The sequence below is a fragment of the Dasypus novemcinctus genome, chromosome 1, assembly GCF_030445035.2.
Source record: "Dasypus novemcinctus isolate mDasNov1 chromosome 1, mDasNov1.1.hap2, whole genome shotgun sequence".
Taxonomy (NCBI): domain Eukaryota; kingdom Metazoa; phylum Chordata; class Mammalia; order Cingulata; family Dasypodidae; genus Dasypus; species Dasypus novemcinctus.
The window spans coordinates 191,811,571-191,883,659 of record NC_080673.1 but is presented as its reverse complement, the minus strand read 5'-3'; the positions used below and the strand labels follow the sequence as shown (position 1 = coordinate 191,883,659).

At 42.5% G+C, this 72,089-nt stretch overlaps 1 protein-coding gene and 1 pseudogene across 1 annotated transcript; one reads left to right on the top strand and one right to left on the bottom strand.

Annotated features, from left to right (window-relative positions):
- The first annotated feature begins 46,090 nt into the window (after positions 1-46,090).
- On the top strand, positions 46,091-47,093 carry LOC101417852 (L-lactate dehydrogenase A chain-like; annotated as a pseudogene).
- A 970-nt stretch (positions 47,094-48,063) lies between these two features.
- On the bottom strand, positions 48,064-71,029 carry QDPR (quinoid dihydropteridine reductase). The gene is made up of 7 exons (XM_004474225.3): positions 70,875-71,029; positions 68,678-68,770; positions 65,241-65,337; positions 62,260-62,400; positions 53,385-53,493; positions 52,124-52,207; positions 48,064-48,747 (listed from the first exon to the last, which is right to left on the bottom strand). The coding sequence occupies exons 1-7, from the start codon at positions 70,977-70,979 to the stop codon at positions 48,642-48,644; spliced, it is 735 nt and encodes a 244-aa protein (XP_004474282.1). The 5' UTR covers positions 70,980-71,029; the 3' UTR covers positions 48,064-48,641.
- Between the last annotated feature and the right edge of the window lie 1,060 nt (positions 71,030-72,089).

Genomic DNA, 72,089 nt, shown 5'->3' with positions numbered 1-72,089 from the left:
CACCCAGTGCGAAAGAAATTGCAGCCCTGCCCAAGAATGGCGTCGCACACACGGAGAGCTGACGCAGCAAGATGACACAACAAAAAGAGACACAGATTCCCGGTGCCACTGATAAGGATAGAAGTGGTCACAGAAGAACACGCAGTGAATGGACACAGAGAGCAGACAACTGGGGCGGGGGGCGGGGGGGCGGGAATAAATAAAAAATAAATCTTTAAAAAAAAAGAAAGAAAACTAGAGGATAACTAGGGACTGTATAACAGTGATTCAGTGGTGAATGATGATTGTGGTTAATAGTACAAATAAAAGAATGTTCTCTATTACAAAGTGTTAAGAATATGGAACAGCATGGGAAAATATAACTAATGTAATAAATAGACTATATTTAGCAGTAATATTCTGATAATTTTACAACAATGGCAAAGAAGTTACTATATCAATGCTAAGGGTCAGTAATGGTAGGGATATGGGATTTTTCCTTTTGGGGTAATGAAAACATTCTGATATGGACTAGCTGATGACTTCACAACTCTGATGAAAATGAGAACACTGAGTGTACATTTTGGATAGATTTGTACAAGGCAGGGGACTCTATAATACAGCAAACCATGTGGTGAAAGACTGGTTAACAGTACAAATATGAGAACATTCTCTCATTAACTATAACAAATACACAGTACTAATACATGGGTTAATTATAGGATAGTTTGTGGGGAAAATGCACCAAATACAAGCTATGAATTATAGATAGCAGTAACCTTATGACATGTTCTTCCATCATTTCTAATAAAGGTGTCAAAACAATGTAAGGTTTTAGTGATGGGGCAATATATGAGAATCCTATTTGGCATGCATGATTGTTTTGTTAACTCACAGCTTCTCAAATTTAAAAAAGAAATTAAAAAATAGCATGGTACTGGCACAAGGACAGATATATACACCAATAGAATCAAATTGAGAGCTCAGAAATCAACCCTCAATTTATGGCCAGTTGATTTTTGACAAGGGGCAAAGACCACTCAATTGAGATAGAATAGTCTCTACAACAAATGGTGCTGGGAAAACTGGGTCTCCATATACAAAAGAATGAAGGTAGATCCCTACTTCACACAATATACAAAACTCAACTCAAAATAGATTGAAGACCTAAATATATGAGCCAAAACCATAAAACCTAGAAGAAAACATAGAAAAGCATCTTCAGGACCTTGTGCTCAGCAAAGGTTTCTTAGACTTTACATCCAAAGCACAAGCAATAAAATAAAAAGTGGATAAATTAGACTTCATCAAAATTAAAACCTTTTGTGCATCAAAGGACTTTATCATGAACATAAAATGGCAGCCTTCACAATTGGAGGAAATAGTTAGAAACCACATATCCAATAAGAGTTTAATATCCAGAATATATGAAGAAATCCTTCAACTCAGCAGCAAAAAGACAATCAAACCAAGTGAAAAATGAGAAAAAGAATTGAATAAATATTTCTCCCAAGAAGATACACAAATGGCCGAAAATGCACATTAAAAATGCTGAACATCATTAGCCATTAGGGAAATGCAATTTAAAACCACAATGAGATACTATTTCACATCCATTATAATGGTGGCTATTTTTCAAAATGGAAAATTACAAGTGTTTGCAAGGATGTGGAGAAATAGGAACACTCATTCATTCCTGTTGGTTGTGTACAGGCACTATTGAAAACTTTGGCAATTCCTCAGAAAGTTAAGTATAGAATTACCATATGACCTGGCAACCCCACTTCTAGGTATATAACGAAAAGAATTGAAAGCAGGGAATTGAGCAGATATTTGCACAATGATGTTCATATTGAAATTATTCACAATTTCCAAAAGATGGAGCAACCCAATTGTCCATCAACCAATGAATGCATAAACAAAATATGATATATACACACAAGAAACACTATTCAATCATAAAAAGGAACAAAGTGCCCTTACATGGAACAATATGGATGAACCTCGAAGACATGTTGAGTGAAATAAGCCAGACACAAAAGGACAAATATTGTATGATCTCATTAATAGGAAAAAATTCAAACAATCTAATTCTTAGAGCCAGGATCTAGAGTGTATGTTACCAACTGACAGAGTGGGAGTAGGTAATAGGGAGTTAAAGCTTAAAATATACAGGATGTGGGACAAGGTAATGGATGGTAATGGATGGTTGTGATAGTAGCACAGCATTGTGAATGAAATTAAAAGCAATGAGTGATATACTTGAAAATGCCTAAAAGGAAAAATTTTAGGTGTACATATGTTACTTGAATATTTTTTTAAATCTATAGAACTGCACAACAAAAACAGTGAACCATAAGTTAAGCCATGCTCTATAGACAATAGTACAGTTATAAATAATGGTTTCATCAATTGTAGCAAATATACTACATTGCAAGGTCTTGATAATAGGGTGGTATGTGGGAATTCTGTATTTTATGCACGATTTTTCTGTAAGCCCAATATTTCTTGAATTAAAAAAAAAAAAAAAAGAAATATCAAAAGGGCCAAAACCCACTGTTATTGAAGGGGACCCATGCCAGTTCCCTGGGTTCTTGCCCAGCAAAGAAAATTGAGTTCCACACCAAGGTTGATCACACAAAGGAGAAAGCTTTATTCAGCTGACAGAGGTCAGGAGGCAAAGTCTCAAATCTGCCTTCCTGAACAAAGAAGCCTAAGGATTTTTATGATTTTCAGACAAAGAGAAGTAGGGATAGGGATGTTGGGATGTTAAGGGATATTTATTGATTTGTTTAATTGGTAGTATATAAGTGTAAGCCCAAGAGACTGGCTGGGCTAAGCATCAAGTTACAGGTTACAAATTGGGTTGTTAATTGCTTAATTAACATCCTTTAGGAACTGACAAATTCCAACTATTAATACTTAAAGTTGTAAGTAGTTCAATCACATAAGATAATGCAAAACTAAACAAAGTTTGGCTGGGGTAAAACATAAAGTTGTAAATCACCTAATTAACATGACTAAGCTACACAAAGCAGGCCATCAAGGGGCTGTTAAGGATTGACAAAATCCATGCATGGTAAAAATAAGGGAGAATTCCAGCATGGGGCTAGTTACAGGTTAAAGATTACACAGTTATAAAAATAAAACATAGTATTTAGAATCAAAGAAACAAGTTTCCAAAGAAATCCTCTATATAATAATTCAGTGACTATAGTTATTTGTTAATTCTCAGTACTTGTTTTCAATTCTCCCATCGTTTGCAAATTCTTCAATCTTGCCAGGCTCAGACAAAGAGAAAGGAGTGGAAAATGGGAATTTGCTAGGTGTAGATAAAGGAAAGGAAAACAGGAATTTACTTTGTGACTAAAGACAGTTTCTTGGTAATAGGTAACAAGTACACAGCTACATCACTGTGAGTAATGAGAGTGAAATTACACAGTTAAAACTAAAATACCATTTACTAGCTAAATCTAAAAATTAAGGCTACAGTGAACATACATTATATGACTGTGCTGGATCTCTTTCATTATCATACTTATAGTATAAAATTATGCTTGTACTTGTTCCAGAAGATGGGTGCAGATATTATCAACTAAACCATTTTGTATTCACCAAAGGACTAGGTGTTTCTTTAAATAGAAACTACATATTTGAATAGCGACAGTAGTTCCTAAAGAAGTTAAATATAGAGTTGCCACATGACCCTACAATACCACTACTGGGTATATACCCAGAAGAACCGAGCACAGTGATACAAACAGACATCTGCACAATGATGTTCATAGCGACGTTATTCACGATTACCACAAGCTGGAAACAACCCAGGTGTCCATCAACGGATGAATGGATAAACAAGCTGTGGTCTATTCACAAGACGGAATATTATGTAGCTATATGAAGAAATGAAGTCGTAAAGTTATGACAACATGGATGAAACTGGAGGACATTATGTTGAGCAGTAAGCCAGACACAAAAGGACAATTAACTGTATGATTGCTTTACTATGAACCAAATATATTGTGTAACATATTGTATGATTCCAAAAAAATTTATAGTTATCCAGTACATTTAATTGAGAAATATGTTTTCAACCGTGTTTTCTTTTTAGTTTTTAATTGTCTATACTTTCAATTATTAAATGTACAAAATAAAGTTTAAAAAATAATAATAACTGCAGTAAAGAGTTGAGGTTAAGTACACAGAATCTAAAATCAGATTGCCTGGGTCCATATTTTGGTCCTTCTGCTCTCCATGGGAGAAAGCATAGCCTGCTGACACCTCGATTTTGGACTTGTAGCCTCCAAAGCTGTGAAACAATAAATTTCTGTTGCCTCACCTAGTCAGTCTGTGGTATCTGTTATAGCAGCTCTGGCATACTAAGACAGCAAGTTATTTATATTCTCCATATCACAGCTTCCTCTTCAGTAAAATAAAGGTTATAATGATAGAATCACCCTTATAAGCTATTGTTAGGGTTAAATGAATTACTGCATATACTTATTCAGAACAAAATCTTGCATACATTCAGCACTATATAAGCATTAGACGATAATATTATTATACCTAGATTATTATTCTAACTACACTGGTGTCCTGCTAGCATTAGCCTTAAGATCCCAGTGCCCAAGAGAATGACCAAATAAATCAATGAATAGATGATTGGATGCTGCTTTTACAAGCAGCATTTTCTGTGTAAGTAGCACATTACATCTGCACCAATTGGACAGACATTCTTACCACTCCCTGGCATGCATATCAGCAAGGGGGTTCTTGAACCATGAACTCTAATGAGAACTCAGAAATCATTCTGTTACATAAAATTCAGTTCAGATTTTAAAATATCTTTTTTTTATTCATTTATATTTATTTTTATTTTCTTATCCTCCCCCTGTCCCCAGATGGTTCTCTCATCTGTCTGCTCATTATTTGTTTGTTTGCCTTTTCCAGGGGAACCAGGAACCAAACCTGGGACCTTCCACAGGGGAGGCAAGTGCCCAACAGCCTGAGCCACATCTGCTCTCCAGATTTTAAAATATCTTGTTTGTAGAAGTGTTACCAGATTTTATTTAGGTTCTTGGCTATGCTGCAGAAATGAATTTCAAGAGCACGCAGGGTAAGTTAGGCCAGTAATTTATTCCAGTAGGGAGGGATGGGAGAAAATACCAGAGTAGGGGTCCCAGGTAGAGAGGAAGGGGCTGAAAAGTGATAAAGAGGGCTGATTTACAGACTTCAATTCCCCATTATGGGTTATAAATCCCCAGGTTTACTTGCGTGGCCACGTGACAGAGGAAACATGGTGAGAGCAGCACACAAAGGGCAGGAACGGGTCCAGAGGCAAGAAAGCTTAGCACAGGAGCACTTGTTCAGGCCCTGCTTGGCTTTTTTGAACTGTAAATTATTCTCCCCTTTGCTAATGGCAGGGAGGGGTTCCAGCTGTTTGCCGTTTTGATTGATTACCCCACCCATCAATTCCCCATGAGGACCCAATGATAAAGTCCTTAGGGAATATCCAGGGCTTCTCCTGGCTTCCAGAAGAGATCTTTGTTCTGAAGAGCAGAATCTTGGGGGTGGGGGTCTTCCAGCAGCCATCTTGGGGTTATTGATGTCCACATGGACTTGTTACCAGGTTCAGATCCATCTATTGATTCCCTATCTCACTAGCCTGCTTTAGAAGCTCAACTCTGAGTTCACTTGACCCTGAATGAATATATGTATTTTAGGTGGTACCAGGGGTTGAACCTGAGACCTTGTATACCCAAAGCAGGCACCTAACCACTGAACTACACCTGCTCCCCCGAATGAATATTTTAAACATTATTTCCTATAGTGCCTTAGAACTCTTCCAAGTGGCACAAGAGGAATAACTTCCAATTAATACTGAACAAGTAGAATGGAACTGCTTAAGATCAATACCCATTTTTTTTCTTACTCTATAATTAATGTAGTGACTGCTTTGGCAACTACAACTGACTATGGAGAAAAAACTCACAGGGTTAAATGTGGGAAAAGCCATGAAATATACAACTTCTATATTAAGTATTTTGGTGTCTCTTCACATTCTTCCTGAGGCTTTGTTTGAAAGCTTTTGCCTCGGCTCTGTTTTCACTTTGCTTTGCTGAAAACAATGATTTAAGCATTATGAATCTGTTTTGTAGTGAGCTGAGACGAGCATTTGCTACAGCTTCTAGGTGTGTTTAAAGAAACCTCCCTAGCCTGTTATCAAGGCACTATGAGAAGCTGCATTCTTTGGAGCTGCACTGAGAAGCTGGAAAACTGAGGGGGAAGGGGAAGGAATGACATAAGGAGAAAGAGTAGGGGAGAATGAAAAATGAAATTCGGTACTGGAACATCAGAAATAGGGTCAGAAAACCAGAATCTTGATCTGTCTCTTGGGTACAGCAGACACGAGTTGTTTCTTCCTCTCAGCATCCACTCCTTCTGCTCCTTAATTTTCCTTTGAAGAGTTCACCATCCCTCACTCTCAGCTTGTGGATCCCCAAAGGGACTGACTGCTCCAGTCCCTAGAATGAACATATAATTGGTATTTTTTTATTGCAACTACATAATTTTTGAAATATGTATTTATTGACCAACTAAATTTGTTTTATAAATTCATAGATAAATAAAGTAGTTTTGTTCAAGAAACGTTTTCAAAAGCAATTTAAAAATTAAAACATAGTCAAGATCATTAGAGCAAACTGTGGGCAGACAGCAGAATTCTTTATATTGATTTTGTGAACAATAAAAATAGCACAGAATAATTATTCTTCATACATAGTCAAGTGATTCAATCAGTTTTTTAGCTAGATCTGTCTCTAGTATAATGTCAAGGGTATTTTTCTGAAAAATTAATCGTTTTAACATTTTTAATGTTTTCAAAAACTTGCCTGTAGTATTGCTCCAAATTGCATTTTATGTTCAATAAATTTGAAATTGTTGAAAGCTTTGATTGAGTCTTCTCTGTAGGCTCAAACATTTCTAATATTTGTTGGTAAGCAGCTGAGAAAAAAGGCATGTACCGCCATGTTGAAGGGTTTTTTAAATCTACATTAGTTTAATAACAAAAATTGTGTAGTTCAGTTACCCAAATTATGTATATATTAAAATTATATAAAATTTGACAGCAAAAGCTTTTATTTTGATTAGTAGACTATCACAGCTTATTTGGATGCTATTGTGAATTATGTATGCAACGCAACCAATTCCAAGGACATTTTTGCTCCATAGGTTTCTTAATTTAGTAAAAATATTGTTTCACTTTGACATTGTATTTACCAAAAATTGAATTTGTATAACAACCGATTTTATCTACGTTGTTGAACATTTGAAATAAATCTTCAACAACATTCACAATAGTCTCAGATGTTTCAGCTTCAAGGAATGAATTTCCAAATGTATTTTACTCTACGAATTGAGTGAAAAAGTCAAACCATTATAAAAATTTACTACTTTTCTATTTGAAGCATCTCAGGGCATGGATATAAAGGGGACATCATTTATTGTTTACAAAATTCTTAATCAAGTCAACACTTTAATAGCTATTATAGTCCATTTTTCATTACACAAGAAAAGCTAATATAGAAAATGAGCAAAGTTAATTTAGAAGAGCAGTCGCTTGATCTAAATGAAGAGTCATGCTCCATAGAGTGAGATGCAAAAGTACCCTCAGCTGCTGCACTTGTTCAGTCATCATCATCAGTAACAATCTTCTTAAAATAACTATTAACATTGAAAGAGATGCCAATGCTTCAGCAGATTTGTGCCTTCTGGTTCTCAAGTGACAATATTATGGCCCCCATGGTGGATGGTAAACATCAACAAATATTTTGTACAAGTTAATCTTCATCATCAACTTTCTTGAGAAATAGAAATTCACACCCTAATTTTTCATAAAACATGTGCTTTTATTTAACGAATTGCTGTTAAAGAGTTCATTGGAAAAAAAGAAGTATTACCAAACAAAAAAGAGTCATAAATTTCACCATCCAATAACTGGCAAAACCACTGTAGCAAGAGCACTGAGTCTACACTCTATTATATGCACACACTTCTGCCACATACTTCACATTCACGTGATCTACAGTGTCCAATTTCCTGTTGACGCTGACAGCAGGAGGCCTGATGGCCCCATGTGTCTCACAGGCTGCAGCAGAAGCCATGACATTCCTGTTTGATACACCACAAAACCAGCACGGGCAGCAGCACCAAAACCATATCCTACTACCACCCAAAACCAAAAGTAGCCCTGGCATCCAGATTTCTATCCATGAACAGGTGTCAGCTTTGGTGTGTCAGAAAGGGTCACGACAAGAGTCTAGATGGCTGGATGATTTTCAGCTTTAACCATTGTGGCAGTTAGGTATTGTTTATGAATTCCAAAAACAGATATTGGATTGTATTTGTAAACTGGTCTGTTTCTCTAGGCATATTAGATTGTATTAGATTTAGAGGTTTCACTTTTACTTGATTAAAGCAAACTTAGGACTTTTATATGACCACATCACTAAGTCAACTCAGTTTGAGTCCCTGTTCCCCCCTTTGTGGGCTATATAAACAGATGTTCAAAGATGCGGAAGTAAATACACAGAGAAGGAGAACACAGAGGGTTTAGTTTAGATGCTGGAGCCCCAGGGAGGGAGTGGAGCCATTCACCTGATAATTTGCAGATGAAGAGACCAGAGCCCTGAACATCAGAGAAAGCCCAGAAAGAAATGAGCCTGGGGAGAGAGACAAGCCTTATGCCAGCCTACAGCTCAGATCAGAAGAAACTGGGACTTTGGAGCCTTAAGAGGGAGAGAAAGGCTGAACCCTTGCAGAGAATGGCAGCCATCTTGCTCCAAAATGTGGCAACAGCCTTTGGTGAGGGAAGTAATTTACTTTTTATGGCCTTGCAACTGTAAGCTTCTACCCTAAATAAATACCCTTTATAAAAGCCAATAGATCTCTGTTATTTTACCCACATGAGTTAAATGCAGAAGTCTTTTCTATGTATGCTTCTCTCACCCACCTGGAGGAGTGCAAGATAAAAGTTGGAAGTACAAAGTGGAGTACAAAGTATATATCACTATTAATAACATTTCATTAAAAATGAAGAAATCATGGTAAATGCTAAACAGGCACAAACTGGGACTGTCTCATACAGACTGGGGCATATGTCTTTGCTCAGCTATTGTTGCTCCTAATCTGATACCACACAGCTCCAGGCAATGGTGGAACCTAAGAAGGTTCTTATTTCTCCAATTATACTCTGCAAAATGTCCTGCTGCAGTAGTCTCTTTCTCCTGTTTGTGATGTCAGCAATTGGGTCAATAATGGTGTCTTAGTTTCCTGGCTGCTAAAACAAATACAATACAATGGGTTGGCTAAACAAAAATGTATTGCTTACAACAGAAGTTAGAAGGCGTGTTTCTTCCCAGCATTGGTATCATCTAGCTGGCCAGCAATTTTAAGGATTCCTTAGTTTTTCCCACCACATGGCAAGAAGCACAGGCTGCATCCTCTCCTTTCTCTTCTGGGTTCCATTGAGTTTCAGGTTCTGGCTGCTCTCCATGGCTTTTTCTCTATGGCCTTCTCTTTAAGGCTTCAAGTAATAGGGTTAAGATCTACCTTGATTCACTTGGGCTACACCTTAACTGAAGTAACTTTATCTTAAGGTCCTATTTACAATGTGTTTACACCACAAGAATAGATTAAAAGAACTTGTTTTCTTTTTCTCCAAGCCACCACAAATCCTTTGTAGTACAAAGAGAACAGCAGCTAGACTGTTATTCCAAAAGTCTTCCATCATTTTGGAGGGGAAAAAACAAATCTGCTATTACTTATTGGGTTATGCTATCAAATATTCCCCTCCACTTGCATGTGTCAGGGTTCATTTTTTCTAACCATTTATTTACCACTTATGAGGGTGATAGTAATCAATGATAAGTTGCCTCTTAAACAGTACTGACTGTACATTCCATGGAAGTTTTACTCCCAGGGCAGACTTCTATTCATTTGCTCATTTATTCATCAATGAATATCTATAGTAACCTAACATATACCAGGCATTGAGCTAGGCTAGATACAGTAATGAGCAAGGCAGAAATGACTTCTGCCATCATGGAGCTCTTCATTTAGGTGGAAAGACATTTAGGAACTACAAATGAAGAGATCATTGTAAATGGTGATATGTGTTTGTACTAGTCAGGGTTCTCCAGAGAAACAGAACTGACAATATATATGTGTGTGTAAATATTAAAAGATTTATTATAGGAATTGGTTTTCATGACCATTGGGATTGGCAAGTCCAAATTCAATAGGACAGGCTGCATGTTGGAAACTCAAAGAAGGTAGAAATGAAGGTTCCCTAGGAGAAGTTAACTGGCTGACATAGAGAAGGAAATTCTTTCTGCCTGCTGAAACCCTCTGTTCTTTTATAAGGTCTGCAACTGATTAGATGAGGAGACCCCTCTCAATGCTGAAGGCAATCTCCTTTGTTGATTGTTGATGCAATCAGTGGTAGATACAATCAAATGACTAATGATATAAATCAATCTGCAAAATACTCCCACAGTAACAATCAGGCCAGTGCTTGCTTGACAACTAGACACCATAACCTTAGCCATATTGATATATGCAATTAACTATCACAGTGCTATACAAAATAAGTGAAGACTAATTTGAGGGAAGCGGACGTAGTTCAACTGATACAGCATCTGTATACCATGTGGAGGGTCCAGGGTTCGATCCCCAGAGCCTCCTGATCTGTGTGGTGAGCTGGCCCATGCACAGTGCTGCCATGTACAAGGAGTGCCATGCCATGCAGGGGCACACACACTTAGGGGTGCCCCATGCACAAGGAGTGTGCCCCGCAAGGGGAGCAACCCAGCATGGAAAAAGTGCAGCCTGCCCAGGAGTGACACCACACACAAGATGACACAACAAAAAAAGACGCAGTTTCCCTGTGCCACCAGATAAAGCAAGCAGATACAGAAGAACACACAGCAAATGGACACAGAGAGCAGACAATAGGGGGGAAGGGGAGAGAAATAAATAATTTTTTTAAATCTTTTTAATTTTTAAAAAAATTTTTTAAAAGTGACTTGAAAAGGTGAAACCAGTGTGGGAGTGGGATTTAATTTAGATTTGTAGGGGGAGGTAGGATTTGATTGAGTCATAGTCAATTAATCAAGGCTTATCATGATGAGAGGAGAAAAAAGAAAAAAATAGGTTATCTGAATGATGGATAGAGTCTCCAAAAACCAAAGACAATTATGATGACTTTCATTTCCCAGAAGGTGGTGACCTCTAGTGGACCTTGGGACTGTGGTGTCATGGGCCAGAGCCCTCCCAGAAGCTAGTGGCTCTTTCCACTCTCTGGCACAGATTTACTAGTCACCTCCTGCTCAGATACAGTCCCACCAGTGGAACAACCCAAATTGCAATGGTGACAATCTCAGTGTTTCATTAACAGTCTTTGGGTACACAATGGTCTCATCCAAGGTCCTCATCAACCAGTGTGCTTTTGGGTAATATTCAGGGAAGTCTTAGAGTTAACCTCATTTATCCAGTCACTCAGCCGTGTAGGTCATTCACTGAGTAGTGACCCCAGTATTCAAGTTGTTGAGCACTTAAGAGGGAACTAGTCAAGGATGGCATTTTCCCAGCCCAGGGTAAGCAAAGAGTGACACAGTAATGGGGAAAGGACCATCCACATCATAATTCTAAAATGGTAAAACAAACTCACAATATTTCTTTTTGAAGGATTTCTCTAAGTCTTCATTACACACTTGTTTGCTGTCAATCTCAGGAAAGGAGTGTATTGTGCAGTATTTCCTAATCGATTTTTACTAATGTGGTAGACTGTACTTCTGTTTGCCATGCTTCCAATTTCCCTCACCAAAGGAAGAATATACATTGACATGCTTGAATTCAAGTGTGGCCACAAGGCTTGGTCTGACCTTTTAAACATGGGCAGAGTGATACAGCACTTCCAGTGACCATGTAACCCCAACTGTACTGTGTTCTCTACACCATACTCTCATAGTATTTTAGAAAGCCAGTTTCACTTCACCACTTAATGGAAGAGGAAAAAAATAACACTTTTATTAAACCTCAACACTTGAATTCACATGTTCTTAATATTCTTTGTGATGAAATGGAAAATAGGCATAAAGCACTTTTACTGCACACCAATGTACTAATATTTGTCTTGAGGAAAAGTACCTACATCACTGTTTGAGTGACAAGCTGAACTAGCCACTTTTTAATAAAAAACATTTTTGTTTGAAAGGATTACTGACAGAGAAACTATGGTTATTCATACATAGTTGTTTGGCAAAAATTTTCTTGCCAATGAGAAACTTCAAGTTTTCAAGTGAATGTTAGAATTTTGGTAAACTTGTATCTGCCACTGAAAGCCTGACAGCTTCTAATACTTAAATATTTTTTTCTGGTGAGATTAGTCAATGCTGATATTAAGGAATGTGATTATTTGATTTGTTTAATGAAATGTATCAACGTTTGGGAGATCTGCATACCTTAGTGAACTAATATTTTCCAGATGGCCTATGCACAACATTACAATATCATGCATGGGTAAAACACATTCAAAATACAAGACACATCAAAGGATTTTAATTTCAGATTCCATGCTGCAACTAACCTTTTAAAAACTATCACTTGTTGAGTTTTGGTGTAGCATCAAAACAGAATATCTATAATTATCTTTAAATGCTGTTTAAATACTCCTCCCTTTTCCAACTACATATCTGTGGGAAATAAGATTTTCTTCATAAGTTTTTCAACCAAAATATCACATCAGAACAGACTGCAAAAGCAGATATGAGAATTAAGCTGTCTTCTACCAAGCCAGATATAAAAGATATTTGCAAAATGTTAAACAATAAATACTCCTCTTTTCACTAATATTTTTGTTTTGAAAAATATAGATTTCTTTCAATATTATTTCATGTGTAATAGATTTATTTTTTAATAAATTAAATAAATATATGTAAAGTTTCATGGGTTTTCTTTCTAATATGATAAATATCAACAGCTATAACCTATAAAGCCAAAGCTCTTTGGGGTCTTCAATAATTTTAAAAGTATAAATACATCCTGAGGGAAGCTTTTGAGAACTGTTGCTATAGCCTCTTCTGACTCTACGACTCAGGGTCCTAAAAGGAGACAGGAGCTACACAATAACCTGAAAAGGAAAAGTTGAATATAAAGAATTAATATAGGAAAGCAAATGTGGCTTAAGGGGTTGAGAGCCTGCTTCCCACATGGGAGGTCCCAGGTTCGTTCCCCAGTGCCTCCTAAAAACAAACCAGAAAGAAAAAAAAAAAGGCAGTAAGGAAACAAATGGAAAAAAAAAACAATTCAGGGGGGGCCAATGAGTCTGAGCGGTTGAGCTCCCGCTTCCCACATGAGGTCCCTGTTTCGATCTCTGGCCCCCACGACCTAAAAAAAAAAAAACTAATATAAATAGGTATAAAATATAACAGGAGAGAAACCATAAAGATGTGAAGTGAACTCAAAAGAATGCCCTAAGGCAAGTACCCAAGAAAGGACAAATTTGGAAGAGGAGCCCCTCTCCAAGGCTGGGATTCCACGTCCTCGGAAAAGGTGTGGTTGCAGCCTGCTGCGTGCTGAGGAATTTGATGGGTTGTCCCCTCCAGCACTGGTCCGCAGTCTCAGGTAGGTAGAAAACATCCCTCCAGAGTGTAGGCGGCAGGCACTGAGATTGTCAGGGTATCAGTGCAGTGCAAAGCCTCCAGTGTACTGTGTCCACATCTGGAGGATTGTTTGAGGTGGTCACGAGGGTGGGCCAGGGCTGTGGACTTGTTAAAGGACCACGTGCTCTGCGTTTGCAACTGGGGCAGAGTGCTGCTGGCAATGGTGCCCCGAGAGCAGGGAGAAACAAAAAGAACAGCACTTTGGAGCCAGGAAGAGAGTGCGCTGCTTCCTGCAATGTCCCTCCAGTGCCCTCTACTGAAAACACTTAATATCATGTTCACTACAAAGGAGAACTGCTTAATACACTATCTGGGAACTGGCTATAAAGGGCAAATGTGGAGCAAGAGGGACTACATTGATATCTGGCACACTGACTGACAACACACCCATACCAGCCCTTTTGTTTTTTCATATTAACCTATTTTTTAATTGTTTTTTTAATTAATGGATCACAAGGAATGTTACATTAAAAAACATAAAAAAACAAAAAACGTAAGAGGTTCCCATATAACTCACTCCCCACCACATCATTTTTGTAAATTGTATTTTTTTGAAGATATATACATAACAAAAAAAATGTTACACTAAAACATATGAGGTTCCTGTAGACCCCCACCCACCCCCACCCCACTCCTCCCACTCCAACAACCTCCCTCATCATTGCGGCACCCTCATCGCACTCAGTGAACACATTTTGGGGCACTGCTGCACTACACAGGTAATAGTTTACCCCGTAGTTCACACTCTCTCCCAGTACATTCAGTGGGTTATGGCAGGATATATAGAGTCCAGCATCTGACCCTACAATATCATTAAGGCAACTCAAAATCCCAAAAACGTCCCCACATCACATCTCTTCTACCCTCTCCCTGCCCTCAGCAACTACTATTATATTCCCCAAGATAGTATTCTGGGAACCACAGTTTAAGAAACACTGATCTTCATGAACTTTGGAAATTTTATTCTCAGTCTCTTATGCCTCCTATATGTATTCATTTTTGTTGAATTCCAAAACTCACATGTCAACAACCACATCTGGAAAACACACTCCACTTAGGAAGATTGCCAAAGGCCAAGAATTGGTGTGTCAATGTGTGAGTTAAATTATATAGCCACATTTTTAATGCAGGAAGCAAAAAAAAAAGGAAAAAATATTTGATGAATCATTAGTAAGGGTAATTAAGCAAAATACATCAACAAGTTCTTGGTTCAGTGACAATGTTATGCCTGTTTTCCCATTAGCCCAGATCTCTGGTTACATGGGTTTTATAAATGCCCAATTAGCCATCTCCTGAACTAGTATTTCCACAACATAGAAATCAGAATTCTAAAACCTAGAGATACAACACTGGATGTTTTTCACATCTCACAGCAAAGTTTCAGTCTTGCTTGTCCTTCAAGTACCAGCTCAAACATATAGTCTTCCCAGACACCCCCGAGTAAGAATGAATCCCTCCTTCTGCTGAGCCCTTGCTTTTTTAATTTATGTCTCCACTGAAGCTCTTCCCAGGTTACCATGTTTTATAGATAATTATGTCTGCATCTTTCTCCCTCACTAGACTGTGAGCAACTCAAAGGTAGGGATCATATCTTATTCATCTTTGGATCCCCAGAGCGAAGCACAGTGGCGTGATGTGGAAGGCCCTCTATCCATATTTGTTGACACAAATTTGTTAACTTCAGGTGAAAGAAGAATAGTAGCTTGGAGTCTCATGATTATCATTCCCTGCTGACAAGCAAGCTTGGTCCCAGATGGCCACTTTGCTCGTTTCTGCTGTGAGCAATCTTCAAGGCATTTGAAAACATTGGTCTTCAAGGGGATTCTTTTTAGATAGGCAAAAAGTACAGAATTTGAGAATTTCAGAAAGTGAATAGATTACAGACTAATTCAAAACCCAGGAAAAAATGATTGGACTTCATTATATAGAGTAACTCAATGTTTTAGTTTCCTCATTGCTAAAGCAAATACCATGCAATGGGTTGGCTTAAACAATGGGAATTTATTAATTCATGGTTTTCAGACTAAAAGAAAGTCCAAATCAAGGAGTCAACAGAGCGATGCCTTCTTCCCAAAGACACGCGTTCTGGGGCTGATAGCCCATAATCCTTTGTCCTTTGCTCCTCTGTCACATGGCAATGCACATGGCTGCCTCTCTGGCTTCTCCCTTCTCTTCCAGTTTCTGTTGGCTTTCAGCTTCTGCCTGCTCCCTCTGTGGACTTCTCTCTCTGTCTGAATATCATTCTGCTTATGAAAGACTCTAGTAATAGACTTAAGACACATCCTGATTGTCCCCCCCTTAACTGAAGTAACCTATTCAAAAGTTCCTACTTACTGTGACCGAGTTGGACTCAGTTGTGACTTCCCTACACATGCCTCTTCTGTCCCTTCTATTTGAACCTACAGTTGATGCTGGAGTTGGTAGACGTACGTCCAAGAGACTGAATCTTTGGACTGTCCATGCGTGTACCAGCTGGACCCTGGGCCTCAGCTGAGTTGCAACACCTATTCTCCAGTTTATGGGACTCACCCAGGACAACCAACAAGGAGGTGAAGATGGACAACCACCATACCAAGGAACCAAGAGAGAGTCTACAACTGCAAATAAAAGAGTCCCATCCATCAGCCATAAGGAATCAAAGTCCCCTCTCAATTAGAGGTGGTGTGGCCACAACCATTCCAGAATCCTCAGAATTGTGGAATAAAATATGTACTAGAGTGAACTTACTGGTATTCTACCATGGACTTACCAGTATTCTAGCAATGGAAGAAATTATATCACTGATGTGGAGAGAGTGGCCACTAGAGGTGCTGAAGACAGGGAGAGGCAAAAAGAAGTGTAATATGGGGACATTTTAGGGACTTGGAATTGTCCTGAATGACATTGCAATGACAGATACAGGCCATTATATATCCTGCCATAACCTAGAGAATTGAGTGGGAGAAAGTGTAAACTCCAATGTAAACAATAATCCATGCTTATTGGCAATGCTCCAAATTGTGTTCATCAATTGCAATGAATTATCATACTAATGAAAGAAGTTGTTAATGTAGGGAAAAGTGGGAGGTGTGGGGAGTACGGTATATGGGAATCCCTTATATTTTTTATGTAACATTTTATATAATCTAAGTATCTTTTTAAAAAGCATATAGTAAAAAAAAAAGCATATAGTAAAAAAAGCATATAGTTTTAAAGCATATAGTAAAAAAAAAAAAAAGTTCCTACTTACAACAGGTTCATACCCACAGGGATGGATTAAGTTGAAGAACATGTTTTTCTGGGGTACCTAACTCCAAGTCACCACAATCTGTTACAGTTCATCTGGTTTTACTGCCTCCCTTCTCCTCAACTCCCACTGCAAATCTTAACCCTTCATCATTTAAGGCAGAACTATTTGACAAAATTGTAGGATATTTTATTGGTAATGTGGCATACTTTCTTTACCACTTAAAACTTTTCCAAAGAGACTTTATTTGTAAGGATGAACTAGATTAGAAGACAGGAACAAACAGCCCCAAACGTCAGTGCTTAGCACCATAATAGTTTATTTCTCACTTTTGCAAAGTCCACCATATGAGCAAATTTTCTTGGCAGCTGTGCTCAATGCAGTGACTCTAAAACATAAGTGGCTCTCACCTGTGGCTTAAAAATCTGCTGAAATGTTGGGAATGTATTGTTAAAACTGACTAAAAGGCAAGAAATAAATAGAAGTTTATATTACTTGTTGGATCGTTGGAAACAAACCCTCCCTTATAATAGATAAGTCTAATGTTTTAACTTCCTTACAATTGATTTTATATGCATTTTCAAGAGCCATTATATGTAAAATTAGGAAAACGTCCATGTGTATTTTCTTACACAATGTATTTTAAAGTTAAAATTATCCTGTATAGATTTGGTCATTTATTAATTCAACAAATATCTCCAAGAGCTTACTGCATGCGAGGCTCTGCTTTGGGAAACAGTAAACAACGTAAACCAAAAACCCCTTCCCTCATGTAGCTACCATTCCGATGGGGAGGCAAATAGTCAGAAAGATATTCACCATTCGATTTTGGATGCTGAAAAAAAAAGATATTAAACATATGCAGTATGTTAGTTGTTAATAAGTGCCAAAGGGAAAAATAAAGCGTAAGGACTGTGAACATAATGGGAAGGAGGGGTAGATAATTTTTTTATTAGGTAGCCAAGAAAGGCCTCCCTGAAAAGATCGCACTTGAGGAAAGACCTGAAGGATATGAGGGAGCAAGGCAATGCTCATTGATTGATTCTTGGAAATAGATTCTCGTGCTACCAAAAGTTGAGTAAGAGGACTGAACCGGAAATTAGAAGAACGGAAGATCCCAGCCCTTCCTCTGATTATATGCATGGCTCACATCTTTAAATCATAGTTTTCTCAGTTGTTAAAAAAAAAAAAAGAAAGAAAGAAAATTCCACTTCTTGAAATTGTAAATTGGATGAAATGATCATTTGATGATAAACTGCTTTGAAAAAAAAAATCTCAAACCATTGTTTAGTGTGGGGCTTCACTTGGAAATCACTACCAAAAAGATATTTAACTGATTCAATAAATATTTATACAAAGAAAAGACAATGCTACAATAAATCAAGACAGTTATTCTCAAGATAGGAATGGAGTCTAAAGGAATAAAACACATCACCATTTATAAATTGAATTTATAAATTTACTGATTCTCCTGCATATAAAAACTTCTAGATATTCACAGAAGGAAACTTGGACCCTTTCTAGTATTTAAGTAAAATTGATGGGAAATGTTAGACAATGCTTAGGATCATGAACTTTGGAGTTAGATGGATTTGGGTTCAAATTCTGGTTAATCCACTGCTTCTACTACCCTGATAAATTAATCTCCCTGAGACTCAGTTTCCTCATCTTTACATAGAGGTAGTAATATCTAATTCTCAGTGTTATTGTAAAATGAAATGAGAACATGTCTGTAGTAGTCTGAAATTATTTTAAGAACCCCAAAAAGAGAAATATTATGTTTATAAACTAATCTATTCCTCTTAGTGTTAAGCCCTTTGATTGCATTAAATGTGGTTGAGGGGACTTTGATTAGATTAGTTGGTAAGATCAGTTTAGGGTTTTTGATTGGACTACCTCAGTGAGGTGTGACTTAGGTTGAGTCTCTGCCCCCTTGCTGGGTCTGATACAAATGGAAACATAGAGAGAGACTCAGACAGACACAGGAAAAGAAAGGCAATATTGGGAAGAGGACTTGGCCCAGTGGTTAGGGCGTCCATCTACCATATGGGAGGCCTGCAGTTCAAACCCCAGACTTCCTTGACCCATGTGGAGCTGGCCCACGCACAGTGCTGATAGGCGCAAGGTGTGCCGTGCCACGCAGGGGTGTCCCCTGCATAAGGGATTCCCACGCGCAAGGAGTGTGCCCTGGAAGGAGAGCCGCCCAGCGCGAAAGAAAGTTCAGCCTGCCCAGGAATGGCACTGCACACACGGAGAGCTTACACAACAAGATGATGCAACAAAAAGAAACACAGATTCCCATACCGCTAACAACAACAGAAGCGAACAAAGAAGAACATGCAGCAATAGACACAGAAAACAGAAAACTGGGGGTGGTGGGGGGCAGGAAGGGGAGAGAAATAAAATAAATAAATAAATCTTTAAAAAAAAGAGAGAGAGAGGCAACATGTTGACTCTGCCTTGAAAAACAGAGGATCACTTAAACATGAAGCCCCAAGAGGCTGGGCCCACAGAGAAGCTTAGGAGAAGTTGGTGAGCCCAGAGGGGAAGAAGGATCAGAGCAGAAATAAATGAAATCAAGAATAAAAAAAGAGAGAGAGAATCAATAAAACTAAAAGTTAGTTCATTGAGAAGATCAACAAAATGGGTGAACCCTTAGCCAGACTGACAAAAAAATGAAAGAAGACGGTAATAAATAAAATCACAAATGAGAGGGGGGACATTACCACTGACCCTGCAGAAATAAGAGAGAGTATAAAAGTTACTATGAGCAACTCCATGCCAAAAAAGGAGACAATGTAAACAAGGACAAATTCCTAGAAACACACAAACCACTTACACTGACCCCAGAAGAAATAAAAGACCTCAACAAACCAATCATAAGTGAAGAGATTGAAACAGTCATCAAAAACCTCCCAAAGTTGAAAAGCACAGAACCGCATGGCTTCACAGATGAATTCTACCAATTATTCAAAAACGATCAAATTCTAATCTTGCTCAAGCTCTTCCAAAAAACTGAACAGGAAAGAACACTACCAAACTCATTCTATGACATCAACATCATCTCCATACCAAAATCAAATAAAGATACTAAGAAAAAAGAAAATTACAGGCCAATATCTCTAATGAATATAGATTCAAAAATCTTCAACAAAATACTTGCAAACTGAATCCAAAAGCACATTAAAGAATTATACAACATGATCAAGTGAGTTTTATCCCAGGTATGCAAGGGTGGTTTTCAACACAAGAAAATCAATTAGTGTAATAAACTGTATTAATAAATTAAAGAAGAAAAATCACATAATCCCCTTGATTGATGCGGAAAAGGCATTTGACAAAATACAGCACCCATTCTGATTTTTAAAAACTCTCCAAAACATAGGAATAGAAGGAAACTATGGTAAATTGCATTATGAAAAAACTACAGCCAGCATTGTACTCAACAGTGAAAGACTGAAGGCTTTCCCACTGGGATCAGAAACAATACAAGAATGCCCACTGTCACCTCTGATATTCAATATCATGCTAGAAATTCTAGCTAGAGCAATTAGTCTAGATAAAGAAATAAAAGGCACCCAAATAGGAAAGGAAGAAGTAAAACTTTCACTGTTACTTGATGATATGCTCCTACATCTAGAAATCTCGAACAATCCACAACAAAATTACTAGACTAATAGAGGAGTTCAGCAAAGTGGCAGGATACAATATTAATAAACAAAATCAATAGTGTTTCTATACACTACTGAGGACTGATCTGAGAAGAAAATCAGAAAAAGAATTCTATTTATAATAGTGACTAAAAGAATCAAATCTTTAGGAATAAACTTTACCAAGGACATACAGGGCCTGTTTTCAGAAAACTACAAAACACTGCTAAAAGAAATCAAAGACCTAAATAACATAAGGACATTCTGTGTTCATGGGTTGGAAGACCAAACATCATTAAGATGTCAATTCTACCCAAACTGATTTACAGATTCAATACAATCCCAATAAAAATCCCAACAGCCTTTTATGTAGAAATGGAAAAACCAGTTATCAAATTTATTTGGAAGGGTAAGGGACCCCAAATAGCCAAAAATGTATTTAAAAAGAAAGTTGGAGGACTCTCACTTTAAAGCATATTACTTAGCTACAGTGGGAAGGAAGGAAGGAAGGAAGGAAGGAAGGAAGGAAGGAAGGAAGGAAGGAAGGAAGGAAGGAAGGAAGGAAGGAAGGAAGGGAGGGAGGGAGGGAGGGAGGGAGGGAGGGAGGGAGGGAGGGAGACCAGCATAGTACTGGCATAAGGACAGATAGACTGACCAATGGAACCAAACCGAGAACTCAGAAATAGACCCTCTCATCTATTGATGTGATTTTTGACAGAGCTATCAAGCCCCCCCAAATGGACCAGAACAGTCTATTCAACAAATGGCTCTGGGAGAAATGGATAGCCATATCCAAAAGAAAGGACTCTTATCTCACACCTTATACAAAAATTAATTCAAAATGGCTCAAGGACCTAAATATAAAAGTGACGACCATAAAACTCCTAAAAGAAAATGTAGGAAAGCATCTTCAAGATCTTGTGATAGGTGGTAGTTTCTTGGATCTTACATCTAAAACATGAGCAACAAAAGAAAAAATAGATAAATGGAACCTCCTCGAACTTAAACACTTTTGCACCTCAAAGGACTTTGTCAAAAGGGTAAAAAGGCAGCCAACTCAACGGGAGAAGATATTTAGAAATCACATATCTGATAAGGGTTTAATATCCATGATATATAGGAAGATACTACAACTCAACAATAAAAAGACAAATAACCTGATTTAAAAATGGGCAAAAGACTTGAATAGACATTTGTCCAAAGAAGAAATACAAATGGCGAAAAAACACATGAAAACTGGGAAATACAAATCAAAACTACAGTGAGATTATATATTATGCCTATTAGAATGGCCACTATTAAAAAGAGAGAGAACTACAAGTGTTGGAGAGGATGAAGAGAGACAGTAACATTTATTTACTGTTGGTGGAAATGTAGATTGGTACAACCACTCTGGAGGATTGGCAGCTCCCAAGGAAGTTTCATATAGACTTGCCATGTGATTCAGCAATACCACTACTGTGTATATACCCAGAAGAACTGAGAGTAGTAAACTGAACAGACATATGCGCACTGATGTTCATAGCAGCATTATTCGAGAGTGTCAAAAGTTGGAAACAACCCAGGTGTCCATCAACCGATGAATGGATAAACAAATTGTGGTGAAGACGATGGAATATTATGCAGCTGTAAGAAGAAATGAATTTATTAAGTATATGACAACATGAATGAACCTGGAGGACATTATGTTGAGTGAAGCAAACCAAACACAAAAAGAAAAATACTGTATGAGAAAGGGTAAACATTGTATGATTGCACTATTATGAACTAAATATAGTGTAAATTCACGGAGTTGATAGTTGGAATATAGGTCACCAGAAAATACAATGAGGGTAGAAACTAGAAAGCCGAGGGTTAATCTGTGTAGAATTGGTAAAAAAAAAAAAAAAGGTTGTTTGTAAATCCTTGGAAATTAATAGAAATGGTGAGAGCACATTATAGTGTTTGTAACTAGCAGTGCTATTGTATGGGTATGAGAGTGGTTGAAAGGATAAATCTAAGGACATGTATATTGCCAGAAGAAAAGCTTAAAAATGTAATATGGGACTGTAGAATATGAATATGGGTAATATTGCATATATAAAACTGTTTTTATAAATATAAATACAAATCAACTAGAGAGATGGAAACAGAATAGCAGCTATGAATGGCAGGGGAAGCATAGAGAGATTGAAAGGTGCTGTCTTCTTTGTTCATTATTTTTACTGGAATAATGAAAATACTCTAAAAATGAAATGATGAATGAACAGCTATGTGATTATACTGAATACCACTGATTGTACACTTTAGATGGATTTATGTTTTATTAATATGTATCAATAAAATAGATTTGTTTAAAAAAAGAGTAAAGCAGTGCCTTCATTTTAAAATTTTCTCTTCTTCACGTAATAGTAAGTATGGGGAATTCTTACCTGCTCAGGATTCTCTCTACTTCAAAAATCTGCTCCCCTTGACTTGAGTGAACCACACAGTGCTTGGAGAAGCCACCAAAGTAATAGTCGTTAGTAGGACTTCACACATGAATTTGCCCCCATGGTCAAAGTGTGTTTGAAAATTCAGTCCCACGTTTGTCACAGGTAGTTTAATCATATTATTAGAGAAATTATATCTCTTTATAATCAAACTTGTTATTTTATTGATGCCTCCAAGGGACAATGAGTGAAATCAAGGTTTCTGTCAAAATAACCAACTTGGTATAACAATAGGGGAAGAAATTGATACGCCAGTGAGTTCCTGGGAGGGAATAAATAGGGGGTAAATATTTCAAAAAGCACTTTGGAAAAACATAGGCTCCCATTCAAGTAGAGTCTACAGATAGATGCTGAGTGTTTCCTGTTTATAGGGGACAGAGTTAGACCTGGGAATAAGGAAAGCTATCCTAGACAGAAGCTCAGAACTTCAGGAGGAAATAAAGAGCATGGGAAAGAATAAATAACATAAATGAATTTGACTGATTAAAACAACAACAACAACAATTTTTACAGGGGTTTAAAATAAATGTAGAATTAAAGTAACACAAAAGGTAAGAGAGGGGCAAATGGAGTTAAAAGTTTTGTAAAAGCCTCGAATTTTTCCAAGAGGTGGTAAATGTACTAATTCAACATAGGCTTTAATAATCAAGTGCAGCAATCTAAATATTGGTTTTTATTAATATTCCTATCCATTCATGATAAACAGAAAATGAGGGTCCCATTTGCAGCAGCCTTAAAAATAGTCAAATTCCTAGAATTTTCATTTTAATTTTCTGTCTTTCAGTCCTATTTCCTGGAATATTAGTAATGTTTCTCCAGGGAAACAGAACCGACAGGGCATATATACAATATATATAATACAAATATTATGAGATTTATTATAGGAATTGGCTCATGTGACTGTGGGGAAGGGCAAGTCCAAATTCCATAGGGAAAGCTGCAAGCTGGGAACATTGATGAAGGTTTACATTGCATTCCCCAGGAGAAGTTGGCTGCTGGAGTAGAGATAGAGAATCTTCCTTCTGACTGCTGAAATCTTCAGTTCTCCTTTTAAGACATTCAACTAGTTGGATGAGACTTCTCTCATTGTTGAATACAATCTTCTCAATCAATTAGATGCAATCAACTTACTGATGATTTAAACCCATGAAATATCCTCCCTATGACAATCAGACCAGTGTTTGCTTGACCAAACAACTAGATAACCATCACCTGGCCAAGTTGACACGTGGACTTAACCATTACACCTGACATGTCTGGTAATTTTTTATTGAATGCTAATCTTTGTGGGAAAATTTATAAAGGCTATCATTTTCTTCTAGTAGGAAGATTAAGGATGGGTAGATCATCTTGGTCCAGACAAGGATAGTTTGGTTTCCAGTTTACTCTTAGGGTAAAACCCACATACCCTTCAGGATCTCAGGTGAAGCTTGGGATGATTGTCAGGGTTCTTTTCCTTGGCAGGCTCTCTACTCCGTTTGTTTTCTGCCCTACCCCATAAATGTTTTTCAAGGCCTCAGCTGGGATTTTCTGATCAGCTTCTATGTCCCATGTTGTAAGTCGTCATATGCCTCAGAGTTCAAGAGCCTCGGCAAACGAAGGGCTCACCCCAATGTACTTAACTTCTTGCTGAGATCCAAGCCCCTTGTGGCTACCTCAGTTTTTCTTTGGTGCCTGAAAGAGCTGCCCTTTGGAATTTTTCCAGCTTGTATGCTGTTGTGTTTGGAATGGTTAGTCTATTATCAGCTACTCCCTCTGCTTTATATACTATCGAATTCTCACAAAACTCTGTAAGGTAGTATTATTATCCTCCTTTTCCAAACTCAGGAAATCAAGTTTAAGAGATACCTACTTTACTCAAGAGCATCAGCTGGGAAATAGTGGAATTAAGTTTCAATTCCAGATTTGAATCCAGCCCTTGACCAAATCATCATGACATGACGTTGCTTTACAAATAAGACACTGTCCTGCACATCAGAAGCTTACAGTCTTTAAAACAAATTGTAACATTATTTATAAACTTGGATACCAAATCATTTACATATTACATATAAATATATTTTACATGTACAGATTAAATTATATCATATAGTAGATTGTCTCATTTCATTATTGTGATAATATATTATCTCATTTAATCATCACACCAATCCTTTATGGTAGAAATTAGTCTATATATTACAGATGTGGAAACTAAGTCTCACAGAGGTGAAACAACTTTCCTAAGCATGTAGCCAGGAAGTAATCTGACTCCAGGGTGCTGGCTGTCCAGGCTCTGGTGGGTCAGGGCCCCCACCACCCATACTCCCCATCTTCTGTGCATGGTATGTATGCATGATATGTCTGTGGAATAAAAGAATAAATGATTTCAACATTCCCTGATGGGTTCAAGTGATAGTAAAAGAGGATGATACCAAAACCCTGAAAAGATCCTTCTCAAGCAAGGACTATGGCTAACCAGATGTGCTGACAGTCAGCCCTCTCCTTCTTTGCCTTGTCGAGCATGAGTGTTCTCTGTCTCTCCATGTACCCCTCTCCCCGCTGGCTCCTTACCTTAAGATGGGAAGTGGGGGGGTGGGGAGTGGGGTATATGAGAACCTTTTATTTTTATATTTTTTTATTTTGTGTGATCTATATATCTTTTATTTAAAAAAGACAATAATGAAAAAATTTCATTTTCAAAAAAAAAAGGTGTTGGGAGAAGGGAAACCAGCAGGTTACTAAAGGCAGAGTATGTGCTCGCCAAGCACCATGAGTGGCTTTTACACACAGTATCTTATCTTATCCTCAAAATAAACCTGTGAGTAAGAGGAGAGTTGAGAACTATGGATGCTTAATGTATATAGAAGTTTTATTTAACTTGACTGTAAAAGTGTGGAGATGGACAGAATTGATAGTAACACATGATAGTGAGTAGCAACTGGCTTATAAATGGGATTGTGGCTAAAAAACGTAGTTTGGGGAAGTAAATGTCAATAGAAAGAAAGCTAAAGAATAATCTAGGGGCTGAATAGCACAGTGAACCCAGAAGTGGTTGAGAATTGTGGTTAGGGTACAAATGCAAGAGAGTCCTGTGAGCTAGAGCAGATGTACATCACTATTGCAGAGTGATGGGAATATGGAGAAGCATGGGAAAACTACAACTGGTGTGACCTGTAGACTGTGTTTAACAGCAATACTATAATATTCTTGTATCAATGCCAAAGCTGTACTGTATTGATAATGGAGGTGTGTAGAAAAAGTGTGCTACATGTATGCTCTGGACCATGATTGGTGGTAGTGGTCTGATGATATTATCTCATAATCCATAACAAATGTTCCACCAGGGCGTGGAGTTGTATGGGAAATCTACGCATCTGTATGATTGTTCTACAAGTTCACAATATCTGTAACAAAAATATATTTTAAAAAAATAGTATGGGTTGGGGGGAAAATACACCAAATGTAAGAAAAGGACTATAGTTGGTAGTAATATTTTGATGATGCTCTTGCATAGTTTGTAACAAATGTTTCACATCAATGCAAAGAGTTGGTGGAGGGGTGATATATGAGACCCCTGTGTGATGTTATGTATGTTTATTTTGTAAGTTCACAATCTTTACTACACACTTATTGTTTATGCGTGTTCATTTATGAATGATATACTTCAATAAAATATTACAAGTAAATAAATAAATAAACCTGAGAGGTAGGTATCTGGGCCCTGTTTTACAGAAGAAGAATCTGAGACTCTGAGGGGTGAAGTAATCTGTCCAAGATCACATAGACGATACTGAAAGGTCTGAGATTCGGACTCTGCCAAATCTCAGTCCCCTTTCTTTTTTTTTTAAGATTTTTTTTCTCTGCCCTTCCCTCCCCTCCCCCCAGTTGTCTGCTCTCTGTGTCCATTCACTGTGTGTTCTTCTGTGACCCCTTCTATCCTTATCAGCGGCACCAGGAATCTGTATTTCTTTTTGTTGTGTCATCTTGTGTCAGCTCTCCGTGTGTGCGGCGCCATTCCTGGGCAGGCTGCACTTTCTTTCACACTGGGCGGCTCTCCTTACGGGGCACACTCCTTGCGCGTGGGGCTCCCCTACGTGGGGGACACCCCTGCATGGCAGGACAGTCCTTGTGCACATCAGCACTGCACATGGGCCAGCTGCACACGGATCAAGGAGGCCCAGGGTTTGAACCACGGACCTCCCATGTGGTAAGCAAACGCCCTATCCATTGGGCCAAGTCCGCTTCCCTCAGTCCCCTTTCAGTCATCAGTCTTCCCCACTCTTCTGGAACCTAAGGTCATGGGTATGCCTTAATCGTCTTTGCGTCACCATGGCCCTGCCCAATGCCAGGCGCATAGTAGAACTCAGTCTGTAATCAGCAAATAAACCTCTCTGATTTACTAAGCTGCCTCCCTAAAAACTTTATATATTTGAATGTCTGCCTTCTCTTTACTTTTGATTCTAGGAGGACCCTTGATACATTTATCTTCAGTACACAATCTCTTGAATCTCAATGTTTTCTTTACTATTTTGTCCTCTGTCCCTTGGGAAAGACCATTCATGTCCAGTTCAGACAACCCACTTAGGGAAATTGTACACAGGAAAAGGGACCTGCCTGTCCATTGTACTGTCAAGCAGGATCATGACTTATGTTTGGAATTCACAGCACAGGAAAATACCCTCCCTGCTTACAAAGCATTGGTAGGGGCTCAAAGAAAACTAGATATAACATAATCCTTTTCTTGTGCTAAATGGCGTGCTCATTTACATCCTCACCATATTAATTCTCTTTGTTTCAACCGTAATAACTAAAAGTCAAGGAAAGCTTCTCTGGAAGTATTATTCACCTATATTTGACAGACTAAAATGACTAAATGTTCTAATTCCATCCACTGATAAAAGTCGATTTGACATCAATGCTAAGCTGTTATTTTTCAAATAACAACAGTAACATTTAATTAGGATTTAACCTGCCTGCTTGCTTTTACTTAACAATGGCACAGTACACTGTGGGTTCTCTGACTAAAGGAAAGATTGACATCCAGTGCAAATGCCACCATTTAAAAAGAGCTACACAGGAGCCGTGTCCAATTAGGCATAACACTCTGCCATTAATTACTAGATTTCAAGTGCCTTGAAGGGTCAGCTGGTGTTTGGGCCATCCTGTTACAATACCAGGCTAGGTTAAGAATTTGGGGGGCTATAACAATTGCTTTGTAAAAATTACTTCTATAGGGAGCGGATGTGGCTCAAGTGATTGGGCACCTGCCTCCCACATGGAAGGTCACAGGTTCAATTCCCAGTGCCTCCTAAAGAAGATGAGCTGATACAATGAGCTCACAAACAAGTAGACAAAAGAATCAGACAATGAGCAGAGAGATGAGGGAGCCTTGCGGGGGGCATCCACTTCTACAGAGTGAGCCTACAAAAGCCATCCCAGATGACTGATTGTATTTCTAGACACCTTTTAAACTAAAAATATAATGGAGCAAAGCATCTGGCATCATGACTGGCACATAGTAGCTACTTAGTAAAAGGTGACTATTAGCGTAGTAATGATTCATGAATACTTTTCTGTGATCTTTCTCATCATCCTTAGCTGCACCTTGATGGGAGAAGTTCTCTTTCCGTTCTTGGACTCCTGCAGCACATTGACTCTACTATCCACTCACTCATTCATTCCTACCACACACTTTGGCAGAGTACCTGCTGTGGGTGAGCCACATAGCCCAGCACTTCGATTTGTTTTCCTCTCTAGATGGCAACCCCCAAGGAAATGCTACATGCCACATCCCCCTCTGGATCTGGGAGATTCCTGATGCTCATCAGCATATTAGAAGTCCTGAGAAGTCTTGCAAGGAAAAGGAAAAAATAATATATATATTACATAAGTATTTTATATATGTCAGTATTTACAAATTTAAATACATATCAAGAGATAGAAGATAGATGAGAGAGAGAGATTTTCATAATTTTCACAACTTTTGACCCATGGAACCTTTTTATCATGGTCATCTTTTAACATCCCAAGACAATGATGTTGTAAGGAACCCACTTTGGGAGACAGTACAGGACCACATCTGATAGATACATTGTCTCACACCCACCTACAAGCAGAGGTCTACACTCTGGAAAACCGATTTAAATTGGTACAGGGGAATCTAGTTAATGCAGCACTGAAGTCCAGGTGAAGTCTGAGATTCTTCAGGACTTCGGACTTGCAGAACTATAAGATAAAAAATGTGCTTGTTTTAAGTTGTTAAGTTTCTGGTAATTTGTTCCAGCAGCGATAGCAAACTAATATTCTTTATATAACGATCTATCTACTTTTTATTTACTGTCTACTTTAGCCTCATCATAACAATAATATCCACGGAACATGGGTTTGAAGCACTTATTATATATTGTTGTAACACACATGATCATGGAACAAAAAGCATTACCTGTGCCCACCCCAGATCTCCTTGTTTACCTTCCCCAATGGCACAGTGCACCTCACGTGGTGGGAAACCCTGGCATAAGGGGACACTCAAAGATGGGGCTAGGTTTAAAATAAAAGGATGGGGCTGTGCTGTGCACTGGCTCCTGCACTCACTGGCCTCGGACTAGCCACTCCAGGCCTTGGTCTTCACCTCCCTATAAAGCGTTCTGTAGGAACAAATATTTATCACCCCCAGCCCTGTGCTGGCCACCAGGACACCAAGGCAGCCCCCGGCTGAGCAGGAGCTCCCAGGCCACTGGGTAGCCACGGGTTTCCACTCCATGATTCGCCAAAGCCAGTTGCTATGCTCTGAGCTCACCAGCCTCTGCAGGGAATCAGAATGCTGGCAACCTCCTTCTCCGTATTCCTTTCCTTTCCCTCTGGAACATTCTATGTATTGAGCCTCGGAGTCATCAGGGAGAAAAGCTGCCTAACACCTCCCTCCTCTTGGTCTCCCTGAATCACACTCATAGAGAGATGATGCTGAATCAACCACTCCATTGTGGTTTAATGGCAGGAACACCAGAGAAGAAGTCCAAATTCCCAGCTCAAATACCGCCCCGTGACAGGCCAGTGGCAGGATCTTAGCCAATGGCATAACCTCTCTGAGACTCAATGGTGTCCTTTTCAAATAGGGAAAACCCTACTTAGCTCAAAGGTGAAATAACACATCCTACCTCCCTGCACCAACTCTGACAAGTCCGTAGTCAATAAAGTTAGTCAAGCCTGAACTGGAATCAGTAACCATTTCCTAAGTGTGTTAAGGTGACGGCACCTTTGCCAGGACTCTTGACCTTCTGTGACAGGGGACTAAGACCCTCTGACTGTTTTGGACTCTGGCCATGTAAACTGTTGCTGTTGTCGTTGTTGCTGTGCGTTTTGTGTATATTGTTTGTTTATATGTTTGTGGATTGAGCTTTCGAGATGTTGCAAGCTTGGTGATTTTTCAGTAGCATCTAGCACTTTTTTTTTTTTTCCAGGCGGTACCAGGAATTGAACCCAGGACCTTGTATGTGGGAAGCAGGGGCTCAGCCACTGAGCTACATCCGCTCCCCACTAGCACTTCTTTTAACCTGACTTTTTCCACTTCACTGCAGAAAGTAAGGAGGGGCATCAGGGAGGGAAAAGGCCAGGTGGACAGCAGCAGATCTCCAATGCTGGAAGTGACTTATCGATCTTAGGTTCACTCAGAGAGCGGAGCAGAAGCCCCACTAGGAAAAGCAAATTGAACCAAGTTCACACACTCGTTACACCAGTTTTCTCATAGATTGCCAACGCCTGCCCCCTTGTGAGCATTCGTGGAACTACTTCGTAGTTTTGAAAATGCTCACAAGGAGAAACTGTTTTACGCTTTCAAAGGTTCCCCAGTGCCTGCAAAATAAGTCACTAGAATAGATGACCCAGTTGCCGCCTCCCAGGAAAACCTCATCTCCACGCATCCACCCCCCCAACACTTTATGCTTCAGTAATAACCTGCTTCCGTAGCTCCGCAAGAACAGAATTGGTAAGAAACCTGACCTGGGAATCAGTTCTAAATCCTGCTTTCTCTTTCCACTATCTGTGTAACTCTGGGAAAGTTACCTAGCCTTTATGAGCTTCTGCAAATGGGGTTAATAACAGCACCAACCTCACAGTGTTGTTTTTGAGTTAAATGAGATAATGCATAAAAAGCACCGTTGAATGGAATAAACCCCCAATACCCTTTAGCTACTATTTGTAAACACACCATGCTCTTTCTACCTCTGAACCATTCATTCAACAAGCATTTATTATGAATACTACTTGGTGACAACTGGGACACAGTCACTGCCTTAAAGATTCTGTAGTCGAGTGAAGGAAACAGACGTAAACAAATAATTACTATGTTTTTAATTTGGCAAAGGCAGTAGCAGAGTTAGATAGGTTGGGTTCCCCCAAAAAAGGCCAAGCCTGAGATAAGGGATTGCAGGCAGCTGATTTATTTGGGGAAGTGGTCCTAGGATGGGGGCACTGAGAGCCTGGGGAGAGTGGAACAAAAAGACGGGAGAGCCCAAACAGGGGCTTTATCAAGCTGGACCCAGCTTCAGACAAGTGAGTGTCAGGACCCCTGAGGGTTCTCTGAGGGGCCATGAGGAATATGCCTTGTAATCAACTGCCTGAGAGACAGAAGAGGGAAGCATTGATCCACAGTCCTGCCCCAGTGGTCAAGGATTACCCCCTTGGAAGGTTGACTCACTGGCCCTCCCAGGTTCGTACATGTGGAAGTACCCGGCACGTTCCTGTGGGCGTCCCCAGCTTTGATGTCAAAAAACTCAGAAAACAAGAGCGGAGCAGGAGAGCTAAAGCAAGTGGGACTGGCTTACATCTGCTCAAAGCTGGTGGCCCCAGCAACAGCTGGAATAAGATGCAGGCAGAAAAGATGGACTGGGCACAGGAAATAGTGGGAATGGAGGAGAGATACAGCACCTAGCCCAACGTTTGGGTAAAGGCAGGGATTTCATCAGGTTCTTGAAGGGGGTGGCTACTCCAGGTCTAGGAGGGATTAGCTAAGTCAGGGGTAGGGAAGAGGCCAGTGAAGGGCTGAGCCAAGGCAATGCCAGGAAGGTGGATAGCAGAGACAGGAGGAAAGGAAACATTCAAGGAAGAATTAGGAAGCAAAATTGGGAGGACTAGGGAGGGAGAAGAGAGAAGAAGGGGGTCAAGGGTAACACATGGTTTCTGACCCGGATGCCACAGACCAGTCAGAAAGGGCAGAAGGAGAATTTGACTCTCGGGGATGGAGGCTGAGCTCTGACACACCATGTTCAAGTTGCTTCTGGCATCCTTAAGTGGAGAGGGTCCACTGCCTCCTAGGCAGTGGAGTCTGGTGTTTAAGGAGGCTTTTCAGTCGCAGTATGGAGAGATGGAATGAAATGCTGGAATGGGATTTGATGTTGACTTTTCTGCGGATGCCCAAATGCCAAGAACATAATAGGTACCATTCCACCTCTTCAAGAAAAGTGATCATTCCTGCAGGAGCCATCAAGAAACTAGAGAGCTGTTGCCAGATTCCAGGAATACCCACCTCCAGCCTATGACAATGGAGAGATTGAAGAGGCAGAAAGACTGTGTCTCAGGAGAGACCTGCTGTGGTATTTCCCCTTTCCCTGCACTTCACAAACGGGGAGATGAGAGGAGAGGCAGAGGCTCCTGTTTTCCCATTGGCCACATACGAACCATGTGAAAGGGAGTCAATCTGGAACCATCTTGAAAAGGGCACAGCCCAGGAGAGTGGCCTGGAGGACAAAGGGACCCAGCAGAGTGGGCAAACCATGGAAGACTAAGGACGGAAGGCTACACCTGCTGTAAGGAAGAGACTGTGTACTTCAGGGTTGCTGCAGTCATAGAACCCAACATGGGTGCATCCAGTAAGTACCAGCATCTAAGATCTACCATTCCGAGACAAGAACAGTGTCAGAATATATGAGCCAGTTCTGCACACCCTTCCTGCCCCATGCTATTCCCAGAACAAATTTGCCAGCACCCTCGGAAGTGGATCCTGCAGCCCCACCTAGGCCATGGATGAATGCAATCCCAGCTGGCATTTAACAGCAACTTCATCAAAAGACCCTGTGCGAGAGCCCCAGATAAGCCACTTTCCAATTCCTGATTCACAGAAACTATGAAAGATAACAAGTGTTCTTCTTTAAAGCTGCTACATTTGGGGGTGATTTGTTTGTATCAATAGTTGACTAGGAAGTGGACTTGGCCTAATGGATAGGGCATCCACCTACCACATGGGAGGTTCGCGGTTCAAACCCCACGCCTCCTTGACCCGTGTGGAGCTGGGCCACATGCAGTGCTGATGCGCACAAGGAGTGCCGTGCCACGCAGGGGTGCCCCCCGTGTAGGGGAGCCCCACGGGCAAGGAGTGCACCCCGTAAGGAGAGCCGCCCAGCGAGAAAGAAAGTGCAGCCTGTCCAGGAATGGAGCCGCACACACGGAGAGCTGACACAACAAGATGACGCAACAAAAAAAAACACAGATTCCTGGTGCCGCTGATAAGGATAAAAGCAGTCACAGAAGAACACACAGTGAATGGACACAGAGAGCAGGGAACTAGGGAACTGGGGAACTGGGCGGGGTGGAGGCAGAGAAATAAATAAATAAATCTTTAAAAAAAAAAGAGTTGACCAACGCATAACTCTACCACTCAACATCTGATTTAGAATTAGGAAGGGTTCCAGAAAAATCCATTTTTAACAAGCTCCCTAGATGATTCATATGACAACTACCTAGAGTCAGAGGAAGAAGAGGACTGAAGTAGCATCTCTGGGAGCCCTGACTTTCAGTGCTTCCATGAAGTTTACTGTCCCATGGGTGAAACAGACAACAATCACACTAAAGGTTGTCAAATTGTCATGTGATCTGTGATTTGAAGGAAGGGGCCCAGGGCACCAATTTTTTAAAGTCACTAAAACATTGCTACAATGTCTTGTAGCTGAGAAAATCACACTTCTGCCTAAGTTGACACCACCCCCAAACAGACATTCTAAAAAGTCCTCTCATCTCAGTTTTTCCCTTTACACACTTGCACACACAATGCAACTGAAAGCCTGCCATTGCCTGAAATGCTGAGCCCAGATGTTTGCCTCTCTGCTGAGTAGAAGCTGTTGACTGCCTAAATTCTAAACCTGTTCGTGTGCCACCCAAGAAATCATCTGGGAATTGGAAGATCTCATAGGAAAACTGAAGACAGAAGACACCCTATGAAGAAGTGTATTGCAAAAGTGTTTTCAGAACGTTCAATCTGCTTCTTCCTATGAATATAAATTCGTTCAAAAGAAACCATTATGCACGAAATTTTTATTCACCAAAAATCTGTTTCTCCATAACTTCACTAAATAGACACAGGAAAATAATATTTTTTTATATCTGTTCAAAAAAGCACCAAATTAAGAGGGCTCCTGGGTAGTCCCACACATCCCAGTGAGGCTTGTCTGAGTCCCTTGTGAGCAGAAAAGAGCTTCTAGAGCATTTGTATTAGTCAAAAGGGATGCTGATGCAAAATACTGGAAATTGGGTGGTTTTTATAAAGAGTATTTATTTGGGGTAGGAGCTTATAGTTACCAGGTCATAAAGCATAAGTTACTTCTGACACCACAGTCTGTTGCCATGTGTTGCAGCAAGATGGCTGCCAATATCTACAATGATTCAGGCTTCCTGGTTCCTCTATTTCCAACTTGCCTCTCGCTGGGCTCAGCGGCTCTGTTATCTCCATAAGGCCAGCTGTGGACTATCAGGTGAATGGCTCATCTTCCTTCCAGGGGCCCCTGCTTTGTCAAGCCTTCTCTCTGCTCCTCTGTGTGTTTACTTCCTGGGCTCCAGCATTAAAACGCCAAACTCCCTTCTCTGCAGTGCGGTTTCTCTGTGAATTCCCGCCCACCAAAGGGACAGGGACTCAACGTCCTACTGACGTGGCCCAATCAAAGCTCCAATCATTATTTAATCAAGTACTAGTGAAACCTCTGAAACCAGCCAGTATACAAACATAATCCAATATCTATTTTTGGAATTCATAAACAATATCAAACTGCCACACAACTGAAGGGCTGCATGAAAATGGGTTGGGCTGAGGCATGAGTGAGGAGACCGTAGAGCAAGAGGGTTAAAAAAGGATTGAACACCAAGTGTAATGGTTCATTTCATTTAGCTGGGTTATAGTGTCTAGTTGTTTGGTCAAGTAAACACTGGCCTGATTGTTACTGTGATGGTAGTCATACATATATTTGCATCTATAATCAGTCAATTGCATCTACAGCTAATTGCATCTACAATCAACAAAAGGAGAATGCTCTCAGTAATTTGAGGAGTCATCTCATCCAATCACCTGGAAGTATTAAAAGCTAGAACTGAGGATTTCAGAGGTAAAAGAAGAATTTCTGCCTCTACTTCTGCCAGCTAGCATCTCCTCAACATCATGGAATTTCCAGTTTGTGGACTGCCCTCCAGTTTGGACATGCCAGATTTCAGAATCACTTTTATTGGTGTTTCCTGCCTGCCAATATTTAATACTCTTAATATTTAAGAATATTAATAGTGACTGTGGCAGTTTGATATAGTTAAGAATTCCAAAAATAGATATTGGAATATGTTTGTAATCTGGTCTATACCTGGGTGTGATTAAGTTATGATCAGGGCTTTGATTGGGCCATGTCATTAGGGCATTGAGTCCCTGCCCCTTGGTGTGTGGGGACTCACAGATAAAAGGCATGACAAAGGACAGAGTTGAGGGTTTTTGATGTTGGAGTATGATGCTGAAGCTTTAAGCTGGAGCCCTGGGAAGTAAGCTCATAAAGAAAGAGAAGCAAGCCTCAGAAAGAGAGGAACCCCCGAACTGAGAGTTCTGATATAGATTCTCATATATACAGTCATATAATATTCGATAAAGCCACCAAACCCTCTCAACTGGGAGAGAATGGCCTGTTCAACAAATGGTGCCTGGAGAACTGGATATCCATATGTAAAAGAATGAAAGAGGATTACCATCTCACACCTTACACAAAAATCAACTCAAGATGGATCAAAGACCTAAATATAAGAGCCAAGACCATAAAGACTTTGGAAAGCAGTGTAGGGAAGCATATACAAGACCTTGTAATAGGAAATGGCTTCGTGAACTTCACACCAAAAGCACGAGCAGCAAAAGAACAAATAGATAAATGGGACTTTCTCAAAATTAAAGCCTTCTGCACCTCAAAAGAGTTTGTCAAGAAAGTGAAAAGAGAGCCTACAAAATGGGAGAAAATATTTGGTAACCATATATCAGATAGGAGACTTATAACCTGCATATATAAAGAACTCCTATATCTTGAAAATAAAAAGATAAACAACCCATTTAAAAAATGGGAAAAAGATTTAAACAGACACTTCTCCAAAGAAGAAATATGAATGGCTAAAAAGCACATGAAAAAAATGCTCCAAATCTCTAGCTATCAGGGAAATGCAAATCAAAACTACAATGAGATACCATCTTACTCCCATAAGATTGGCAGCTATGAAAAAAACAGAAGACTACAAATGCTGGAGAGGATGCGGAGGAATGGGAACACTCATCCACTTGTGGCTGGTGGGAATGCAGAAGGATCCAACCATTCTGGAGGACAGTTTGGCAGTTTCTCAAAAAAACTAGCCATAGATTTGCCATATGACCCAGCAATTCCACTGCTGGGTATATACCCAATAGAACTGAAAACAAGGACACAAACCGATATATGCACACCAATGTTCATAGCAGCATTGTTCACTATCGCCAAAAGTTGGAATCAACCCAAATGCCCATCAACAGATGAATGGATCAATAAAATGTGGTATATACATACAATGGAATACTACTCGGTTTTAAGAACAAATACACTACAAACACATGTGATAACTTGGATGAATCTTGAGAACTTTATGTTGAGTTTATGTTGAAGGACAAACACTACATGACCTCAATGATATGAAATAAGTAAACCAAGCTGCCTCAGAGAGCTAGAGACTAGATGATAGACTTACAGAAAATTGAGGGGTAGAGGAAGGATGTAAGGTGACACCTACATGGGTGAAATCTATGATAAGCTGGAGGTAAGTATTTGTACAAGGAAGGGATAAAATGGGGGCATAGGGTTACCTTTGGGTGGGCTTTATGGTCTTGAGGGGGGCTAGGGATGGGAGGATGGGTAATATTGCCCAAGAAATTGGGGGGAGAGTGGGGCAACATATGAACATAGAAGATTGCCAGGTATTTGGTTGAGAGTATAATGCTGAGAAAACCTTTTCAAAAATATAATAAGGAAAGTTATCTGTTTAAGATGCCTAAAGGGGATAATCTGATGCAGGACAGGCTCCTAGGGAATATGTGAATGCTCATTTTGCCATAATGGGTTATATCATTGGATAGAGACCCATACAATGAGAGTGAAGGTATAACCACATCCTGGGGCGGACTGATGCCCTCAAATAGAGGGAACTGTATCTCTCAAGAGAAATGGTGGCCTCCAATGTATTAGGGCAGGTGAGCATGTCAAGCCCTCAACACTGTTGCAAGTATCTCTGAACATGGCCCTTCAAGCAATGAAGATTGACGGTCACTGTGGGCCCTAAGGGGAGGGGGAAAGAGGTATTGAATAGATGGAACCAATGTAACTGTGTGGGCAATAGAAGTGTTCCACAAGAGTATGCAAGGATGGATAGAAGACATGTAAAATTATACCAAAAATATATGGGGGCTGATAGGCTAAAATGTAAATCATATTGTAAAACATAAGATAACTGAAAATTTAGAAAATTGTATAGTCTAAAATATAAACCACAATGTAAACACAAATGTTACCTTGTTTGAAAGCTATTGTCTCAATATCTGTACATCAGTTTCAGTAAATATAGTATGAATATGTAAAAAGATTATTGCTGTGGAAGGGAAAAGGTTTTATGTTGGGTATGTGGGAGTACTGTATATTGTATATATGAATTATTGTGGTCTAAAACTCTTGTGAAGATAGGCTTAATAATTAGAAAAAAGAAAAGAAAAAGATAGGATGTAGACACTGAGGAAAAGACGAAAGTAGTCGCCTTGCCAATTTGCATACAGGGCAAAACTTATTGCAGTGATGGAAGGCAAAACATCAAAAACAAAGCTTTTGCATTTTTTAATTTTTTGATACCCCAATTTATTTTTACCTTAATTTTTCCAAATTAATATGTTTCTATATCTAACCTTTAAACTCATCACTATATTCCATTTTACTATTAATGGAACCTGGCAATATATTGGGCTTCATTTTTCAGGAAGTTTTGGATCACAGAGCGTTTCAACAATGGCAGGGGAGGAATACTGGTGTGGGATGGTATTGACAGGGGACACATGGTTGGCAGGGAGTTCTACAGAGCATTTATTCAGGGTACATAAAAATGTTTGGATATTTTCATAGTGGATACAATTAAAAACTACAACTGAGGGAGTGCTGAGCTTCTAGCCAGGGTAGCTCTATCACAGTCCCTAAAGGAACAGCAACAATCCCCCAAGTGCAACAGTAAAGACCAAAAAAGGAGGAAGGCCCAACAATGAGCCCTTGATACTAATGACTATGCTTGTGAGCCTGTGCACCTGAAATAAGAACAAGGCCTAGAGCAGCAGGGTGCCTAAGAGTTACCTCCTGACAGCCTCCATGTTGCTCAAATGTGGCCAGTCTCAAAGCCAAACTCAGCATGTAAATGCGTTGCCTTCCCCACATCGTGGGACATGACTCCCGGGGATGAGTCTCGCTGGCGCCGAGGGATTACTACCAAGTACCAGCTGATGATGTAACTAGAAAATGACCTTGAATAAAAGGGTCAACTCAGACCAGCAGAATATCTCAGTCTACATATAATACCAGGAGTTAAAAATGCTTTTTGACCTGAATCAAGGGGGAAATAGAAAGGACAAATGAGTTTATATGGCTATGAGTCTCCAAAAAGAGCTGGGAGGTTATTAGAGGGGTTGCCCTTATGCACACCTCAGCAGAGTCCCAGAGACAGATAAAGTAGATACAACCCCGGGTACTGGTTCTTCTGAGGGCTACAAAGACACACAGGTTCTATGGTCATGGCAGATGGAGTTCAGTGCCATGTCAGTTGGCCCTTCTTTGGAGTTTGTGTTTCTGTGTGATGGAGCTGGACTCAGATGTGATCTTTTTTCACAAGCCTCTCCTGTTACTTTTACTGGATTTGTAGTTGGTGCTGGGGTTTAATATATACCCAGGGGATCTGAATCTCTGGACTGACCATATGATAGCCAGGCCTGAGCCTCAACAGACTTCAGCTCCTACACTCTGGATTATTGGACTTACCCCACTCAGCTAACATGGAGTTGAAAGTCAACCACCACACCAGGGAGCCAAAACTGCCTACAACTGAAAGCAGGAGGATTGTATCCAGCATCCATGTGGAATCTAAGACCCCTCTTGATATAGATGTGGAGTGGACACAACCATTCCAAGGTCCACAGGATGGAGGAATAGAATACGAATTAGAGTGGACCTAATGATATTCTATTCATGAACTATTATGATTAGTAATCGAAGGAAATGTGGCATTGGTGTGGAGAAAGTGGCCATGGTGGCTGCTGGGTGTGGGGAATGGGAGGAAGAGATGAGATGTGGAGGCATTTTCGGGGCTTGGAGTTGTCCTGGGTGGTGCTGCAGGGACAGTTACCGGACATTGTATATCCTCCCATGGCCCACTGGATGGAACATGGGAGAGTGTGGGCTATGATGTGGACCATTAACCACGAGCAGCAGTGCGCAGAGATGTATTCACCAAATGCAATGAATGTCTCATGATGAAGGACGAGATTGTTGTTATGGGGGGAGGAGTGGGGCGAGGGGGGTGGGGGGGTATATGAGGACCTCATATTTTTTAATGTAATATTAAAAATAAATAAAGACAAAAAAAGAAAGAGAGGAACCCTGAACCCAGGAAGAAGCAAGCCCTGGGAAGAAAGGAAACTTGAACCCAGAGAGAAGCAAGGTCCTGGAAGGAAAGAACCTAGGAAGACTGAACCCTAGCAGCCATCGGCAGCCATCTTGCTCTAACACATGAAAATAGACTTTGGTGAGGGAAGTAACTTATGCTCCTACCCCAAATAAATACCCCTTATAAAGGTCAACCAATTTCTGGTATTTTGCATCAGCACTCCTTTGGCTGACTAATACAGAGACCATCAAATTTCATTCCAAAAAGTTCTGATATTTGGCCCTGCCACCAGCAGAGAACAAAAAACATATCATCACATGCATTAAAAATTGGTACTGGTTTGGTAATTATTATAACTGTTATCTCATTATTTCAGTTTGCAATTCTTAGATAACCAATGAGGTGCACATTTTAATTTTTCTCCTATCCAAACTTCCAGTCCAAATTATTTTAGAGATAAAATAATTTACAAAGCTTAGTACGGAATTCTCCCTGAAGATGGAGCGATACAGCCAGGAAACTGGGGAAACAGAGACAGAGGCTAGAATGGGATTTGCTTAGCCCAGAATATCCATCCCCAGCCGACACAGAGGTTTCCTGGATGGTGAGAACGTTCTAGAAAATTTTCAGTTTTCCACCCCTCATTCCCTGAGCCCCAAGACAACATGGGCTCAGGCTGAGCAGGACTGCCTGACCACCTAATGTGCTTTCTTTAGACTCCACAGAGCTTTATTGTTATCTCTCTCAAATGTCCCAAGTGGTATTTATTTTAAGTCTTAGCAATAGAGTGTTAGAATGAAAAGTGACCCATGAAAAATATGTGGACTCAGCATGGACTTTCTCCCACCAGAAGTGACCCAGAACCTGAACCGTCCCAATCCTCTCTCCAGATCCCAAAGATGCTGAAAGCTGCATTTGGAAGGGCAGCACACAGCTTCCTAGTTTCCCTATTCACATTACCTAAACCCTTTCCACTTTCTGGAATTTTAATCAGACTTGATGACAAATTCTCCTGGTCAGCAGCTCCCTACGCCCCAGGTTCTGCTGGCCACAGAATGGGGCCACCGCCGGGAGGGTCCTCTCCAGGCCCCAAGTTGTTCCACCCACCACCCACCACGCTGCTGCAGCCCCACCTGCGAGCTCGGAGGGCTGAGTGGTGACACTGCTGCCTCCTGCCTACCGTGAGACCTGGAGACTGTGAAACAGGATCGTTGGCTTTGGGGACAAATTTAAAAGGCAGAAGTCAAAATTTTCCCAGGATAAGCCTGCCACTTCCCCCTGAAGTCCAATAATAACAATAACTAGAAAGAATGAATTATGTTATTGAATATTTATAGCCATTCCATGAGGCAGATATTGACATTCCCATTTTACAGATGAAGAGAATGTACCTGTCAGAGACCCGGCAGAAAACAAAACTATTCAAACAGAAGGAATTCAATAAATGAATTGTATCTCAATAAAACTGTCAATAAAATAAAAATAGATGATAGATAGATAGATAGATAGATAGATAGATAGATAGATAGATAGATAGATAGATAGAGGTCCCATGATACTGGGAGCTTCCCAAAGCAGATAAAAAAGCTCTTAATTCTTTTTGGAGAAGTGTAATCTCAAGAGGGGAGGCAGGAAGGAGGAGAAAAGGCAGTAGGACAGGAAAAGAGGGAGAGCAAATTCCAGGCGGAGCGTGACTGGCCGTGACTGAGCTGGCCACAGCTCGCCCATAAGCGCTGCTCCCTGCCTGGTCTCACAAGGTGTCTTCAGAGAGACTGGCTGAAGAGAGACCTCTCTGAAGAGCCCACTGAGGGAGGAAGTTGAGCCACAGGCTCCTACCAGCTCCTTCAACAACAACCAACAGGGTGGCAACTCCTCCCATTTCTCCAGCGAGCTCCCCAGGCCTCTCCAGGCAGCCCTGGGTAAAGCTGGACCCCTAGCGGGGCGGGGGCCGCCGGGGGACGACCTGCTCCAGGATCATCAGCCTGTGGCTCTGGCTGGACAGCAAGGAGACAAAACCGAAGGTTACTGAGACACTTAATGAAAATGGATTTAAAATTCTGGCGCCTACTAAACCATAGATGATAGTTCTTTGTATTCCTGTCTCAATAAAACTGTAAGTCACTTCTTCACCTTTGTTACAAGCACAACATTTTGCAAATAGGTCAGTAAATATTTATGATATAAGTGAATATTTTTAACATGTCTTGTCCCCTCTCCCATAGTATCAGACCCTGAGAAGGTGCTCATTAAAGAGCTGATTATATTACTGAAGTGATGTGTTCTTAAAAAGTAAAAGTATTATTGTCCCCATCACATTTCAACATAAAATTAAAGATGGGTAAAACTAAGAGTCCCTGGGTACTGCTATGTGCCAGCCCCATTACACGAATGCACTTGTTTAATCCTCAGAGCAGCCTCCGGGGATCACAGCCATCATTATTCCCACATGGAGAGAGTAAGGGATATGCTCAAGGTTCTCCCGTAAGAGGAAGAACCCTGTTCAAGCCCAGGCAGGCTGCCTCCAGAGTCCCTGCATTTAGCCAGAACTTTATTCTACTCCTGAGTGCCTTAAAGCTCCAAGGTGAAAGCCACAATCGTTTAATGGAACAGGCCACAACGAGCTCCTTCCCAGTACTCCGCAGCCCCGTGACACGCAGCTCTGACTGTTCCCAGAAACCTGGGGATGGATACTGTGGACTTCTAGGAACACCTGCTCTGGCCTCTGAACTGGAGAGGCCATTTGGAGAGAGTGCAGAAGCACACCCTGCAAAGCAGCAGGCAAAGAGCCTGTGGGGCAAGCACTCCTGGGCAAGCTCAGATTGAGGGAACCTGCAAATTCAGGAACACATATTAGATCAGCTCCCCGAGAAAAGATTTCAGCAATGAAGTACACCTGTGAGAACAAGCCCAAACCCAAAAGCCCAGTGGTTTTTTCTATACTCTGTTTAAGGAAAAGGTTTAGAAGATAAATTTGTCTGTCCATCAATCCCTCTCCTCCCATCCTCTTTTAAACACACTCCAATCCTCTTGTACCCACTATGTCAAATCTGCTTGCCAAGGTCATCAGTGACCTCCCTGTGGCTTAAGACAGTTCCCAACCTTCATCTTACTTGACCTCTCAGCAACACTCAACAGTGCAGTTCCCTCCGCCTTCTTGCACACTGTAGGAACTCCACATTCTTGGTTTTCCTCCTACTATATGGGTTGCTCCTTCTTGGCGTCCTTTGTTGATTTTCCTCTTCTTTCCCATCGCTTGATTTTAGAGAATGCTGGGTTTGCCCTAGGTCATTTGCTCTTCTCCATATACACTTAATGTAACTACCTGCAAACCGCCCATCACTGCCTGTTCTGTGACACCAGACATGGACCCTTTTACACCGTTCTCCCGCAGAGCTACATGACGTTAAATTCTGCCAACGGTGAGCTCTGGAGGGACACTGCAGGAGCAAGGGGCCTCTCTTCCTGGTTCCCGTGTGCTTTGATATTTTTGTCTTGCTCCTGCCACGTGGCTGCCAGCAATGCAGGAGGCGGACATCCAGTTGCATCCCCAAGGTCAATTTCGCATCAACTTTCAGCAGCATCCTCATGGGCAGATGTGTCTCCCAGGAGCCCCAGGAGAAAGCCACAGCCCCCTGTACACTGGCAGGGTGTTTTCTGCTTGCCTGGAGACTACAGACCAGCTCTGACCATGCAACCAGCAAACTCCATGCTCTCCCATGGTGACAGCCTCCTTCTCCTACAAGGTCTGGATTCCAGCCTTGGGAAGAGGGCCTGCCTTCCAATTTGTCCTTCCTTGAGTAGGTTCCCTCAGACCTAGGCTATTCTTCAGAGTTCTCTTTAGCCTTGTGACTCAATCATTCTCTATCTTAAAAATGCCTTGTTCACATTACTGGGTGGTTTCTCTCTCCTGACTAGCCTCTGACTGGTACACTCCCTTAGTAATCTCATCTAGGCCCACAGCTTTAGATTCCAACTATATGCACACAAACCCCAAGTCAGCATCTCCACCCCAGACCATTCTCTCTCACAAATTACAGGTTTAAATTTCAACTGCCAATTTATTACCACTGAGATATTCAATAGACACTTAAATGTCCAAAACTAAACTGTACTCCCTCAGAATCCTGCTTTACACAGAGCTTTCTCCATCACATTTGTTAACAACTCAATCTGTTCTTTTGCTCAAAACTTTGGAGTCAGGTTGGTGCTTCTCTCATTAAATCTCTGTCCCCCTCACATTAAATCCACCTGGAAATCCTGTTGGCTCTACCTCCAAAATACATGCCATTATTTAACTTTCCTTTCACACCTCCACTACTGCCACCCTACTCAAAGCCACAATGGAGTATGGCAATGAAGCAGGCTAGTAAGATAGGGAATCAATAGACGGGTCTGGAACTGGCAAGAAGTCCACATGGGCATCAGTAACCCAAGATGGCTGCTGGAAGACCCTTCCCAAGACTCTGCCACTCAGAAGACGACTTCCTTTGGAAGCCAGGAGAAGCCCTGGGTATTCCCCAAGGACTTTATTATTGGGCCCTCCTGGGAGATTGATGGAGAAACAAGCCATCAAAGTGGTGAACAGCTGGAACTGCTCCCCTGCCATTAGCAAAGGGGTGGGATAATGAACAGTTCAAAAAGCGGTGCCAGGCCTTAGTTCACTCTCTTGCCTCTGGACCCCAACTCTGGCTGCCTTCTCCCCAGTGTGGATCACTACACAAGTAAACCTGAGGATTTATAACCTATAATGGGAAATTGCAGCCTGTAAATCAACTCACTTTATCAGTTTTTAGCCCCTTCTTCTCACCTGGCACCCTGATCTGTTCTTTTCTGCCATTTCTCTTCCCTCCCTACCTGAATAAATTACTGGCCTAATTCACCCAAACTGTTCTTGAAATTCATTTCTGCAGCACAGTCAAGACCCTAAACAAAATCTGGCAACAGCAAGAGCCTCCTAGCAGTCCCCCTTCTTTTAAGCATTGAACCCCTTCACTACCAACGTCAACACAACAGCCAGACTATCTTTTAAAATATATCGCGTGACTCCTTTGCTCAAAATCCCCATAATGGCTCCCAATTTTGCTCAAAATCTCAAAGCCAAAGTCCTTCCAATAGCCACCATCACCCAACATTTACCATTCCCAAACTGGGCACCAAGGCAGCATGGCAAAGCTGTGAACTCACAGGGGCACCGCAGGACAGTTTAGATTTTCTAGGTTACCACAGTGTATCTGTCAGTCTACTAATAAATTGTTAGGGCCCAACTACTTCTAAAATCAAACTGTTCAGTACTTCTTTTGGCAGGAGGGCATCATGAAAATATTACCAACACTAAAGTTATGATAAACCTAGAGTTTGGAGACCACTCTCCTTCACGATCATCAATCTGACCTTCTTTCCTCCAATGGTCCCCTTTGCTCACTCCCCTCACTCCACTCCAGCCACAGAGGCTTCCCCGTGGCCCCTGCCCCACCTGGTTTCCTTGCCTGGAATTCTCTTACTTGGCATAGCCAAATGGCTAACTTCTGTAGCTCCTTTAAGCTTTGCTCAAATGGCACCTCAGCTGGTCTTCCTTCACTACCCCTCAGTCATTATACTCACCTTCCATATCAGCAGGTTGTGCAGGCCAAGGGAAAGGAAAAGGGACATACCTAAATTATTGATTAAAAGGCCTGGCTTCTAGAGTGGAATGAAAACTACCAGTTCTGGCGAAACTAACTGTGCAACCCTTGGCGAGTCTCTTAACTTCTGGGACTGCGTCTTGAGCTGAACCCTGGAAGCTATCAATCGTAGTTATTACTGGGAGGATGAGATGGAAGAAAAGATGCACAAGGTGCTTTGTGACTTGAGTGGGGTCCTAGAAACAGCAGGAGGTGTTCCCAGGTGCCTGAGAGCTGTGCTGCTCCTCTGGCTGGGTGGCTTCGAGCACATCGGTCTACCTTTCTGAGCCTCCATCTTCTTTCCTATAAAACCTGGATAATATCTACCTTGAAGTCAGTGCCAGTTATCAAAAGACTACACACAGGTCCCGGAGCTGCGGCCGCCGAGTCTGGATCCAAGCACCGCATGCAGCAGACGCCCACTCGACATGTAGTCCCGGTTCCTTCCCATTCCAAATCTAAGATGGCAACTCTCAAGGATCAGCTGATTCAGAATCTCGTTATGAAAGAACAGATCCTTCAGAATAAGATTACAGTTGTTGGGGTTGGTGCTGTTGGCATGGCCTGTGCCATCAGTATTCTGATGAAGGACCTGGCAGATGAATTTGCACTTGCGGATGTCATAGAAGACAAATTCAAGGGAGAGATGATGGATCTCCAACATGGCACCCTTTTCCTTAGAACACCAAAAATTGTCTCTGGCAAAGACTATAGTGTGACTGCAAACTCCAAGCTGGTTATTATCACAGCTGGGGCTCATCAGCAAGAGGGAAAAAGCTGTCTTAATTTGGTCCAGCGTAATGTAAACATCTTTAAATTCATCATTCTTAACGTAAAAGACAGCCCAAACTGCAAATTGCGTATTGTTTCCAATCCAGTGGATATATAGACCTATGTGGCTTGGAAACTAAGTGGCTTTCCCAAAAACCATGTTATTGGAAGTGGTTGCAATCTGGATTCAGCCCGGTTTCGTTACGTAATGGGGCAGAGGCTGGAAGTTCACCCATCAAGCTGTCATGGCTGGGTCCTCAGGGAACGTGGAGACTCTAGTGTGCCTGTGTGGAGTGGAGTGAAGTGAATGTTGCTGGTGTCTCCTTGAAAAATCTGCACCCTGATCTAGGCACTCATGTAGACAAGGAACAATGGAAAGAGGTTCACAAACAAGTGGTCAACAGTGTGCTTATGAGGTGATCAAACTGAAAGGCTATACCTCCTGGGCCATTGGGTTATCTTCTGCAGATTTGGCAGAAACTATAATGAAGAATCTTAGATGTGTCCATCCGGTTTCCACCATGATGAAGGGAAGCGATGGAATAAAAGATGATGTCTTCCTTAGTGTTCCTTGCATCTTGGGACAGAATGGTATCTCAGATGTTGTCAAGGTGACTCTGACTCCTAAAGAAAAGGACCGTTTGAAGAAGAGTACAGATACACTTTGGGGGATCCAAAAAGAGCTGCAATTTTAAAGTCTTCTGATGTACCACTTCATTGTTTAGGCTACCACAGGATTTCAGTTGGGGGTTGTTCCTGTTCTTTTTATCTGATCTGGGATAACCGCAGTAATATTAAGATGACCTAGGAAAAAAAGTTAGGCATAGGAATGTTTCATAAAACCCTAAAGGTATTTACTGATACTGAAGATGATACCTATCTTGTATAGTCCCAAACTGGTTATATAAAATAGTTTATGTCTGAGGCACCATTGCCAATGCACATGCTGCAGTTGCCTTTCAAACCAGAAGAATGTGTGGTTACTGTGTGTTTTATACCTTCTGGTTCCTTCACCAAACATGCCTAGCGCAACTTCTTTCCTCCCAATCCATCATATCCTGAACTCCAATGTGTAAATCCAACATTGCATGTCTTGTGCATAACTATTTTAAAGGATCTTATTTTGTGTACCAAATGTATCAAAGTAGTATACATTGCCATGTAATGTAAAAAAAAAAATCTACCTATTACAATGCAACCAACTGTTCAAGTATTGCACCTCAAAAATGTCAAATAAACCATAAAGAGTGACTACAAAAAAAAAAAAAAGACTACACACAGTAAGGGCCTTGATAATATCTTGTGGCCAGTCTTCTGGGCTTAGTTCTGCCACTGGACTGGAAACAATGATGGTAATGTCACCTCTCTGAGCCTCAGTTTCCCCATCTGTAAAAATCAATGGATTGGATTAGACCCCCAGTTCTCAACCCAAACAGCCTGTATCAATCCTGTGAAGCGCGACCTCTAAATTCACAGGGTCATCCCATACTCTCAGATTCTGATATGCCCAAAAGAAAATCATGCATGTGTTAGTGTTTTGAAAAGACATATTACAGAATGAGTCCAGTCCACTTTGAGAACCCCAGACTAGAACTCCATGATTCTATTATATTCATCTATGGCGACTGTGTGTAAGATGTGGTTTGATTAAAGAAGGCAACACAATAAATGAAGTACATTTATTACGCAGAAAAACTCCAAATAACCACAAGTGCTTCTCTTGCACACTTACAACCTTAGCCCTTGACCAGGGAACACTTGGCAGCTGCACAGAAAAGGGGACACCAACGAGTCCATGGGATTTTGCTTACACCACAAAAGAAGTTTTAAGGCAATTTAATTCAAGGCTGCAAAAACTACATCTTTGACATAAATATGGCATTCGAAATAGCTCAGGCCCTAAAATGCTCCCCGTATCAACCCATCATAGATTTTATCAAGATGACAGTTACTCTAAAGGACAAATAAACAGTCTCAAAAGCAATTAGACCCGACATGGTTACAGCAGGGACCACTCAGAGACCTCCGGTGCTTAAAGAATTAACACAGATTGCTGGGTGCTATTGGTAGGCCTCCCCCCTGACTTTTTTTTTTATTACTCACAAACATTTTATACTTTTCTAGGTGAGAGAAAAATAGGACTCACAACCTCATACCATAAACAGGGTTACAGAAAACAGTGCCAGTCGCAACCAGGGTCAGCAGCTTTTCAGGAAGGCTCCTTCCAGGCACCGAGAAGCAGCTTAAAAATACGCCGGGGTAAGCTCTGTCTTTCCTCCCAGAGTCACCACCTGGATGAGGCTTCCTGAGCTCGGTCGATTCTTCCCTGTGATCCAGTCATGGAAGGTTCTAGCACAAAGAAGAGAAGCTTTAGATGTCAAAAGCAGAGAATCTGGGAACAGGCCTGGGGGGATGGGAAAGCGCAGCCCAAGCTGTGAAAAATCCCCCAGGTATCACCGACCGCCACGCAAGGTCCCCATGATTTCAGGACTTGGCCTGTTCTAATTTCCAAGTGGCAGGATTGGGGATGATATTGAGTTTCACCTTTATATTTTAATGCATTATGGGAATTCTTGATAACATAGTGGTATGATTTTAATTGATTTATTTTTAAGTTTTCATTAGTTAATTCTAAGAGAGAAAAATACTTTATACTTTGATACGTTAGCTTCCTAGAAATTTAAGGGAGAGAGGAGCGATGGAAATAGAGATAAAATAAATAGGCCGTTATAAGAGCATACGTGAGGGAAGCAGACTTGGCCCAGTGGTTAGGGCGTCCGTCTACCGCATGAGAGGTTTGCGGTTCAAACCCCGGGCCTCCTTGACCCGTGTGCAGCTGGCCCATGCACAGTGCTGATGAGCTCAAGGAGTGCTGTGCCACGCAGGGGTGTCCCCACATAGGGGAGCCCTACGTGCAAGGAGTGCGCCCCGTAAGGAGAGCTGTCCAGTGCAAAAGAAAGTGCAGCCTGCCCAGGAATGGCACCGTACACACGGAGAGCTGACACAGCAAAAAGAAACACAGATTCCCTTGCCACTGATGACAACAGAAGCGGACAAAGAAGAACACGCAGCAAATAGACACAGAGAACAGAGGGGGAGGAAGGGGAGAGAAATAAATAAAATAAATAAATCTTTAAAAACAATAAAAGAGCATATGTGAATGGCAGTGATGGGAACATTTAACAAGTAATCCTGCTTGGTGGAGGACTTGGTGAAGGGAAGACTTCCTGTAAGAAGATGGAAATAAAAAACAGCACAATGACATTACAAGGTGTAACTGCAAGTAACTGGAGTTTTGTTTTAGTCGAAACATTGATATTAGAGTACAACATCCTTTGGCACTCCTCCAGTTGGGGCTTTGGGCCTTCTTTAATTGTAAAGCACTCAGGGCTGACAGCGATACTACAGGCCAATGTGTGACCTTCTAGACCAGAGCTGATTTTTAATCACCAAGGTAAGTGTGACGAGCCCCCTCTCCAGTGGTTGAGCAAGCTGAAGGAAGATTCAAGGGCTCAAAAACCAAGATGTTGCTAAAAACCCCTAAAGCACTATGATAAGTCATGGCACCATCTCTGAGGAACAGGGCAGAACTTAGCAAGGGGGCGGCCTGCAGGTCAGCCACGTCTGCACGTGGGGCTGTGTGTGTTCGTTAGGCATGTTTTAAATCGTCTGGCTTCACTGTCACCCTCATCGGCAGGTAGGACTGGGTGAATAAGAATGCCAGTCTGACCACAGATGGTAAAAGGAGCTCACAGACATTTCAGAGTCATCTTCAGTTCATTTCTCAGGTGAGTTTTCAAATAGTGCATGTGGGTGAATGTGATTTCTGGATCAAAGAATGCGGTCACAGCCGCCCTCTGGGGGACTCAGACGTGTGGCCCCAGGTGCCCCACCTAGACTCTAGAGCCTAGGTCACTGTCTCTCTTGAGTGTTGCTGGGAAAATTGGCCTGTAAAAATAAATTCAAATCCAAACACAATTCAAAGCCTGGTTTCCTGCACACCTTTAAATCTTTCTGCAAATCCAGGTGTTCTTCCAGCATTAAGCAGGAAGCTTGGCAAAGAGCAAAGAAATGAACGTCAGCCTACTGGGTGAGCCCAGGCCTGGGCCAGATCCTGGCTCTGCTGGGTGGCCTCAGGTAAGGTATCGAACCTCCCAGGGGCCTGAGTCCCTAGGCCTTAAAAGAGGATGACAGCAGCACCTCCTCGTAGAGCTGCTCCAAGAATTAAAATGATAATAGTTACGAAGTTTAACAAGGGCTAGCTGAGAGTTTGTTTCCAACAGAAAATAAAAATCCCAAATTTCTCCCAACCTAATTTAAATAAGATGTAGCACTGGGCCAGAAGCACATCTCAAGGTGCTTTACAAATGTCTGCTGCCAGCAGCCACAGAAGCAGCTACACGCTGGCACTGCTGGGCTGGCAGGGCCCCGAGAAGGCAGGGAGGGACTGCGTCAGATCCATCCCTGCAACCTCGGGGCCGAGCACAGCACCTGGCCCGTGGAGGTGCTCCACGAGCTGGATTAAGGGGGTGGGCGAGTCTGGATCCAGGCAATTGCACAAGTGTCAGTCGACTCTTTTGCAGGTGAGCCTCCAAACGCCACACATGGGTGAATATGATTTGGGGAACAAAGGACGCTCATCACAGCCCACCCCTGTGGCTCTGGGCTCAGCACTAATTCAGACACATGACCCCAAATGTTGCACCTAGATTGACATCTTCCGTCCCACGCAGCTGCCCCTCGACAACAGCGATCGCGCCATTCCTAGGAGCCGAGGTTCCCTGGCACGGGCGATGCGTCACACACTGTGCCGAGTGCTCGTCAAGCAGGACCACGTGGGGAGCGGCTTGGCATTGCTTATGAATTCCAAAGCTAGTTATGGGATTACGCTTGTAAACTGGTCTGTCACAGGAATCCCTTTTAATTTGATCAAATTACAATTAGGACTTTGATTGGGCCACGCCAGTAGGTGGGGACTCACAGAGAAAAGACACGCAAAGGACAGAGTTGGGAGCTTTGAGTTGGAGCCTGAGAAGTGAACACACAGGAGAACACAGAGGAACAGAGATGGCTCCTTAGCCGTGGCAGAAGCCCCAAGGAGACAGACAGAGCCTTTCGCCTGATAGTCTCCACAGCTGGCCTTGTGGAGCGAGCACAGCAGCTGAGCCTGGAGGAAAATGGAACCCCAGGAAGAGAGGAACCCGGGAAGCCTGAACCCTTGTAGGTGTCAGCAGCCATGTTGCTCCACACATGGCAATAGACTTTGGTGAGGGAAGTAACTTACACTTTATGGCCTGGTAACTGTAAGCTCCTACCCCAAATAAATACCCTTTATAAAGCCAACAGATTTCTGGTATTTTGCATCAGCACCCCTTCGGCTGACTAATAAAATGTGTAACCCTCCTAACAATTACCACTGCCCTCATCATACAGGGAAGGAAACTGAGACCCAGAACAGTTCAACACTATGCTCACGTTGGCCAGCTGACACAGGGGGAGCCTGCATTCTAGTGGGCACGATTCACCACCCTACTCTACCACCCATCTCCAAATCCAGCTACCGGGACATCCAGACCAATGTCGGGACAGCCTCCGAGGCCCCAGAACCTCACAAAGACGACCCGTGTCAACAGCCCAGGAGAACACGGGCTTGTCTTCCAACCCCTAAAAGGCAGAGACTCAAGGCCAGAAACCGCTCAGCCCCTCTTATCACTGTCATACTCACTCCACTAGGAAGTCCAAGGGCGTCCAGGAGCTGAAGTCGGCCTCCGGCATTGACTTCCGGTTCATCGGGGTATCCAGGGTAACCCTGCAATGCACAGAGATAAGCTTGTCATTTGTGCACCGCCTTTATCATGACAGCTGCCCGGTTCCTGCTCTGGCCCGAGGGCCCCTCTGAAGCCCAGCAAGATGCAAACACGTGTCATTACTACCGTGAGCCTCTGGCGTCAAAGACAGCCAGCGTTTCCTGGGAGACACCGGATATGGAAGGACAAGGACAAACAGAGCCAGGCCAGGAAGCCGCCCAGAACTGAGCTCGCATCTGGGTGCCATTCAAGATGCTCCCGGGCTCTCCCACTAGGCAGACAGGGACAAACAAATGTGCCACGTTTTGTTCTGAAAGTTTTAAGCATAGCTTTTATCAAAGCAAATTGCTTTGTTCTTTCAGTCTGCACTCCCTCCCTAAAACACAGCAGACTTATTTCTAAGAATTTTAAAAATGTAATAGTATCCTTTTACATGAGGGAAAAGCCAAGCTCCTCCTTCATTTTGGGGCTATTTTCCACAAAACCTTGATTTTCTGCCAGAGTATAAAATTCAGATATGTACAAATCTCCCAAGAACAGTCACTCCTCAAGAATCACTCAAAGTAGTTAGGGACCAGGTCACGAATCACAGAACTTCACAAACGGGAGGGGACTGGGAAGTCAGCAAGCCTGTGCTCCCAGCCACCCCAACATCGCCTTCGTGACAGCAGGCAAGAGACAAGCCAGTTGGCAATGGACTCCCTCTAGCGAGAAGGAACATTCTACCTCCCCAGCAGTTGTCCCTGCCCGGGACAGCTGCCCAGGACTCTTCCTGATCACAAACAGAAGCATCTCCCGTAATTCCCACCTTCTCCCGCAGACCGGTTCCCCCTACACAAAGACTAAACAGGACCTCCTCCACGTTGCCCCTATCATGACTGGAGAAACAAACACAGATTAACATAAAATGAGTGGACCTGCCCTTAAAGAAAGCAAGAGGGGAAGGAGGGAAGGAAAGAAGAAAAGAAAACAAGGAAGAGCCAAGGAGGCCCGGCCGGCCAGCCCATCCACCATTCCAGATGGGCCCCAACGTGGAGAAGCATCTTAAGGGCCTTTGGTGGCTTTCAGGACCCAAGAGGCCGACCCCACACCCCCTGGTGGAGAGCGGCTTCTGGGCGGGCGGTGCGAGCTGTCGGCTGGAGGCACAGGCAAAGGGCAACCTGACCCCCAGGCACTCACGGGAGCACAGCGATGGCGGCGGACCCGGCTGGCATGCCGCTGTTCTTCGCGGCCAGGCTCTGGCAGAGCTGGTGGACGGCGGCCTTGGCCATGCCATAGCCGATCATCCCTGCGGAAGGAGAGGGGGAGAAAGCTGCTCAGGCCCCACCGCACCGCTGAGGCCGGGGCGTGGCACCTGCTGCTCAGCCCTGTTCTGTTCCTTGCAACCTTTACCAGCAGCGCAGCCTGGCCTCCTCTTCCGGGCAAGACACCCTCGCTGCTTCCTCCCACTCCCCACCACCACCCCCAGCCAAATGGAAAGGGAGGCAAGGAGAGAAATGGACTGGGGACGGACTGGCTTCCCAGGACACAGTCCCCAACGAGCACCATGCAGGGTGCAGAGGAGACCGTGACAGAAGAGCAGGGAGACATTTACAGAGAGAAAAGGGGAAGGGACATTGCACTTCAAGTGCACCTACTGTGTGCCTGGCACTTGACATCTGTCATAAAAGCCATGAGATTGATCTTATTTTTATGGCTGAAGAAATCGGGGCTTGGACAGGTTGAGCCACGTGTCCAGTAGAATGGGACAGCAAAAGCAAGCAGTCCTTCGGGGCATGGGATACAGAGCCAGGCTGTACAGGTTCAAATCCTAGCTCCTCTGCTTCCCACTTAGAAAATACTGGGCAAGTTCCTGAACCCTCACTAACCCTCACCAATGCACGTGGAGACTGACCCTGGTTCACGCCCAGTTTCTGCCAATGGCTAACTGCCTGTCGCAGCTTGGTAGAGTTATGAATTCCAAAAATAGATATTGGATTATGTTTGTAAAATGGTCTGTACCTGGGCACGATTAAATTATGATTAGGGTTTTGAGTGGGCCATGTCAGTAAGGCATTGAGTCCCTGCCCCTTGGTGTGTGGAGATTCACAGATATAAGACATGGCAAAGGACAGAGCTGGAGCTTTTTGATGCTGGAGGTTTTTTGATGTTGAGTTTGATGCTGAAGTCTTACCCTGGAGCCCTGGGAAGTAAGCACACAGAGGAAAGAGAAGCAAGCTCTGGGAAGACAGGAACCCAGGAAGCCTGAACACTCACAGACATCAGCAGTCATCTAGTTCCAACACGTGAAAATAGACTTTGGTGAGGGAAGTAACTTGTGCTTTATGGCCTGGTATCTGTAATGCTCCTACCCCAAATAAATACCCTTTATAAAATCAAACCGATTTCCAATATTTTGCATCAGCACCCCCTTGGCTGACTAACACACCAACTGACCCTGTACAAGGTCAGCCAACCTTGGAATCTTCAGTTTTCTACTCAAACATCCAAGAAGGTACAGTGTACCACACTGAGCACATAGAAACCCTCAATTAACTTTGGTCATTATTGTTTTTCATGATGTTGGGCAAGTCAGCAACAATTCTTTTTCCTCAGGGCATAATAAGAAATAGTGGAAAATGTCCTGGGCTTGGAATTTTATCTGGGCCATTTTTCCATCTGTGAATGGAGATGGTCACTCAGATCCCACTCAATTTATTAAGGGCTGGGCTGAAGCTCAGAGCCAGTGTCCAGGAAAAGGTCTTGGAAATCAGGGATGGTACACCCAGGGTAGGAGGGCTGGCCGTTACCATTGGGGTAGCAAGCTCCATGGGTCAGGGGCGCTGCCTGGGATAGAGTTGCCCCGTGCAGGGGGCAGGAAGGGGACATTCTTCCCACACACTCCACCCAGCTGGTCATCACATCACCTCTCTCAATCCAGGAGGTCCCTGCAGCCCATCACCCATTCCTTTTCAGAGATGGGGAACCACAGCCTGGCTTACTTTGAGATGCCCGGAGTTATTACAGACTTGCCCTGACGTTACTTCCTTGACACCAGTGTGCCCACCTGCTATTACTTTGCTGCCTACGAAGTCCAGAGTCTGGAAAGGGGCCTTCAGGGTCAGCTTGCTCCCAGAAATCAAGACCTCCTTACTCCATCATGTTACTGAGCCTCTTCTATTTGTGACGCCCTAGACTCAGTGCTAGAAATAGAGAGAAATGCGAGGCAGCTCCCAAGAACCCGGGCTGTGATGTTTAAAGCCAGGCCTTCCAACCCAGGCTCGAGCCCTCCAGGATGGGACCTGGGCGTGTTTCAGCAGCAATTTCAGCCTCTGGTTAAATGGGATACCAATGCCCGAGTCATAACATTCAGCATGTTATGTTACACAATAGTATCTTATGAACTGAAAAGGGCTCATTCACTCCTCAAATGCTTTGACAGTGGTCACCAGAGGTTCTGAGGTACAAGGGAGGGAAGAAGGGTGGAACATGGCATTTTTAGGACATTGGACATTGGAATTGTTCTGAATGGTTGCAATGGGGGTATAAGCCATTATATATGTTACCAAATAGCGTTTTTAGGGTACTAGAATTGTTCTATATCATATTTCAATGACAGATACATGTCATTAGACATTTATCAAAACCTGTAAAACTATACAGTGCAAAATATAAACCATAATGTAAACTACAAATCCTAGTTAGCAGCAATGCTTCAATATTTGTTCATCAGTTGTAACTAATGTAAGATGTTAATAATAGGGGGAAATGTGGGTTGGGGAGAGGTGAGATATATGGGAATTCCCCTACATTTTCAATGACACTTTTCTGTCATCTAAAATTCTCTAAAAATAAAGTGTATTATTACACAAAAAATGTAAACTCCACAAAAGCAGAGATTTGTAATTACTTTACTTGTCAACATATCCCCAACCCAAAAAATGGCACTCGTTGATATTAAAACATAACAGCAGTGTGGAGAAGCATGGGAAAAATACAGCTGGAGTGACCTATGGACTGTGGTTAGTAGTAATAATAAATATTCTTGCACCTATGCAAAAGATGTACTGTGTTGATACTGAGACAGTATGGGAAATGTGAGTCAAATATACACTATGGACATGGTAACAATTAGATGATATTATCTGCAGCAAATGACACACCACATTGTGGTGTGCTGATGGAGGAGTGTTGTTTGAAAATTCTGCACATGTGCATGATTGTTTTGTAAGTTTACAACTTCTGTCATAAAAAATATATTTAAAAAATAATAATAGGGTAGATTGGGGGAAAAACACACCAAATGTAAGATAAGGACTATGATTAGCAGTAAGATTTTGACAATACTCTTTCATAATTTGTAACAAATGTCTCATGATAATGCAAGGTGTTGGTGGAGGGTTGATGTATGGGACCCCTGTATGATGTTGTGCATGTTTGCTTTGTAAGTTCACAACTTCTACTATACACTTAATTGTTTATATATGTTCACATATAAATGATATAAAGATAATAATAATAGGATTGGTTGGGGAAAAAATACTTTGTTTAGTAGTAATATTTTGACAGTGCTCTTTAATTATTAGTTAAAAAGGTTTAACAACAAGTTATTGGTGATAGGGTGAGTTATGAGAGTCCTGTATGGTGTTATATGTTTGTTTTGTAAGTTCACAACTATTATTATATACTTATTGTTCATGTATGTTTATGTATGAGTGATATATTTCAATAAATTTAAAAAAAACAAAAAACCCACAACAGCAGGCAAGTCTATTTACAGGGCTTAGCCAATGGGTGGGCTCTCAAAAACCATGTTAAATTAAAGAGCAAACCAGCAGCTCTGCTTCATTTGGAAGTATGTAGGTGCCTCCCAATAACTCATTCACTTCTCATTATTCCAGAAATCTAATTTTATATAATAATGTATGATTTTTTTAAAAAAGTGAAGAAAAGCCTATTAGATCCACAAAGTTATGTTTAAGAAAAAAACAGTGAATGCACATGTAAGGATGGGTGCGGACACTAGAATTTGCATAGGAAACTTCCAGAAGGATACACAAGAAGCCGTAACTGTGGTTGGGCCGGGGAGGGGGTGGCAAGGGACTAGGGGTTAGAATAAAAAGAGTCTTCCTTAAAGGTGTGCACTGGTTAGTCTTTCAATTTAAGAACCTGATTAATAAAATTATTTAAATAGAAAATAAAACACTGCCTTCTCACCTTTTCCTACATCTTTTCCAATTCCTACCCCCCTTTCCTAAGATAGTTGAATCATATCCCTCCACAAAACCTTCCCAGAGGTGGAATCATCTCTTCCCTTTGCTTCCCCAGAGCATTTTGCACAGGCCTTGATCTAACACAGGCTCACCCGAACTGTTCCTCTCCTCCCCATGCACTCAATATAACTGCTGAGTCAACCAATCAACTTATCTTTCAAATCAATCTGCACAGCACTTCCTAGCCAGGGGGCTTAGAAAAGTGGCCTAATCTCACTAAGCCTTGGTTTTCTCACCTGGAAAATAAGGGCAAAAATAGTACCTACTTTAGAGAGACGCTGGTGACAAAATATGATCAAGAATATGGAGGTCTCGATCCAACAAACTTGGTACCTAGGAAGGAGATGCCATAAAAAATCCTACTGTGCGTCTCTCCCTTGAGGATGCCAACGCCCCTGTCTTGGACGTGTACTTTCTCTCTCTTCTGCTTTACAATAAACTCTTTACTTGCTTGCTTAAAATGGCACATCCTTAAATTCTTTTCTGTGACATGGCCAAGAGCCTGGAAACCAACTACCGGCAAATCTGTGGTGAGCCAGCCAGGAGGACTGGTAACACCCACCGCCATCCAACAGATGGTTGAACACTTTAGAAAGCAAATCAACAATCATACAAGGACGCCAGCCAGTTCCAACCAAGCGCCCCTCCCCTCAGCCTCAACAGAATAGCCAGAGAGTTTTACACCCCATCAAGCAGGGACCACTGTCCTAACCATTGGGAAGCAGCTACAGGAAAAATGACCATTGCCCTTCAGCTCCCCCTTAAGAATAAGGGTAAAAACTCTGAGGGGGAAGTTGAGGCAGGTTACAACAGGGACCTGCAGGAAAAAAGGGTGCCACAGGAAAGCATGCAGGCAATCAGGTCAAAACAGTCAGTTCTGGGCAAAACTCCTGCTTCTGGTCACCCATCTCAGCCTGCGCCTGGCAGTAAAAGTCCCTCCAAAGAGGGAGGAGTCAACCACCCAAAGCCAAATAACTGAAGACAATAGATAATGAGAAACCCATTCATACCCTCTCTCCTGACCCCTGGGCATGCCAGAAGACATTCAGAACCAATGAAACTGCTGTGTTTCCAATTCTTTTTGTATACTCAGAGTCAATGAGAATGTTGCAACTCACAAGTCTTCATTTATATGGAGGGAGGCAGAGGGAAGCCAGCCTTAAACAAGGCCGCAGCCCAGCCCAAAGCAGTGTCTCTCCCTCGAGGATGCCCACACCCTGTCTCAGTTTTGTACTTTCTCTCTCACTTTACAATAAACTCTTTATTTGCTTGCTTTAAAAAAAATGCTACTTATTCTTTTTTGAGGTATAATTGAGTGCAACAAAGTGCACGTTTCTAATACACCGTTTGAGCAATTTTCACATGTGCATGCAAGCAACCTATTAGACTTCCTTTCCTCCTACTATTCAATGAATATCTGTTGAAGGAAGCAAGGGGTGCCCTTTTTGAGAGTAGGTCTCCATCTGCCCTGTAGGCAAGGGAACTGCTCTCTTTTCTCACTATCATCCCCTTAGGACCCAACACAGGTGCTCACTAAATGCTACTTTCACAATAACAAAAAAGAATGGTTGAAAGCTGTAAACAACTCTTCAAAAAGCGAGAGGTCAGCAGCTTCCTTAAAAATGCCAACCTCTCCCTCCACTCCACTACAACCGCCTCCACACACATGCTGATTAAAGTACAAGAGGCTGAGGAGTCAGCAAAAGTCCACAGGGGGATGGGGGAAGGAGGGGGTGGAAATCATATCCTAGCCAAGGGATCCATCACTAAACTGTCTCAACAACTTCAAATTGCAAAAAAGGCTCAAGGGCTCAAAACTTATTTAGAAGCACAAAAGGACTTTTTCACCACCCCTGACTCCTCTATTTGATCAGGGGCAGGAATTATTCCAACAGTGGTACAAAGACCCAACAGACTCTGCAATGACTGAAGTAAGCCCACACATGGCTGCTCATTTATCCAGGCAGAGTTCCCCAGTGAAGCTCCAAGGATTCACTCTTCCCACCTTTCAAACACAAGAGCAGAGACTTTGATGAAGGAAGAGATAAGCAACCAGAAACCATAATGGCTTAATCCTCCAGAACAACATCAGTCTTGGGTACGGGATGTGGGCAAAGGAGGATCATCTGCAAGATATGGGGGGGGTGGGAGGGGAATGCATTTCGCTAAGACCACAAATGCTTTCCTCTGAATGATGAAACGGTGGTGGTGGTTCCTAAAAACTGGTTTTCAATCACTGCACAGATCTTTAAATGACCAAAAGAGAACACCATCATTTTAATATAGCTGACCCTTCAGGAGACAGTCTATAAATACAATTTAGAAATAGGAAGATAGAGGTTTTCCTAGTATCTTTCCAAGTGAAAAACTTTTCAGTTTTGAACAAATCTTGGGTTTGAAGGACTTTTGAGCATGATTCTTTATTTACTTTCAACTCACACACAGATTTCTCCAGATTTTTCTGGAATCTGAACAAAAGGTCAAAGACTGCATGATCCAAATAAGTTTGCCAATATTTGGCCTGATTGCTTAAGGGTCAACAAACTTATAGACATCTGGGGCAGGAGTAGGTCAGCAAAAATAAGCATGGAGTAAAAAACAAAAAGCCAGCATTCACTACTGATCTTTCTAAGCCATTCGCATCTATTATGACATTTATAAGTCACAACAACCCTACAAAGGAGGTATAATTATTAATCCCCATTGTACAGATGACGAAAGGCTCTGAGTAGTTAAGTGACTTGCCAAACACTTCACAGAGTATAACTGCTAGCATCATAATAGAGCAGCCTGCAGTTGTAACCACTACCCAAAACTTCAAACCAAGAAGGATATTTACGAACCAAAGGAAAGCAGAAGACTGTTTCATCTTTCCAAACTGTTAAGTCCTTCAGTGCTAGGGTCTTCTTTTTCAAATATCAAACTATTTACTTTCTAATTTTCCCACTCTACATCACTGTGGTAGTTTGAATCTTTTGTGAAACCCAGAAAATTATGTTTTTAAATCAGTTCATTCCTGTGGGTATGAACCAACTCAGGTGGGAACTTTGGATTACTTCATTAAGGGCCATCTGATTAGCTTACCTCAGTAAGGCACAGCCCAGGGTGGCTCTTAATCCTCTTACTGGAGGATTTATAAAGACCCACCCTGGGCTATGCCTTACTGCAGTAACTAATCAAATGGTCCTTAGCTGAATCTAATCTAGTCAATGGTTCACAACAGGTTTCACACCCACAGGAATGGACCAATTTAAGAACACAATTTTCTGGGGTCCACAAAAGATTCAAACCACACCAGGATTAAATGAGATGATACATGTGAAATGAAAAGAGTGACTATAATCTCATAAGACCTACCATGTATTGGTGCCTACCATGTGCTGGGCACTTCACACACATTGAATGCCTATAAGGCTATGCAGATACTCTTCAAGGAAGGTAAAGGAAATAGCAGCTCAGAGATCAAATAATTTGTTCAAGGTCACACAGCTGGGATGAAAACCCCACCTCCAGTCTTTCTCATTCTAAAGCCCAGGCTATCTCCAACTGCCAAGCTGCTTCCCTGCCACATGCAAACATAATGTAATCATAATAATGCAGTTTGCTAACTAATTAAGGTCCATCACATTCTATCACATAAACAACATTCATTTACTGAGTGGATCACAGACCAACCAGATGAGGGGGGCCAGATTACAATATTCCTTAACCACCATGAACACAAGGACAAATACTGATTAAGAGTCAGATCTCCTACAACCCCCAGATATTGGTTCCTATGAAGGCTAAAGAGACCCATGAGAGTTATGGTCATGGCCGATGGGGTTTACTACCAGGGCAGATGGCCCCTCTCTGGAAATGGTGTTTATGTGTGATGAATCTGGACTCAGATGGGATCTCCCTTCATAAGACTTTCATACTAATCTGCTGGAGGTGCAGTTAACGTTGGGGTTTAAGATATAGTTAGGGGATTTGAATCTCTGGACTGATAATGTGATAGCCAGGTCCTGAGCCTCAACAGACTCCAGCACCTACAATCTGATTTATTGGACTTACCACACTCAGCTAAGATGGAGTTGAAGAAGGACAATCACCACACCATGGAGCCTAGAGTGATTACAACTGAAAATGGGAGGATGGCAGCCAGCATCCATGTGGAATCTGAGCCTCCTCTTGACATAGAGGTGCAATGGACACAACCAATCCAATGTCCACATAGAAGAGGTGGCATTGGATTGGGAAAAGTGGACATGGTGGACGATGGGTATGGGGAAGGGCAGGAAGAGATGAGAGGTGGGGGCGTATTTGGGACGTGGAGCTGCCCTGGATGGCGCCTCGGGGGTGATCACCGGACATCGTGGATCCTCACAGGGCCCACTGGATGGAATGGAGGAGAGTATGGGCCATGATGTGGACCATTGTATATGAGGTGCAGAGGTGCCCAAAGATGTACTTACCAAATCCAATGGATGTGTCATGATGATGGGAACGAGTGTTGTTGGGGGGGGAGAGGGGGGGTGGGGGGGTGGGGTTGAATGGGACCTCACATATATATTTTTAATGTAATATTATTACAAAGTCAATAAAATAAATAAATAAATAAATAAATAAATAAATAAAAAAGAGTCAGATCTCCTTCCCCTAAAAAAGATTTGGGCCTAAAAGGAAACAAAGTCCATACCACTGTAGAGCTACTCGGGAGCTAAAAGTACTTCGACAGTCCTCATCTCATTGAAATGTCCAGCAGCCCCAGTGAGCAAGCATGAGCATTCCCATTCCATGGACGGGGAATGGAGGTTTACCAGGAGTCCCATCCAGGGCAGCCTTGGCACCGGCCAAGGTCAGGACGCCTCCTTCCTTGAGGTGCTTGGTGGCCAGGTGGCTGGAGATGGTGGACGTCCATATGCTCTGCTTCCACATCAGGTCACAGTTTTTAAACAGAGCTGAGAAAAAAAAAATCTGACCTCAGTAAAGAAACCAAAAGGTAAACTCCAGTCCCACAGCCCTACCCTGAAGGAAGCACTCTCACACTACAACAAAGTCTAAGACAACAGCACCGAGCTCCAGTGGTCAGAGACCTGGGTTCAAATCCAGGTTACATGGTCCCCTGCGGCGCAGCTTTCTTCCCAGGAAGCGGGTAAATGTTAGCCAGTAAATGAGGATTGTTGTAGATTTGGCAGGCTGACTTTAATGCAAAGATTGTTTGATGAAGGACATTAGATTTGCAGTAAGAACCTAGGCCTAAATCAGGTTTTACCTCTACTGAAAATCTGAGGGACTATAACCATTTGGCCATAAAGAGGGCTTTTTCTCAGCTACAATTTTAATGGCTAAATACTTAGTGCCAATTTTTAAATCTCTTTAGAGGAAAGCTGAAATACCCAGCATTTCACACCTGTTTTAGACATCTGGCCCTGCCAGATGTGTGAGGGGACCAAGTGGGAACATCACATCACCAACTCAGCAGTTGGCCCCGTTAACCCTTCCAGGGCACCCAGAGCCCCCATGAAGCTGTAAGCATGATCTAGAAAGAAGAGTCTTCCTGATACAGGATCTTCTGGAGGTGATAATCACGGTATTGCATTTCCCTGCTAAAAAGGACTAGAAATAAAAATTGATGGATCCACATTTTACCACTACTTGCTCTCACCGAAAATCAATGGCTTTAGCTAACAAATGTGGAAGGAAGACAATTCAAAAACCATCATTTTCCACCCCCTAAAGTGGTAACAGATCCAGGCAGGGATCATGAATGGATGCTTAAAACCATTAAGCAAAAGGTGCTTGGGGAACAAGATGTTCACACAATGCCAGAATATCATCCCACAGGTCACTTATTAACTGCAAATGGGAAAATGTACCCTCACAATGGAGGTCTGGTGGTTACCACCTGAACCAAGCATCAAACTTGGTGTCATCAAAAATGGGTAATCTGATGTGATGTGTCACCCAGTATAATAAAATATAAAGTAGACAGACGCCCTAACCACTGGGCTAAGTCTGCCGCAGTTCAAACCCCGGGCCTCCTTGACCCGTGTGGAGATGGCCCATGCACAGTGCTGATGCGCGCAAGGAGTGCCCTGCCACACAGGGGTGTCCCCGCATAGGGGAGCCCCACATGCAAGGAGTGCGCCCATAAGGAGAACCTCCCAGTGCCAAAGAAAGTGCAGCCTGCCCAGGAATGGCGCCGCACACACGAGACCTGACACAACAAGATGACACAACAGAAAGAAACACAGATTCCTGTGCTGCTGACAACAGAAGTGGACAAAGACGATGCAGCAAATAGACACAGAGAACAGACACCTGGGGTGAGGGGGGGGGGGAGGGGAGAGAAATAAATAAATAAATCTTTAAAAATATATATATATATAAAGTACACAACATCTCATAGAAAGAATTCCTGCCCTAAAAATATGGAGCCTAATCTAAGCTCTAGACCTAAATTCCAGTTCCCAGGAAACACCAGAGAAAGAGGAACAAGTTAAATGATGACTTAAAGAAATGGCCATACAAATCCAGAGTGTGGAATATTCTATATGAAAACTGCCCTGGGCTTGCCAAAATGTCTATCACAGGAAAATGAAGTCTCTAGATTAAGAGACTAAAAGCAACAACAAAATGCAAACTTGAGAGTAACAAGTTTAGGGGGGAAAAAGTTATAAAAGAAATAGAATAAATTGTAGTACTTGAATGCAGGATGGATATTATGAACCTCATGGGATTACTATTAATTTTCTTAGGTGTGACCACAGTGGTAATGTAGAAGAATGACCTTATCCTTAGGAGACACATGCTAAAATAAATATGGTGATGTGTCAACTCACTTTCAAATGGTTAACAAAAAAATACACACACAGTGCACACGCAAGAAAGAGAGCGTGAATACAGCAAAATGTTCATTATTGAACATTTTGGGGATGATGTTCCCCAAAAGAATGCATAAGGATGTTCACTGAATTGGTTTTTCACCTTTAACAATGTTCATAATAAAAAGTTGGAAAATGTCATTGGCTTTAATAAAAACTCAATTATGAGCTTTTTTTCCCCCAAGATTTATTTATCTCCTGCCCCGTTGTCTGCTCTCTGTGTCCATTTGCTACACATTCCACTGTGTCTGCTTGTATTCTCATTAGGCAACTCCAGGAACAGATCGTGGGACCTTCCAGAGTGGGAGAGAGGTGATCATTCTCTTGTACCCCCTCAGCTCCCTTGTCTGCTACATCTCTTATTATCTGTCCTCTGTGTCTGTTTGTTGCATCATCTTGCTGTGCCAGCTCTCTGCATGGGCCAGCACTCCACTCAGGCCAGCACTCCTGCGTGGGGCAGCACTCTGTGTGGGGCAGCATTCCTGTGGGCCAGCACTCCACATGGGCCAGCTCATCACTCAGGCCAGCTTGCCTTCACCAGGAGGTCCAGGGTATCAAACCCTGCACCTCCCATGTAGTAGACAGGAGCCCAATTGCTTGAGCTACAGCTGCTTCCCAATTTTGAATTCTTGCGACCTTCAGAACACCTCTCCATTTCCTCTATATTTCCAATTCCTGAAAGGGAACAAGCTCTAGAAGACTGGGGCAGAAACAAGGCTTATTTCATTCTGCTGCTGCCCTAAACTTCATCTCCCGTGTGCCCCTCCCCTAGCCACCCTCCACAGAAGCTCTTTCTTCATCTATAAAATGGACTCAATCTCTACCTCATAGAACTGTTATAAATATTTCAGAATATTTCAGTGTCACCTGGACAAACAGCAGAGCATAATAAGCAATTAGTGAAAAGGACTCACACTTGGATTTGGCATTGCCCCCAGCCCATCCTCCAGCCACACAAAGAATTGCATCCACTTTCTCTTCACCCAAGAGCTTTCCGACCTCAGCGGTCACCTTAAACAAAGGGGACAAAAAGATGCACAAACTGTAAGAAAAACCGACATAGACTTTACATAGTCTTTGCAGATAACTCAGTTTATTTTTCCTCTTCTTTTTAAGCCACTTTATAGAATGTAGCAATTAACATTTTAAAAATTAGATGAAAGATCGATCTCTGATGAACATTTGGATATGTAAGCCTAACTGCATTTCATAGAGCAATCTATGAGCCTACTTATATACGGTTTGAAGGATGGGGACTTAAGCACTTGCAAAATCAAAAAATAAAGAAAAGTAGGAAAAGGTTAAAATAAAAATCACCCAGAGCTTCTTTGGCTATCGCTAACATTCTGGCCTATTTCATTCCAGGCTTTCTTTGCAAATCACAGGTGATGTGAGTGATGGATTCCACTGTCCCTCCCAATACAAAATCCCTTTTACTGCATCTCTGAAAGAAAACCCCAAAGAGCAGTTACAAGAAAAAGCAAACACGATTAAAAGTACAGTCCGTGGCACAAATGCTGGTAATTATTGAGACTGAGACATGGGCACCTGCGATTTCATTTTAATGTGTTTTGTTTGAAATTTTTAAAGTATTAAAAATACACACACATCCTCTTGTTATAACTCATTAAAACAAAAATCTGGCAAGACAAGCAATTCTAGCCACCAAGCACTACCCTTCTCCATATTTCTCTGGAATGGCTGAGATGATGCCTCCAAATTGCTTCAGTAAGATCAGTCCAATTCTTAAGACTTAAATCCAGACAGTGGGCCTCTCCCTGCAGGAACATTTCAGTCCATCACCTCCATTCCTAGCAATTTCTGAGACCTCGATAGTTACTCCTTCAAAGAGAATGCTTCTGCAATGAAGACCAATTTTTCCTGAATTTCCCCCAGCCTCCCCTCTTGAGTTTCTTAACTAACCCTGATTTATCATCTGCTGACCTCCCTGTTACCCTGGTTGCCCCCGGGCCCCCTCCCTTCCTTCTTTCGTCATGTCCTCCAGGAGCCCAAATCCCAGCTGCCAGAAATTTGATTATCTCCCCTGACATCTGCATGTGCACAGAACCAGTGCTTAACCCCCAGCATGTCTACCTTTTAGGAAGATGGGGCAGCAGAAACAAAGCCCCTCTCTGGCCTCTTTCTTTATGACATGTTTACTTTTATAATAAAAATGAAATATTTTTAAATTTCTCCCCCCTTAAATTTTGCTCTTTGCTTTCACCCAACAGTTTTCTATAGGCTCCATGCCGTTCTCACCTCATCATCTCCTGCCACTGGTGCATTCCCTGCCCAGGGGGACTAATTTTACCCACAATTAGGATTAAATTTCCTCTTCCAGATCTTTAAAAATAAAAATTGGATGTCATATAGTTGGTCCAGAAATTCTTATCTGAGTAGGAGCAGGGAAAGGGCTAGAGACTTTTAAAGTCCAGCTTATAATTAGACCGCTTCTCACTCTTTGTCTTAAATAAGATGCACAGTATATTCAAGCTGTCCCCAGTAGGGACAACTTCCACATGAACATCAGAAACCTGCAGTTAATAGGAACGGCAGAGACTCTACCCAGGAGGGCTGCTGCCATCCAGGTCCAGGTGCTTGCCCCCCATTTAGATTTAGCTTTTACTACCTCATTCACAAGAAGCAATTCTGCTGAGAGGCAGCTGAGCAGAACAGTTATGAGCATTCCCTGGGTTCAAATCCTAGGTCTGTTTGACCTTGGACAATTCCAGAGCCTTTCTGTCCCCTCAGGCTCCCCATTTCTAAAGCGGAGATAAAAACAGAACCTTCCCTCTGGGAGTTGTTATGGTAATTGAGTTAATGTAAATAAAGCACGTAGACTGGTGCCTGGCACAGAGCAATGCTAGGTCACATTTTCCTATGAAATCTAGGAAGGCCAGTCCACTTATGTATAGGAAACAATAGGATATTAAGAAAAGTCAGACCAAAAATCTATATTCTGGAATAAGTCAACTGGCTCTGATGTCAACCTGACACTTTAGAAAGAGCAGCTGAGCATCCTCACCGTTTTATTTTTTGAATGTTTGGACTTCTGCGTGTGGTTGGAGAGATGGACTGGAAGGAAATATAACAAAATCTTAATTGCCTGGAGGGACTATAAATGAGTTTCCCCTTCTGTTTACTTATTGTATTTTCTACACTGTACATTCATCACTTCTGCAATTTTTAAAAATCGCTGTTAAAAAAATTAGCGAAGGACATAAAGCATCAGGCTTGCAGCAGCTGCTAAGAAGAGTGGCAGAGAATTAAGTAAATAAAAAGCAGATGCACTTAGAGGCCAGCGGCACCTGAACTCTCCTGTAAAGAGTGGCGCTCCTGTAAAGAGACCCACACCCCTGGCTCTATCACCGACCTGCTTGTTGGCAAGGCGGTTAATCCCAGAAACCTCGGTCTCCTTGGCTGTGAAGTGGGACCACCACCACGCAGCACCTGCCTCACTGGGTGGTTGTGCGATCCCACAAAGGGCTAAGTGGAGGCTTCCTTGGGAGTGAAGGCAGGAGTGCCGGCATGAGGCCCAGGCAAAGAGCAGAACTCCAGGGCAGCTCATCCAAACAGCTTTTACAGAAAGGGAAAAATCACTTCATAGCACCCAAGATATTTACACCAAGACATCAACCCAACTCCTAACAGTGCTGCCTTCCAGGAAGTGACGCCATCCCAGGGAGAGAAGGGGGCGTCTCTCAGTTCATTATGTACTCACATAGTGTTGTCTGACTTCTCGTTTTACAACAGGCACATTTTAGAATTCAAAATAACCTGTTCTGTTAGTGTTTGTGCTTTGAATTGGTAACTCCAGTTTTCAGAATGTGTCCTCAATAATCAGATGCAGACAAAGATGAGTGCAACACATTCTTGAAAATGGTATAAAAAAGTAATAAATAACTGAAAAAAAACGCACTTAAATGTACAACAGGCAAAAACTACATAAATTGTGGTCAATCCATAAAATAAAAACATACAATGTCTACAAAGAGGTATGGTTTTTCTTTTCTCTTTAAGTGATCTGGAGAAGCATTTTAGTTACCATGTTAAATTCTTTAAAGGCTGGCCACAAAATATAGCATACAAAATTATCAAACTAATAAACACAATACATGAACAGAGAAGACAAGAAAATGGGCCAAAAGGTTAAGAGCAGACTGGCTATGGGGAATTTATTATCTTCTTGGTTGTTTGTTGTTTTTTGGGGTTTTTTTGCTTTTTCCAAATTTTCCTCAATAAACATAAATGGGTTTCATAATTAGAAACAGTATAAAAAAGAGGGGACAGAGTCAGTGGAAAGCCCTCGGGGCTCCCAACCACCACTGTCTGGGGGCTTTTCTGGAATTACCTGGTCCGCCTGCTCGGTAAAGGCGTCTGTCATTTTAACGACGACGCTAGCACTGGCCTCTTCATTCTCCACCACATCGATGCTGGCCACCCACTGAAGCAAAGGAGACAACGGATTTGGTGAAGCGCCAAGGAAGGTGTCATTCAAGAAAAGATCCATACCCAGAAATGGGGGAGGGGACACAGAGAAGAGGATCAAATGAACCCCACCAGAGAAAGGGACTAGCAGCTGACCGCCAGCCTCGAAGGGCTGTCCGCCCTAACCCTAACCCGCCCACCCCTCACCCTAGCCCATCCTGCCTCCACATCACCTCCAAAAGCCAAACCTGGCATTTCCAGAGAAGCCCTAGAGCAGAGCCAGATCCTAAACAGTCTAGGTTTTGCCGGCAACTACTCGGATCCGCTGTCGTGGCGGGAAAAGAGCCATCGTCAATGGATACGTGAATGAGTGTGACTGTGTGCCAATAAAACTTGAGAGACTGAAATGTGAATGTCATGCAATTTTCACAAAATACTATTCTACTTTTGATTTTTTTTTTTCCAACCCTTTATAAATGTAACAAGCATTCTTAGCCCTGGGAGTGAACAAAACCAGATGGTATGGTCTTGGCTGACCCTGGCCTCGAGCCTCTGGGGCGGGTGTGGGTGGGGGCTCAGACACACACTTGACCGTGGCTCTGCCACACATCAGCTCTCACAGTTGCGCACCTGTAAAGCGCGGTTGTTAAAAGCTGCCTCCCAGGGTTAGTGTGAGAATTCCTTGAAATGGAGGGTGTGAATACTCCTGGCACAAGGACACGCAGTTCTTTCTCAGAAAGCTCCCAGGCCCCAGAGATAAATATCTCTACCACAAGCTGGAACGAACACGGCCTCCATTCAGCAACACTCACCCTTCTAAGCCACAGGGATTCTGGGACAAAGAAGTCTTTAGGGTTGAAGGGGAGGTGGGGCTGGGTCAAAGGTAAGTTAGCACTGGGATTCCTGCCAGGTCAAAGGTAAATCAAAGTGCCCCTTGTGAGGGGAAAGTACAATTTTCACATCTGTAACACCCAGGTTCCCACAGGATCTACTGCATTAGGGTTACTGCGGGGAATTAAATGAAATTAAGAATAAGTAGGGGCTCTGGTCTGTGGGGTGCATCATCACCATTGCCCAACATCCAGCTAAAGGACCTGGCTGGGTGCCCCAGAATCGCTGTTTTCCTAGGTTCCTAGCAGGTGGATGACAGGTAGCAGGAGGTGTGAGGAACCCCTTAGACGGCTGTCCCACACCAGGTTCAGGGTAAGAAGAAAACCCTGAGACCCTCTCTCTCTGGTCCCAGGGGAATCCCTTGCCCAGAAAAGCTCCCCAGAGTGCCAGTGTGGACTCGGAGCAAGTGACAGCTGCACCAGAAGACCTGGCCTGTGTTCTCCACCTGGAAGGTGCTGAGCCTTGCAGGGGGTAGGGGGCTGACTGCCCTTTCCCTCGGCTCCTACTTGCCATCCGGGATGAGTTCCTAACTATGCAAAGTCGTTGAAATATTCTTTGCTAAGCAGAGCAGCAGCCAGCATTTGCAGGGCTGTGCCTTTAAACCGATAGGTCCAACAGCGGCTACAGAACAGGAATACCATTAACAGCCAGCATTTCAAAACGGTTTTTACCACATGCCAGGTCATTTACATACAATGGCACCAATTATCTCATTTAATCCTCGCAACTCCCATCTGGGGTAAACCCCTTAACCCCTTAACCCCATTTTACAGTTGAGGACATTGCGGTCCCGGCGCTGGGTAATCAGCTCACGGCCAGAGAGCTAGAAAGGCGAGCCCTTCTTCCCCGCTCCTCCTCCGTTCTCTTCCACCTATTCTGGAATATTCCTTAAGTCAAAGCACGAGTTTCTGGACCTTGCCGAGGCAGAAGGAGCACACCACCCTCCCACCCATCTTACAGAGCCAAGGTCCCGCACCTAGGGCCAAGCGTGCGCGCGCTCCAAAGCAGGCACAGAGAGGTGGGGCTGTGCACGCACCTGCAAGCTCCTACGTCGGGATGCACAGGACCCCCAATTTCTCCCAGATCGCCCTCCCGGGATGCATCCGAGGGCCGCCCTGCCCCGGAACCACACCGTCGTGCCCAGCCGCCACCCAGCCTGGGGAGAGTGCCGCGGGCACTTTGCCCGCCTCTCGCAGGAGACCCGGCTGCACCCCAGCCCCCGCAATTACCCAGTTGTGGGCCCGGAACGCCTGCACGCATCGGGAGCCCAGCGCGCCCCTGCCGCCGTACACCAGCACCCGGCGCGCGTCGCCCGCCGCCGCTGCCGCCGCCATCCCGCTGCTACCCGCGGGGCCGCTGTGCCTGGATCTGCCCCCTGCCCGGGCTCGGCGCCTCGGCACGCCTCGCCCCGCCCCCAGGGGCTGACCCCGCCAAGAGGGGCCGCGCGGCGGCTGCGCCCGGCTGCGAGTCCGCTGCTGCCGCCTAGCGCGCCGCCAAGCTCTGATGGCACGGCCACCCCCCCGCCAGGTGCTCGCGCAAGGCCCCGCCGCCCGCCGCTACGGCGGTATGCTAGATGCTGCGCCAAGGGCAGGAGGGGTAGAGAGCAGGTGTGCGCGAGTGTAGACGGCCCCAGTGCTCAAGAGACCCAGCCCGTTGGGAGACCAAGCCAACCACAGACAATGTATTTTTGCACTTAATAGGAGTGAGGGCTCTGAAGCCTATTGGCCTGGCCCTACTGTTAAATAGCTGTATGACCCTAAGCAATTTCAGCTGCTCTGTGCCTCAGTTTCCTCGCCAGGAAAATGGGCATAATAACGGTCTGTGCGGGTAGGGTTTGGGAAAAGATAATACAAAATACTTAGAGCGAACTGTAACGTGTATTAGGAGCCCAATAATTGCCAATTGATCGTTACTGATTTTTTACTACTACTTTTCACTATTATAACTCACTGGGCCTCTTGATATTGGAGCCCAGGCCTCTTCCATTTTGAGGGACCAGAGGGATATTTAAATATCCATTTTTGTGCATATTTTAAAATAAAAAATCACCAAAAGAGTGATGCAAAAACTGTAGTACACTGTATTTCAAGTGTTACACTTCACGCATTAAGACTTTTAAAGCAAAAAATACAGTATGGGAACTGATTAGAAGAGTACTAAAAAATACATAAGCACAGCAGGCCTTTGGTGAAGTAGGGACACAACTTTAATGTTGTAAAGTCTTTTAGTCCTGTTCTTGGATCTTAGGGACCCAAAGCCCCCATTTGAGAATAATATCAGAGGTCCGTGTTTGAGCACCCACCCACGGAGCCTGGCATCTGCTTCCTTGTATATCAGGGTTTTTTCCTTCCCATGGCCTGTGCCCTAACATAGGGTTTCTCCTCCACTGCTCCACTGATGTTTTGCAGCCCATGATTCTTTGTGATGGGGAGTGTGACAGTTTG

What these genes read in the sequence shown, in the direction of transcription:
- QDPR (XM_004474225.3), bottom strand. Translation starts at nt 70,979, where the DNA reads ATGGCGGCGGCAGCGGCGGCGGGCGACGCGCGCCGGGTGCTGGTGTAC. An exon ending in TTACCGAGCAGGCGGACCAG is followed by an intron (nt 65,338 to 68,677) that starts GTAATTCCAGAA and finishes CCTTTGTTTAAG; the next exon opens with GTGACCGCTGAGGTCGGAAA. An exon ending in GCCGCCATCGCTGTGCTCCC is followed by an intron (nt 52,208 to 53,384) that starts GTGAGTGCCTGG and finishes TGTGCATTGCAG; the next exon opens with GGTTACCCTGGATACCCCGA.